At 37.1% G+C, this 72,089-nt stretch overlaps 3 protein-coding genes and 1 long non-coding RNA gene across 6 annotated transcripts; 2 read left to right on the forward strand and 2 right to left on the reverse strand.

Moving 5' to 3' along the window:
• Positions 1-5,873: 5,873 nt before the first annotated feature.
• LOC136068804 (uncharacterized) lies at positions 5,874-8,598 on the reverse strand. Its single transcript, XR_010630135.1, has 2 exons — positions 8,160-8,598; positions 5,874-6,683 (listed from the first exon to the last, which is right to left on the reverse strand). It is a non-coding gene; the product is annotated as an uncharacterized LOC136068804 (long non-coding RNA).
• A 6,029-nt stretch (positions 8,599-14,627) lies between these two features.
• LOC112005580 (uncharacterized) lies at positions 14,628-16,640 on the forward strand. The gene is made up of 2 exons (XM_024037869.2): positions 14,628-14,962; positions 16,254-16,640. Exons 1-2 carry the CDS (start codon positions 14,813-14,815, stop codon positions 16,638-16,640), a joined length of 537 nt encoding a protein of 178 aa, XP_023893637.2. The 5' UTR covers positions 14,628-14,812.
• A 3,101-nt stretch (positions 16,641-19,741) lies between these two features.
• Positions 19,742-54,270, reverse strand: LOC112005553 (uncharacterized). 3 transcript variants are annotated; one of them, XM_065776517.1, is made up of 16 exons: positions 53,971-54,269; positions 53,811-53,855; positions 53,675-53,715; positions 53,269-53,350; positions 52,901-52,945; positions 50,922-50,978; positions 40,701-40,760; positions 40,488-40,615; positions 38,897-39,164; positions 38,719-38,785; positions 37,710-37,780; positions 37,549-37,638; positions 26,748-26,856; positions 24,912-25,003; positions 22,724-22,829; positions 19,742-20,011 (listed from the first exon to the last, which is right to left on the reverse strand). In XM_065776517.1, exons 1-16 carry the CDS (start codon positions 54,118-54,120, stop codon positions 19,887-19,889), a joined length of 1,536 nt encoding a protein of 511 aa, XP_065632589.1. In that variant the 5' UTR covers positions 54,121-54,269; the 3' UTR covers positions 19,742-19,886. The 3 variants fall into 3 exon arrangements, with proteins under 3 accessions (XP_065632589.1, XP_065632594.1, XP_065632593.1); XM_065776522.1 differs by lacking the exons at positions 24,912-25,003; positions 26,748-26,856 and adding exons at positions 30,103-30,194; positions 31,947-32,055 and having other exon boundaries at positions 19,849-20,011; XM_065776521.1 differs by lacking the exons at positions 19,742-20,011; positions 22,724-22,829; positions 24,912-25,003; positions 26,748-26,856 and adding an exon at positions 30,105-30,194 and having other exon boundaries at positions 53,971-54,270.
• Positions 54,271-60,191: 5,921 nt separating this feature from the next.
• Positions 60,192-62,288, forward strand: LOC136069049 (uncharacterized). Its single transcript, XM_065777124.1, has 3 exons — positions 60,192-60,243; positions 60,334-61,337; positions 61,437-62,288. Exons 1-3 carry the CDS (start codon positions 60,192-60,194, stop codon positions 62,286-62,288), a joined length of 1,908 nt encoding a protein of 635 aa, XP_065633196.1.
• The last annotated feature ends 9,801 nt before the right edge of the window (positions 62,289-72,089 follow it).

Consider the following 72,089-nt stretch of genomic DNA (forward strand, 5'->3'; position numbering starts at 1 on the left):
GTTTGTGTATATACTTAAGGATCCTGAGAGATGGGCTGGCTGCATAAGAACCATTGAGTAGTGGGTACTTTGCTTAGTGATCCGGTTGAAGCTGAAGCAGATGTTTGGGCTGGCTGTGTGTAGGGTTTGGCCATTGGATGCCTCAATGGTTGCTTTTGTGGCTGGTTGACTGGTTGACTTGCTTGATGGGTGATTGGATTTCTTATTGAATGGCTAGCTACCCCACTTGTTGGTTGACTGGTTGTCTGGTTCTCTGCTGCTTTGGTTGACTGGTTGGCCTTGGCCTTCTTGTTTGCTAATCTTTTTGACTGCCTTGCTTGCTCATTGGCTGGCTAGTTGGCTAGCTGCCTTGCAAACCTCCTCGGTGGTTGCCTAGGTGGCTGGCTGGCTGGCTGGCTGGTTGGCTGCCTGCCTGCCTGCCTGGCTGGTTGGCTACCTGGTTGGCAAACCAGGGTGGCTGCCTTCGTGGTTGCCTGGCTGGCTGGCTGGCTGGTTGCCTGGCTGGCTACCTGGCTGGCTGCTAGACTGGCTCGCTGGTTGCCTGGCTGGCTAACTGGCTAGCTGGTTGGCCGGTTGGTCCTTTTCCCTCTTGTCCCTACAAAAATAATTGTCTTGCATCAGAAATAGACTTGTAATATAATTGTCATAGTGGACACATTATTGCTTTACTTACAAATTTTTTTTGTCTCTCAATTATCTGCCTCCTTTGCCATGGTGTCTCACCAGTTATTTCAGCCTTACACCTCCTTGAATTATGCCCCTCCTAATGGTAAAACCTACATTTTATAGGTCTATATGACCTAGAGATGTTTGGCTCATCTGCATCTTTCTTCCTTTTCATTGGTGGCCTGCCTGGAGGCTTGTACACAATTGGAGCAACAGGAGCAGGTTGGCTCGTTTCAACCCATTCATCTTGGCCAGGCAATGGGGTAATCATCTCCTTATATGCAGCCACATAGGCATCCTTTCTAAAGCATGCATGCACATAATTCTCAGGCCTCTCCAGGTTCTTATAGATTGCTGCAACACCATGTTTACATGGGATTCCTGTCAAATCGCAAACTCTACACGTACAAGACTTTCTGCTAAGATTAACCACATATCTCTCATACTCATTATCAACCTCATATATATAGCAAGCTAATGGAATAGCAAAAAAAGGCTTAGAATCAACTTTCAACTGCTCAAGCTTCTGCACTATGTTTGGACAAAGGTCACTAGTGAATTTTTCTATCCCAGTCCTCTTACTGTACATTCTAGTCATCAACCTAACCCTAATCCACTCTAGCATGGCAATAATAGGCTTATCCGTAGCTTCTAGTATCATAGAATTAAATGACTCACTAAGATTATTCACATAACAATCAGGAATGGCTCTTGGAGTGAAATGTGACTTGGTCCATTGGGTTGGTTGGATATCTGCTACATACTCCCATGCTTCTCTGTCCAATTCCTTCAACTCTTGCATTCTCTTTTCAAACTCCCTAACTGTTGTTGCTGCAGCACACCTCCATAATGCAGCCTTCAACTCTAAACCCTTAAATGTTAACTTAAAGTTGTTGTAAATGTGTTTCACACAAAATCTATGTTCCATTGTTGGGAACAACATCTCCATGGCAGGTATCAATCCCTGGTTACGATACATACAATCAACAATGAACACTATCAGCTTAAGAATAAAAACAAACAAGTATAAAGCAAAAATGAATAAATAAATATTACCTTTTGCCTATCTGAAATGAACACTAGATTTAGCTCATCTGGCCTCCCAATATCCTCTGCAAATGTTTGTAAAAACCACAACCAAGAATCCTTGTTTTCTTACTCAACTACACCTAATGTAACAGGGAAAATATTGTCATTCCCATCCCTGCCAATTGCTGATAATATTTGTCCACCAAACTTGCCCTTCAAGTGGCAGCCATCTAATCCTACAAATGGCCTGCACCCCTCCAAGAATCCAACTTTCTGTGCATTGTATCTCACATACATCCTCTTGAACTTGGGTTGTGTGTTAGGCTCAGTAATCTCAGTTTGCAGGATCACCTTACTCCCCACATCAGTTACTCTTATCATCTCTGCATAGTCCCTAAGCTTCCCATACTGCAACCTCTCATCGCCTAATATGAACTCTCTAGCTTTCCTTTTAGCTCTGTACACCTGATTTATGCTCAAGTCAACATTTACATCCTGCATGACTCGATGCTTCACACCAAAAACTTCCCAATCAGGGTTTTTGTTGAAATCCTCCAAGTATTTCCTAGCCACATATGTAGAAGTGACCTGGCTATGCTTGAATGTCCTCCCACATGTACAAGTTCGAACTATGGTCTTTATCTGGAAGGTTAACTCCCCTGCAATCTGTGATATGTATACCCTCCAACCACAGTCATACTTGCAGTAGACAGAAACTTTGGTATTCTCATTAAGCTTGAACTTAATGTCCACAGACTTTCTCACTGCATATTCCCTCAAGGCAGCCCTAAACACCTTAACATTTGGGAACTTCATACCCTTGCATAACTGAGGGTTGCTCATGCCAGTGTTCTCATTAAACTCTGGATATGCCACCCTCTCATCCTCATCCTCTGAACTGTCTACGCTCCTAGCATCGTCATCATCAAGGGCTTTTTCAGCCCAATCATTATTATCACCAGCTTGATCACTGGCAGCAGCTTTATCACTGGCAACAACTTCTGGTCTCTTCCCATCATCTGTAACTTGCTCTCTCACACCATCTCCCTCATTAACATTTTCACTATCACTTTCATGCTCTCTCATATTGGGCACCTCATTGTTCTCAGCACCAAATATGTCATCAAGATAATCTGGTCCTTCATACCCTTCCTCTAGCCAATCAGGTTCATCCACATGAAAATCTTCACTACCAACAGTTTATCCATGGGTTGTTTGGTCATCCACATACACATCTCCACCAACACTGCCATCCCTTAAACCCTCAACAGGTTCTTCACTAACATCATTTTGGTCAACCACAGACTCCCTAACAGTATTGGTCACCTCCTTACAATCAGGATCCTCATCAGTATCATCATCAGTATCATTATCTTCATCATTCATTTCCCATGATTGGTCTACTGCAATTGGTTGATCTAGTTCAGCTATAGGTTTTTCAATAGCAATTGGTTCAACTTCAGGTTCTACATAAAGTGTGATTTCATTTGTTGGCCACTCAACATGTAGTTCACACATGTAGGTCACATCCTCATCTGAAGTAATTAACCTTAACCCTTGCTCTAAGTCACCACCAGGTATTAAATAATAAATCCTACTGTTAATGGGTCCTCTAGCCTCAGCACAAATGTCTTGTATCTCAAAATGACTTAGTAGATCTGGATCAACATTAGCCATTGTAGATACCTCACCACCTACATACTCTAAACCAGGGTTCCACTCAAAATTCCCACTATGGTGAATGGTAAAATCAAAACGAATTTCAATAGCCATCTGCAGGGTTTAAAACACATGCACAAACAATAGTAATTAAATACATAACCAACACATGCATAGAGACAACACACAAAAGCAAAATAATTTCAGTTGCACACCAAACTCCAAGTAACGTGGGGTCAGAGACAAGAAACACAACCAACTAAACAATTTGTCTCCATGGGACCACAAACAACCTAAACATGCATCTAACCAAAATATTTCTAGGGACCACAGTCATCAATGTCAACTATAAAAGAACAAACACACCAATGGTAAACCCAACAATGGTAAACCACTAATTTTATGACAAAAAAACTTTAATCCAAATAAACATTGGAAAAAAATAATGGTAAACCACTAATTTCATCAATCGTTACACATTGAAAAAGAATAAACACAACAATGGCAAACCCTAGCAAGTAATTTCATACATGATACAGAGGAAAACTCAAACTTCAGCACTCCTCCTTGCTTGCAAGTGTTCGGGGAGGGATTTCACTTTAGCAATCAAAGTACAGAGGGAAAGGGATTAAGGCTAATGGGATTTTTTAAGGTTTGAAGGTAGAGAGAGGAAGAGAGCTCAGTCCTTAGGGTTCTAATGGTGTTCTAATTGGGTTCTAATTTTTGGCTTATTTAGTAAAGGGGATTTTTAAACGGAAAGGGCCGAGGTGGGTAGCGGAGGTCTAACGGAGGTCATCTCGGGTGGGTTAAGTCACAAATTTCAAACCACGGGTGGGCATTGTTAAAATGGGCCAAACCATAGGTGGGTAAATTGCAATTTCTCCTAAAAAATAATATGTATGTTGTAGAATCACCTGTACCATCGGTGAATATCTAATCCTGCAACTTGACAGCTGGGCCAATAATCTAGCGCCTAATAAATCAATACATTATTCTCAGTAATCTGAGGTGTCAATACCTCAAATAAAATCCTACTTCTCCCCGCTACCAAACAACTCCAATCTCTATGAGTAGCTGCCAGTATCCACAGTTTTCACCGGATTTGAAGCTCCAGCCGCCACGGAAGCCACCCCTACGACTTCTTCTAGGTCTTAAAGTCAACCCAAAATATTTCTGGATTCTGGTCGTAGTCGAAGACGTCAAGAGAAGGAGGTGAGGGCACGTGCAATGATGCCTATGGTTGTGGTGGCATCGAATCCGGTATTTAACTTGGAGTCGGATCTGTCGGGTCGGTCACGGAGATTTAGGGAAGTTTGGATACAGGGAGAAGGTGAGGTCTGTTTGGCTCTTAAGTGTTGACACGTCAGATTGCTGAGTGGGCACTGCGTGCTTTATTTATTATTTGGCACTTTTTTTTGGTTGTACCGGCTGTTCAGATTGCATGAATTGAATATGCAGTGATTGCACCGAAGCATTCCTTCTGCAATAGGACAAAGACAAGCCACTAATTTTATATATGTGGTAGTCAAAGTGAAAATTGGAAGAGTAGTAGTGAGCTTAAGGCGTAAGAGAAACACAAAGACATTAGTATATAAAGGAGGGCGCGGCTTCGGACATGAGTCATACGGCAAAGAAAGAGGAAGAAACAAGGAGGCAAGATCAATGGAGGGCAACAATTTTCATCCCCAAGGGTTAGTTCAAATCTTTTTGCATTAGCCATTAGTTTTTGCTTTACATTTTTCTATTTATATGCCCATGAATGCTACTACTTCAAGAGTTCAAGTCCTTCATCTTTGTTATAATTTTATCCAGAGAAATATTATCTCCACAACATTTTTACAATAAATTTTAAGTAACAGGTTATTACTGGTTATTATTGTTGGAGTAAAAAAATAACCTCATACTAGGTTCAAATTTGATCCAATATAGAGGTGTTAATTACTCAATATCTTACCTACAGGTTCATTTTCTGCTCTAGTGGGCACTGTTAATGGTTTACAAAACATTTGAGTTTCTGTCATATATTAAGACAAACCTTGCATCTGTATTGCAAGTTTATTAACAATATATATTTTTGACACATCCAACGGAATCTAGGACAGTACTGTTTCTTTTTTGCCTTTTATTTTGACATTATACTGCTCCTCTTAATTACTTATTACATAAGTTTTTTTGTTAACTCTGTTCATGCGTATACCATAAATTATAATTCACAAATTTTGATACTTGAATTAACTTGTTGTGTCAATATTAGAAGATAGATCAAGATCAAGATAAAAAAGACTCTCTGTCTCAAAAGAAAATCATTTTTCCCTGTAATTCAGATGCTAGGAATTATAAATGGAGTCATTGTGTTCAGGAAACCATATTTTCTAGGGGTCACGATTTCTTGACTATAGTTTTCAGAGAAGAAAAAAACTTACACAGAGAAAAATAAAATCTTTTTATAATTGATAAAGGAGAGAAACAAACAACGAGAAAATAAATGAAAATGAAAACAACAATTCCATAGGAGCCAGAGCCAGCAAAATAAAACCTGGGATTTATTTCTTTCTGGATGAATATTACATGTAAGCAAGAACACAATAAAAATAACATTATTCCATCATCATCAGTGAACACAGGATTCGATATGAAGTCTTTGACACAATGTTGAAAGACTCAGCAAATAATTTAACTTGCACCTCCAAATTAAATATGAGCATTAATCTAATTACAAGGAAAATATTTTGTTGGCAAATCAAATGTCATGGATATTCCTTCTGCTCATTCATCAACTGTATATCCATTAATATTGCATGTAATCTGAGGCAATTCTATGTTTTTTGCCTCTCTGTTTTTCACAGTCGGCAACAACTTGGTTCCTCCACCAAAGTCCATACTGCTTTGGGTTTCCTCATTTTAGCGCTGCTTACCCTTCTACAAGTCAAGTATCAAAACTCTGGCAACCCATTTCAAACGCATGGTGCAATTATGTCATCTTTTATTGTACTTGTGATTGGTTACACTTTAACATTGGCAGGGATAAGCCAACCAACTCTCAACACAAGCTACCTCCATATGGGCAGGAGTGTATGCGTCATTTTAGGAACTTCTGCCTCTGGCTTGCTGGTAGAGATCCTTCTACCACCGTGGGGAATCCTAATCCTTGCTATTTCTGCATTAATGTTTGCACAGTTACTGTGTTTCTCACATCAACAGATTCTCCAATCCTTTGGAAAAATTTTCCAATCAAGCAATCAATCTATTTCAGAGGCAGTCAAAAAATTGTGTGGCTAGGTCCAAAATGGTTTCCAATCACTACAGCAAGCAGCTTCCAAAGCATTCAACTGTTCATCAATGCCAACTGCCAACTCAATAGAGAACCTAGTGGAAAATGTAGCAACTAGTGGCTAAATAGTCCTATCAATTTAGAGTTTCAGATTATCATAATATCATTAAGTGACCTTATATTTCGATTAATTTAAGCTCTTATCTAATGTTAAATCCACATATTAATGTGTTAATATCAATTCAAGTTTCTGCAACAAGTAGTTGTTTATGTATATTTTGAATGTCGCAGATGTGAATGCATTGCAAGGACTTTTGCCAAGACAATTAGCTATGTTTCCTTGGTAAGGCTAATTGCTGATGAAAGAAAATATGAAGTGACTCATATGTACTAAGATTACAAGAAAAATAATGCAATAAATCAATTATCATATACACATGTTTATGATTGCTTTAAATAATACAAGCTGGACAGGGTGATCGCTTTAGCTGTGATCTATTTTTTCAAAATTTTATATTGTCACATAGAATTTTAGTTTGATTTTTGTTTTCTTACCATTGCTATGGTAGAATGAAATTAGTTTCCCCAATATGAGAGGGAAAAATAAATGACTTCATGTTCCCACACAAAGATGAAAATCATTTAACAGTTGTGTTTTTAAATCTTTAGAGTGATATTCAAAGTTCAATAAACAGACATGTAAATGAGATGACGAAAATTAACTTCAATGCCTTCATTAACTTCTCCTTGTAAATTAATTTAACCAAAAAAATAAAATAAAATCTTGACCCTATGTGAGTGGTTGATATAAACATTGTCAATGTTCAATACTTTCATGTTTCTACAAAGTACTTATCAAATATGTCTAATCATTTTATTTAACAGATGTGCTCCTTATTGAGCAAGTGTCTGCAGAGTCCAACAGTAATCTCAGCAACAAAAATTCATGACAAGCTTATAATAAACAGATGTATGTTTTTTAATAACAAATCAGAAAACATTTCATTCCACCTTATCTAATTAATTTGATCAATTACAACAAGACATGCCAAGAATCTTGTAACTAAATTGCATTGACCGGTTTCTTTTATATCGAGAATCAGGGTTCAAATCCCCTCCCCCACTCGTTGTAACAATTTATCCAAAATTTTTTTTTTTTTAAGGGATTAGCTATTTGCTCTCTGTCTTCTCATCATGCTCACAACTTCAGATTAGTTTGTAAGAAAATCAGAAATAAAAATAATCCATGGAGATTAAAAATTGTCTAAAAATACAAAGACAAATTTGAAATTTATCCAGTTTTTAGTTCAGATTAAAGATAACAAATTTGAAGGTGTATCCAATGTCAAGTCATTTAAAAATGGCACTCTGAATCTAGCAAATGCTAAAATTTGACGTAATTGAACGAGACATGGTATCATTTCAAGTAAATGAAATTTCAGGTTAAGTGAATAAAGTGATAAGGAAAATGTAAACAAAGTCTAGAATGTTGATGTTATGGAGTGAAACAATTAATTTAGAGAGAAAACTCAACTCTAGTGGAAGGAGCACGTGGCTCATTCTTTGATCTCGATTCCCAGGGACAATCCTTAACAACTCTGCTTTCGATAAGTTGGAAATCTTGTAAAGGAAACTCATTAGGAAAGGGATCGATCTCGAACTTTAGTTTGGTGGCCGAGAATGCCCAGCTGTCTCTTTCTGCTGAGTCGTATCGTTACTCTTGACTTTGTTTTTGTTCTAAAGCGAGGAAAGCAGAAAGAACGAATTTAAAGAGTACAGATTGCAGAAGATGCTGGAATATTTAGCTAAAATAACTTTTTAACCCTCTAATGTTTGTGTTATTATGATTTTGATCTCTCAAATTTCGAAACTTTCAATTAATCCTCTAAATTTTTTAATTGCTAATTGAAAACAAAAGTGCTAGACAATTAAGTTTATACCCCTAAGTGATTAACAATATGTAATTAAATAAATTAACAAATACTCACATCAAAGAAAAAAAAATAACTCGGCAGAATAAATATATACACACAACAAAATTTATGCAATATATAAAATCAAAGCAATAAAGGTTGACAAAAAGATTGATCACAAAAGAAAAACTAAAATTTTGTTTGGTTGGGGGATAGTAAATAATGACTGGATGGAAAATTTAGAAGATAGAAAAGATTTAATTTTCTTTTATGTGTGTTTGATTGGGAGGATCGAAAAGCAAATGGATGGAAAAAAAAAAATTGTTTGGTTGATGAGAAAAATGAGATGATAGAAAATGTAGTTTATATAAATTTATTCTCATTAAAAAAATTAATAGTTTAAATTTTTTTTTAAATTGTTGTTAGTATTAAAAATAAATAGTAATTAAAAAAAAATCATATACAAGTGGGATAAGATGGGAGTTGATGGGTAATTTCCCATCAAGCCCCCTCTTCCCCACACATTTTCCCCCAAATTGGGAAGAAAACAAAATCATCCTAAATGGTGAGATCGGGACCAAAATCTCCCCCAGTTTCCCTTACTAACCAAAAAAAACCATTTTCCCCCATTCTCCATCCCCAGTGATCATCCCAACCAAATGACCCCTAAATAAAAATCCCACAAAGGAAAAACGAGGACAAACACTCATAGAAAATCCACTATTTAAAGCACAATTATAACAAGCAACAACTTACAAAACCTTTGCTAGCCTAGATTCTATGCAACATCTGCAAACGTCATGTTTTCCTAACTACCTTGATAGTCTTAGAACCTTTGAAATTATTGTATAGTGATTCCTCAATGTTAAAATCTCTAGCACTATAATTCACTTAAGATTTGACTTTGTGGTTTCAAACATACAAACACTCAAAGTGAAATTGATATATGAGTGAGCTAATAAAAAATGATTCTTGGAAAATCTTTACTATATCATGGGATGTTTTAGCTAAGCAGGATTAAGAAGAACCATATAATAGAGAATGGGCATTAAGATATTATAGCAAACCTCACAAATTTCTATGTGTGGTGCTCCGAAAATGGCTCTTCGTATTGGAGTTGAGATAAGAATATAAATGGCTGAAAGGCTTTAAACCATGTGTTAAAGATATCAAGCTCAATCTCAATCATATTTGGGGTCTGTTTGGGACTCACTTATTTTTTTTAAACTGAAAACTTTTTACTAAAAGTTAACTAAAATAGTACAATGGAATCCATGAATAGTACCAAAAAGTGTAGTAGAGCCCATAAATAGTAGCAAAAATAAGCTAAATTGTAAAATTAGTTGACAAAAATAATCTTGCCAAACATACACTTGATGTGCAAGTAAAGTATTCTATTTGTATTACAAGCTTAGTAACCATGGTTTGGTATATAGTTAGTTTTAAATTTAGTCTCCTATAAATATCTCATATTAGATTCATTGTAACATATAACTCAATTTCAAAATTTAAAATTAAACCCTGCACTTTTGAATTTTTGTCATTTTAATCCCTTAATATTAAAACCTTGGTTTAAAAAAACAAAAAAAAACCAGAGAGCATATGCTTGTCTCGTAAGGACAAAATACAATATACTAGATGCCAATTAATTGTGAGTTCTAGTTAATTTAACTGATAAAGTTTCTTCTCATTAAATAAGAAATGTAGAGTTTGAACCCCACTACACCAAAAGTCTATTAGTGTAAATACTATCCTATCTAAAAAAACAAAACAAAATGCCACCCGCAATGTGCATAGCTAGAAAACAACTTGGCGTGCACGTTCTGAATGGGAAGGAAGGAGCTAGGAAGGACTCTTGTTCCCCCACCCATGACGTGTGTGTCTATTGACTCTATTTCTTTACTGACTCCAGAATAGACTAGGAACGACCAAATTGGACCTCCCTCTTCAAAATATCTTACCTTACCTGTGTGTTTTGAATTATTATTATTTTTCTCTCTAACATATAATCTTAATTTCTATTTGCTTCGTAAGAAAATTATGCAAGAAAATAATCGTGAAGAAAAATGATATATGAATGTTAGAAATCTTAAAAATGGTGGTGAATCACTGAATCCTACCTAAATGGACACGTTACTTTGCGTAAAGTGTATTATTCAACCGGAATAAAATAGTTTGCCAACCAGAATAGTTTGTTTAAAGAGTACATGAACATAATATAAATAAACTATTATTTTTACAGTTAATAATGAAAGGGAAATACTTGTTTCGGACACCTTCTTGCACACACTTTAAAACACGCAAAAATTGCACAGACTTACTATATAATAAACACTACTCATTTTGAAACAAAACACATAAATGATAATAAGTTATTAGTAATTCTAGTACTACAAATTAAATCACAACTTTTGCTATAATTATTTTATGTGGTAGACTGTAATCGGCTACTTATTACTTTTATATAAACCTATCACTTTTCTCCATTAATAATTATGACAAAAATTGTGACTTAGGTTGTGATAATAGAATTTAAGTTATAATAGTCACTTGTTAAAAAGACCGAAATGAGACTTCGTGAACAATTTGTGCACCATCACTATTCCTCGCAATAGATAAGGTACGTTGGCTCGGTGCAGGCACCACATTCAGTCAGGTGTTCAAACTGAATTGGCAATAGAAATTTTTTTTTATATATATAATATGTAATATGTAATATTTTTAATTTTTTTTTAATCACACTAAAATAAAACTTTGGAAAACTCTAAATTTTCTTTGAGGAAGTCTACTGAGTACAGACGCACAAAAAAAAAAATGACACATTGGTGTGGCAAATTATTAATAATAAGTAAAAAAGTGATGTCAATGTTTGGCCCAATTGAGAATTAGTGAAAACTTGACAACCCGATAGGTGTGAAAAATGTTGTCAAAATTTATGTGTAAATAGCATTACTTGTTTTGTTTTCTTTTAGCCCGACTAAATTGAACCTGGTCCCCTTAACAATGGTTTGGCCTTTTAAAAAAAAAAGTCCAAACAACAAACCTATTTGATCTCAAATCTATTAAAAAAATAGTAATGGATCAAATCTCATAGAAAAAATAAAAGCCACCCGTAATCCATTTGAATGGAATAAAGTTTTGAAATATGCTAAATAAACTTATAATTTATCTTTTATTCTCTAATTAGTAATATGGAAAAAAAAAATTTAATAAGGAAATCATGTAGACACAATTTTAAAATATGAAATTTCATAAAAGGTGGTTATAATCCTTTATGTATTTGCGTAATTTTTTTTTTTTAAATACTAATATATTCAAGTTTACTTTTATTTTAGATTTGGTCTAATTTATGTTTCTTAATGACCATAAATAAATAATAATAATAATAAGAGAAAACATGCAGTCAGGAGATGGCGTAAAAGTGCTGATTTACGCCACCAATCAGTGTTTGCCACGTCACACATTTAAAGAAAAACCAATACACTCTATCGCACACAATTTTAACTTAGACCTATACTCCGCACACACGTACCAGAGAGCAAACCTGGAGAAACAGCACCAACGCCTAACCCATTCCACCTCCTACTCCCATCTGACCACCGGAGCTCCACCCCGCCGCGGCATCGAGAATGCCAGATCTGACTGCGACACTAAGCAACAATAACACCCAAGTCGACGAAACGAGATTAAAACAACAACTTATACTTGGAAGAAAATCAACACGGATACGCAACGCGTAAGGCTTCAATTAAAAAAAACGAAAACCCAAATCCCCTTTTGAGAGACAGAGACAATAAAAAAGGCATTGAAATCTTTGAGGTCAGCTTCACAACAATTTCCTCCACCAAACACTCAAATAAACAAACTAAAAAGATTAAATTTTCCACTGGGAAAAAGAAATGCCAGTAAAATTCGGTACCTACTACTACTAAACTATAACATTTATTCAGGCAAAGAAAGCAAGCAAGCCTAGAAAGTGACTTTGCTGACTCTAAAGCAATATGTCATCAAACCCACATTCATGAAACTCGGTTTTCTCCCCAAGAAAAAGCTACAGACTTTTTTTATATTAGGATTTTGGCGAAAAGCACATTTTCGTCCCTACATTTTTAGGCGATTTTTATTTTGGTCCCTAAATTTTATTTTTACCGTTTTTAGTCCCTATTTAGAAAAACGCCATCTATTTTAGTCCTTTCTGTCAGTGCCCTAACGGAAAATCCTAGGTGGCAGACGGAACTTTTAAAATAATAATAAAAAATTTTATTTTGCTATTAAAAAATGCCACGTCAGCATTTAAATTAAAAAAATTAATTTATTAATTTTAACTAAATAAAAAATATTAAAAACAGAATTAAAAACCAAAAATTAAATGAATTGAGATTTAAGTGACACAAACTCAAATCTTAGAACACAAACCCAGAAAAGAAAAAAACCTCCAAAACTGAAATTTCATTTTCCTTTGCTTTTCTCAGGAGCCAAACAACCGCGAAGGATCATTTCTATCTAAGTTTATGTGAAACCTTTCTACTGTCCAAATAAACAAAAACAACAGAAAAAATTCAAAAAGAGGAAACTCCAAAATTTATTTTCTTTTGCTTAGATAGAAAATAAATTAGTGTTTTCTAATTGATGAATTTTGGAGTTTTTAGGGATGGTTAAAATGGACGGCCCAGATTGAAGCAGACATTCCAGTGGACAGTAGTAGACTGGAATCGAAAAGTCGCAAATTCGGGGAAGAAGGAAGGAAGGTGTGAAAGCCCCCACTGTCATTTCTCAGCTCAGACCACCCAACTTCATTCTTTCCCCCCTTGTTCAATTTTCGATTCTTTTGACCCTTCCATCCATCCATCTCTCCTATATCTATGTACCCAAAAAACACTCAAGTTGTCGCAAAACAAAAATGGGTGTGAATAGCGATCCGACCCAAGACGGGTCCGACGAGCAACAAAAGCGGTCAGAAATATACACGTACGAGGCGCCGTGGCACGTCTACGCCATGAACTGGAGCGTCCGCCGCGACAAGAAGTACCGTCTAGCCATCGCGAGCCTCCTCGAGCAGTTCCCCAACCGGGTCGAGATTGTCCAGCTCGACGACTCCAACGGCGAGATCCGGTCCGACCCGAACCTCTCTTTCGAGCACCCGTACCCGCCGACAAAACATCTTCATCCCCGACAAGGAGTTTTCCTCCACTTTTTGGGTTCAGCAAAAGAAAATAAATTTTGGAGTTTTCCTCTTTTTGAATTTTTTCTGTTGTTTTTGTTTATTTGGACAGTAGAAAGGTTTCACATAAACTTAGATAGAAATGATCCTTCGCGGTTGTTTGGTTCATGAGAAAAGCAAAGGAAAACGAAATTTCAGTTTTGGAGGTTTTTTTCTTTTCTGGGTTTGTGTTCTAAGATTTGAGTTTGTGTCACTTAAATCTCAATTCATTTAATTTTTTGTTTTTAATTCTGTTTTTAATATTTTTTATTTAGTTAAAATTAATAAATTAATTTTTTTTAATTTAAATGCTAACGTGGCATTTTTTAATAGTAAAATAAAATTTTTTATTATTATTTTAAAAGTTCCGTCTGCCACCTAGGATTTTCTGTTAGGGCACTGACGGAAAGGACTAAAATAGATGGCATTTTTCTAAATAGGGACTAAAAACGGTAAAAATAAAATTTAGGGACCAAAATAGAAATCGCCTAAAAATGTAGGGACGAAAATGTGCTTTTCGCCTAGGATTTTTAGTTGAATGTACATTTTGTTTTAGAGTCAGCTCCAGAACGACGCCGCGGCGGGGTGGAGCTCAGGTGGGCAGATGAGAGTAGGAGGTGGAATGGGTTAGGCGTTGGTGCTGTTTCTCCAGGTTTGCTCTCTGATACGTGTGTGCGGAGTACAGGTCTAAGTAAGTTAAAATTGTGTGTGATAGGGTGTATTGGTTTTTCTTTAAATGTGTGACGTGGCAAACACTGATTGGTGGTGTAAATCAACACTTTTACGCCGCCTCCTGACCGTATGTTTTCTCTAATAATAAATCCGGAGCCGCCACAGTTTTTGCTCCAATGAAATTTGGGTCAAAACATGATATTATAACACGGAACTCGCGATGATGCTTTCCCAGTTAGCCCTGCCCTGGAAAGTTGTGATTCACAGCAAATGAGTCTTATTCAATTCACGTGGCTCTATCTTCGATTTTTTAACAAACTATAAAAGGGGTGCCTAAGATAGAATAGAGCCATACTTAAAACTTGGAGAGAGAAAGAGAAAAAGAAGAAGAAGAATAAAGAAATGGCAGATTTGTTTATTAAGCAGGCAGAGCAGTACGCAGAGGGTAGGCCTAGTTATCCTCCAGAATTGTTTGAATTCATCGCTTCCAAGACACCCTCTCACGACCTTGCATGGGATGTTGGCGCTGGAAGCGGCCAAGCTGCTCGATCTGTGAGTTTCTTTTCCCCTTCCATCCATCTAAATAACAATTTTGTTTTTGTCTTTGTGGGGTCTTTCTGTTCAAACAAAATTCATTTTAGTTGAAACGAGGCACAGTTCATTAGGTGCAGTATATTTTTTTATGATTAAAATGATAAAATACGATGCACTTTTTTATTTATAATATTTATGAAATTATCAATTTCAAATAAAAAAAAAAATAGTTAGACGATCCTAATAACTAGTATGTTGTGACACTAGGGGTCTGTTTAGATAGAATTTATTTTGCTAAAATTGAAAATTGAAAACTGAAAACACTGTAGTAAAATAATTTTTAAATATGTGAATAATACCGTAAAACCTATTTTTAATGAAAAAGTTGCTAAAAAGTGTAATTTGTGGGACCTGTAAACAGTGCACAGATGCATTGTTCACTGCTGATTTAGTCAAAATGAGCGGCTGAAGCAAAAAAAAAAAAAAAAAAAACTGAAAACGTGTGAAAACATAAAAAATTCAAAATAAAGGAAGATAAAAGGGTAGAGAAAGAATGATATTAAGGTAGAAAGTAGTGGGGAGATGAAGAAGCAAAAGGAAATGAGAGTTTTGGAAAATTAATAATAAAAATAATGGTTAAAAGATATTTAAATTTTTAGATAATTAAGTCACCTTAAATGAGAAAATGTTAAAAAAATATATATAAGAAAAATTGAAAACAAAAAATGATGATGTGGCGGCTGATGTGGCTCAACGTGAGCGTAGCAACATTAAATGCTACGCTTCAGCTTTTAGTAATATATAGATAGATAGGCGATATCTAAAAAGATTCTAATCATACTATGCCAAAAATTTTAGTATATAAGCTATAATAGCCCACATTACCCTTTTTTTTTTTTTTTTGAGAAAGAATAGCCCACATTACTAGTAGTAAAGAAAGAAGTGCATTGGCTAATTCAACAGTTCCACATTATGCAGGACCCCAAAAAATAAAGTTATGTATGGAGTGAAGAGTTTGTCAATAACTTGGCAGAGCAAACAACATTATCTTTCAAACATAATTAAATTCAATCCAATTATGTGTTTGAATTCAATTGGGAAATTGAATGTACTACTACAGAACTATACCCAAGCATTGTCCAGCACTTATATTCTAGCATATCTTACTTTAATTGTGCCCCATATGCCTCCTTCTATATCTTTATATAAATTGCTTTGATTGCTCACTGTTATTGAGTAGATACATCTAATTCCATTTTAGACATTTGCTTTTTGTAGAATTTTGTTCTAATACAACCTTATTTTTCAGCTATCTGGGATCTACAAGAATGTCATAGCCACAGACACAAGTCCAAAACAGCTTGCATTCGCTCCAAGGCTACCCAATATTAGATACCAACTGACACCTCCTACCATGTCTATTGCTGAGCTTGAATCCAGTATTGCACCTCAATCAAGCATTGATGTTGTGACCATTGCTCAGGCCATCCATTGGTTTGATCTCCCTAATTTCTACCAACAAGCGAAGTGGGTACTCAAAAAACCTTATGGTGTCATAGCAGCCTGGTGCTACACCGTGCCAGAAGTTAACGAATCAGTCGATGCAGTCTTCCAACCCTATTATAACATTGCTGTGGAGCCTTATTGGGATCCAGCACGTAAATTGGTGGACAACAAGTATGTGACAAGAACATAACATTTCTAGTAAAGTAGCACATACAGCCTCTCTATCACCAAATTAAATCAAGAGAGTTTTCCAGATGCAAACTTATTCGACTAAATAAACTTTCAACCAATGGATAAGCAATCCTTACAGTTGCAAAGAGTTCTGCCAAATCAAGAGCAATCGTCTCAGAAGCTTGATAAACAAAAATCACAATCTTAATGATGATATTGGGCAGCCATCATTTACTTTCTAATATAAATAGCATTCAAAAGCAGAATTCCATTGTATAAAATGCAACATGATAACACAACTGATCTATTACTACCAATTTTACTGACAAAGGAAATAATCCATGATGACCATCCATCACTCCTTTGAAACAAAATGGTTTATTTTCATATGAGAGGTGCCACAATTTATCCAAGCTAGTCTTTTGATTTACTCATTCCCCACTCTTCCAATCCTCAGATAAATTGGATACTTTACAACCTTCTTTCCTGTCCATCTTCAGTCCCAAGCACGCTTGAATTCTTCATCACGTCATTGCTCAAAAGCTCCACACCCTTCTCCTTAGCTGTTGATAGCTGACCATGATCTTAAGTATGTAAAATAACTATCTAAATCCATAAATCTTTCCGTTACAAATGGAAACGGTCCAGTATGATCAGCTCCATCCACTGGCTCAAATGGAAAATCGATGGTCTCATACTTGTTGTCCACCAATTTACGTGCTGGATCCCAATAAGGNAAAAAAAAAAAAAAAAAAAAAAAAAAAAACTAGAAATGTTATGTTGCAAGTGCAAGCTCGCTTACCAATGGTGAAATTGGCTAAAAATGGGTTCAAGTCTTAAAGGAGAACCAGAAGTTGGGCTGCTGTAACTCTTCAGCTATAGCATTCTCTCAGTGGGGAAGAACCACAAGTTGTAGGTGTGAGGGGATTCATTCGTCTAGAATATTGCTTAGTTACAAAACTAATAGAAAGTAATAGAAAACATCCAGGTAATTTGGAAGGAAATCAAAACCTGGGTTGACATTGTTTTGGTACAATCGGAATTATGATGGATTTCACAAATCCTTCCAAAACCCAATCCTTCAATGTCCAAGATTTTGATCATCGAATTATTGTTCTTATTCATGCAACTCGAGTCACATGAATCATGGAATACTTGTCAAGCTAAAGCCTTATTGCAGATGTAGTGATGCGTTATCTCCACCAATCTAATCACTCGCACTGAGGGGGTTAATATAATAACAATAATAATGACCCCCACAAATGATGATGCTTTTGGAAAAGAAAATTCTTCATGATTTTGGTCACCTCATGGTTAATTTCGGTACAATTTGGCTCTTTGGACCGAAGATCCAAACAAAACCTTTGCTACTGCTAATTTGAGTCAAAAAGTGAAAAATCACTATTCTCTTTTACTGTTCACTAATTATTATTATTATTATTATTATTATTATAATGACAAAGTTTGGCTGCAAATTTATATATATAACATGTGTCCATGTGCGCATTAGTGACTTACTCAAAATGCCTCTATACCTCGTGTGATAAAACTTTTTATTCAACCTATCAATCAGAATGGCTATGTGAATAACAAGTTAGGGCCCTTCTCCTACTCCCTATTGACAATAATATATTTTGAGCTCACTCTTGTTAGACAATCAAAATAAAGCGTATCCAACAGAGGCGGATTTTCATTTAGTTGATGATCGATTCTACCTTATCCAAACTCTAATTGCTCCAAACGGCAATCAGCGAGTCAAATCCTCAAAATAAGGAGGCATGGTGACCTTTCCAAGACCCATTTCACAAATTAGTTCCCTTTACCCCGTATACTCTTTTTGTAGGGAGGAATTGATAGAATTAATTTTCACAACAATTATTCAAACATAAAATGATGGAGACCATCATTTCTGCCATCCAACCAGTTGTCAGTGCTCAAACCCACTAGCTTTTAAATAACTAACTTCAACTCCAAAGGCTAAGAGGTTAGAGCTTAAAGAGACATTCATTTTTAAACCCTTATATTCATTCATTCATCAACTTTCTTCTTTCATCTTTGGGGAAAAGCAAAAGAAATATTAATTTTTAAAAAATATATATTGTATAAGCTACATTGCCTCCTAAATTTGGGCAAGTATTGTAACAAAATCTTATTTTGCATAACGAGGACATGAGCTAATGTGGGTTTTTTTTTTTTTTTTTTTTTTTAATCAAACTTAAAGATAATCTTTACCTTTTCCTTTAAAAAAAANTTTTTTTTTTTTTTTTTTTTTTTTTGGGTTCATTCGACGAATTTAGTGTTGTCTATTATTTTAAGAAAAATTATTAGGTACTCTTGAATACCATAAATATATACTCCTCCTTACATAAATGGTGGGTCCACTATAAATTTAATTAGTAGACCCACCATTCATGTGAGAGCAAAGAATACGCATTTATGATACTCTGAAAGTAACAATAATTTTTCTTATTTTAGTGATACAAGAATAGCATACACATTTTGGACAAATATTAATAGCATCACGCAAATATTAATAGCATCATGTATAACTAAATGGCCTACTTTGAAACATTCATAAAAATAATTAACGTCTATAAAAATTTATATTATGCCATGATTAGGTTCAGGTTATCCATGAATAACTCATACTATCACTTCATAGCTTTTTTAAAAGAATATTTCACAAATTAATCATTGAATCAAATTATCTCCTCAACCCATGTTTGCAAAATATCAAAGATGATCATATATAAAAAATTATACTATTAATGTTAAATTTTTAAAAAATTAACTTTAAAATTATACATAAAAATGAGTTTATAAATCAAATTATAATACTATATGATTAACACAAAATTTGATGTGCATATTAAAAATAACAAAAATATACCATCCAACTTTAAGATTTTAAAATCTTAATCCAATAAACATTTATTGATTGACGTAATAACATAAAAGTTACACTATTTTAACTTGATCTTTTTCTATATATTTTTTTTATATATCCAAGATCATAAAAAGAATATTGAAATGTTGGTAAAAAAAAATGACAAAAAACCTCATGTGGTGCGTGTTAGGCTACTTATGATAATAGCTATTCAATAAAGAACTCTAGTACAATTTAAATAAAAAAGCGGTAGTCACTACAAAATCATTTACCATTGATTCATTGTATAACCACATTATAGATTTTTCTTTCCACTAGTAAAATATCAACCACTTTAAAAAAAAAAAAAAAAAGGGTAAGCCATGAAAGCAGAGAAATTTATACTTCTGTTTTTCCTTGCATTGTTGTATCAGTTGAGTAATATGCGCCATCAGCCGATGAGGTATCAATATCATTTAGACCCAATTCCTCGTTCTGCTCCCACGACCTCTCATATTCCTCAACTGGAGACCACCCGAGTAAATAACATCATACAAGAGAAACAGGAATAATATTGTATACTAATTGACAGTGTAAAATGGCATACATACAACCAGTTTGGAAATATGGAAGTAAAAGAAGCCAGGCCTAACTAAATTCCACATCCTAACCAACTGCCACCTCCCAAATATGGCGTTGTAAACACAAAATATAGCAAGACATAAAAAGAAAACAATTCGAAAGACAAAACAGAATGTATTCAAGATATGAAAAGCATAAAAATAAGGTTTGATTGATCTCCCGTTGGAAGGGGGAACTTTTACTTAGTCAAATTCTCGAGAAGTTGCTTCAAAGGCTAGGCTGGACAAATTCTTGTTCTCTAGAGACTGAGAGGATAAGTTTCCTATTGTTTGCCAAAGAAGATTGTCTAGCCTTTTATCGGATCACTTTCCGATTGTCCTAGAGGGTGGATCCTTTCATAGGGGTATGAAGCTGTTTAGATTTGAGAACATGTGGCTGAAAGGTGAGGGTTTTGTGGAAAGGGTGAGATCTTGGTAGGATTCTTATCATTTGCACGGTGCTGGATTCCGTTTTAATTGCTTCTAAATATATTGATAGTAGATTGAAGACAGGGATTTCAAGGGTATTGTGTAAGTTGGATGTGGAGAAGGTATATGATCATATGAATTGGGGTTTTCTTATGTATATGTTGCAGCAATGTAGGTTTTCAGATAAATGGAGAAAATGGATTATGTGTTGCATTTCTATGGTTAAATTTTCCATTTTGATTAATGGGAGTCCTTCGAATTTTTTTGGAAACAGTAGGGAGCTTAGGCAAGGAGATCCTCTCTCTCTCTGTTGCTCTTTGATGTTGTTATGGAGGCTTTGAGCCGTATGTTGAATGTGGCTGCATTTGCTGGGCAGTTTTCGGGCTTCTCTATAGGTTCTTTACCTAGTACTTCATCGATGGTGTCTCATCTTTTATTTGCAGATGACACTCTTATTTTTTGTGATGCTGGCCCTAATCAGTTAGCTACTTTGAAGGTGATTCTGACTAGATTTGAGGAATATCAGGTTTAAGAATTAATTTGGAGAAATCAGAGTTGGTTCCAATTGGAGAGGTACATAATCTGGATGTGTTGGTGGGGCTGTTGGGTTGTAGACACTCTTCCCTTCCTTTGAAATATTTGGGACTTCCTTTGGGCGCTAAATTCAAGGAACTGTCAATCTAGAATCCTATTTTAGAAAAGACGGAGCGAAGACTAGTAAGATGGAAGAGGCTGTATTTATCTAAGAGAGGTAAGGTAACTCTTATTAAAAGTACCCTCTCCTCCTTACCCACTTATTTCCTTTCCATTCTTCCTATACCTAGGAAGGTTGCTAATTGCATGGAGAAATTATAGAGAGATTTTCTTTAGAGTGGTATTAGTGGTGACTCTAAACTACACCTAGTGAAATGGGCTAAGATTTGTAAGTCAATACAGGTTGGGGGGCTAGGTATAAAACGTTTAAGAAGTTTTAATTCTGCTTTGTTGGGCAAATGGTTAGGGAGGTATGGTTTTGAGACAGATGCGTTATGGAGAAGGATTATAGAAAATATGGGAATGTTTGGGGTGGTTGGCGTACGAAAAAGGTGACAAGTGCATATAGTGTTAGCCTCTGGAGTTTTATTAGAAGTGGTTGGTTGAACTTCTCTAAACTCCTACGGTATGATATGGGTGATGGTACTAGAGTGAAGTCTTAGAAGCATGTGTGGTGTAGGGATTGTTCTCTCAAAAAGGCTTTTCCAGAACTTTAATGTCTTAGTAGGGTAAAGGACTCTTCCGTGGCAAAGGTTATGGGTTGGTCTGGAGGGAGTATTAATTGGAATTTTCTCTTTTGTCATCCACCACAGGATTAAGAGGAAGAATCTTTTGATCGATTTATGGATATTGTTTACTCTTCAAAAGTGAGGGGGGTTGGCCTTGATAAGGTTTGTTGGAAGCTAGCAAGGAGTAGAGGTTTTAAGGTTAGAGGTTTTTATCTTTCTTTCTACACTCCTACTCGCTCTTTCCCTTGGAGTTTGGTGTGACAATCAGAGGTTCCTCCAAGGGTGGCTTTCTTTTCATGGTTAGCTTCTTTAGGTAAGATTCTTACAATTGATAACCTTCGCAAAAAGGCGTATTATTGTTCTTGATTGGTGTTACATGTGTAAAAGGTGTGGGGAGTCGGTGGATCATCTTCTTCTTCATTGCCCTATAGCTTTTGAGATGTGGTCCATGGTGTTGTGTTTGTTTGGACTTCAGTGGGTTATGCCTCTTAAGTTAATTGAGTTGTTCGAGTCTTGGCAAGGTAAATTTAGGCGACATCACAACATAGATTTTTGGAGACTTGTGCCACATTGTTTGATGTGGTGTATTTAGAGTGAAATGAATGCTAGAGATTAAGTCCTTTTTCTTACATACTCTCCTTGATTGGAGTATGGCTTTGTCACATTTTTCTTTTTTTTTCCTTCCTATTTTGCTTGATCATTGTAAATTTGGTTCTTGATTTTTGCCCCCATAGTACATCCCCAATGTACTCAGGTTGGCTATTTTTTTATTAATAAAATTTTCATTATCTATCAAAAAAAAAAAAGTTTGGACAAAGAGCCATGAACTACGAAAAAAGTACCTCCCTTTGACAAAAGAATTATCCATCCTAGGTGAAGTCATGTTTTAACAGAATAGACAGAGATTTCTAAAACCAAAACTTACATGTCAATTGATGGTCATCTTTAATATCTTCAGTCACTGGCGCAATGAAGGAATTTGCTAGAGCATCATCAAGTATTAAAGTCCATGGCTCTTCCAAACTCAGGAGCTGCAAAACATGAAAGGGATACCTTAGTCGGAAAACAAGCTCAAAAGTAAAGCTGACACCACCCCTCAAAAGGCAAGCCAACCAAGATTTTTTTCCAGAAGATTACTTCACAGAGTTCCTTAGAAAAATAAATAAAAATAAAAATAAAAAAAGAAAGATACTGAATTATGTTACATTTCAAAAAGCCTATGACCAACTTCAACTTTGGGGCCACCTTGTTTCTTAGCGAAAAATAAATAAATAAATAAATAAATCTTCAACTTTGGGGCCTAACCACTATAAGCGCACAGATGCAAAATTTATCCATGACACTGTACACAGGAAATCTACAGAGGTTGAATTACAACTCAGCTAAGAGGGCATAAGTCCAAAAATTCTAGCAAACTAGAAAAAGAATGGCCACTTAGAGCAGCCATTTAGTTAAATAGAGTGCGGAGTGAACTGTTTCTGCATGTGTAAAGCCAATGGGGAGTCAGCGGATCATCTTTTTCTACATCATCCTATTGCTAAGGACTTATGGAACTTACTACTACGCTTACTCGGCGTCACATGGGTAATGCCTAAACAAGTACTTGCCACATTGGTTTTTGTGAAAGGGGTTGATGGGCAACTTTTTTTTTTTTTTTAAAAAAAAAAAAAAAAAAAAAAAAAAAAACTTCAACTTTTGGGCCTAACCACCATAAGCGCACAGATGCAAAATTTATCCATGAATCCCATATTAGATGAGTTATTATATTGTAAGTTAAACAGGTACCTTGAGCAGAAGTCATAATTTAGCCATTCAGTCTTCTTTTTCTTCTTTTTTGTTGGTGATATATTTTTTTCCCCCTTATCAGTTAAGGTAAGAACTTTATTAAGGAGAAAAAACAGAGCTGACACTGTACACAGGAAGTCTACAGAGGTTGAATTACAACTCAGCTAAGAGGGCATAAGTCCAAAAATTCTAGCAAACTAGAAAAAGAATGGCCACTTAGAGCAGCCATTTAGTTAAATAGAGTGCGGAGTGAACTGTTTCTGCATGTGCAAAGCCAATGGGGAGTCAGCAGATCATCTTTTTCTACATCATCCTATTGCTAAGGACTTATGGAACTTACTACTACGCGTACTCGGCGTCACATGGGTAATGCCTAAACAAGTACTTGCCACATTGGTTTTTGTTGAAAGGGGATGGGCAACTTTATAAGTGGGGTAGTTAGGATAACCACTTCTTCATGCCTCTTGTTGAATTTGAAAAGAGAGGAACAGACAGACATTTGAAGGAAAAGAATTCCCATTGTCACATCTTAAGTTCTACTCTCTAAAGAGACTATATGAGTGGAATATTAATTCCAATTTCTCCACCAATACTTTCATGGACTTCTTGGATGAAATGCTCTCACAAGATGAATCCTCTTTTTATATTTACTACATTCGTCCCAAATTGTTGGTCCTATTTAGAAAATCCAACTTTTTAAGCAAACATTATTTAATGCGTTGTCTATTAGTTAAAAAGGTACAAGTTTCCAAAACTACATTCATTAATTTAAACTCTAGAGAAAGAATGGTATTGACTTTTTAAATAAAGCAATTGGTAAGATAGGAATTTTCTTAACTGATTTTTCAAAGAGGACTACATTTTAAAACATCCTAAAATAGAATAAAGGACCAACAATTTGGAACAGAGGAAGTATTATTTTTTGTATATCTTTTTTTTCTCTTTGTTTTTGTGTTTTTTTTATTTTATTTTATTTTATTCATTGTTAGTCCTTGGTATACAGCTTACTTATCAAAATATATACACACACACACACATTTTAAGCAGCACAATAAATATCTCAGCAAAAAGTTCAAAAGAAAGGGAACAATAAGGAGACAGTGCCAACTGTTAATTTAAAAGCCTGCTGTTCCGGAATACCGCAAGGAATGGACACAAACACCCATCTGAGGCTTCAGGTATCAGCTATTACAATTTTCTCCTAAGCTGGTAACACTTGTTATTGCATCACCTTGAATATGTACGTGGTTATTTATCACAGAATTTCAAAAAACCAAAGTTTACATTATTATTTCCTAAATAAATTTATTTCCATATCATGCTCTTACCTTGTCTAGCCTTGCTTTGAAGTCTTCCCATTTGCTTCTTTTTTGATTATCTAGACTATCGCCAAAGGTAAATCCATGCACTCTCTCTAAACCTGCACATGTAAATCATATGATTTAAAATAAGTGCATCCGCTAAGGATACACACTAGCATAAATAATGCATCAAAAAGAGATAAGAGATATATATATAAATAAATAAATGCATGACCGCATCAAAAGAGGAGCACAGTGGAAATAAAAGAAACAAGGCTGCATGACTGAATGCAGAGGAAAAATTAATCAGATGCAATCAAAAACAGTAATCACTTTCTCCCTGGTGGAATAGGAGGAGCATCTCAAGGATGCAGTGCAGCAATTACTTCCTAGACAATTATCCTCTTTGATAAGGAGAGGAGAAACCCATTCAGGTTTGAAAATATGTGGCTAAAGGCAAATGGCGTTACTGACACCAGTGGAATAGGTATATGACCAAGGCTTACCAAGCTTTGGGATTGTTAAAAAATAAATAAAAAACCTTTGAAGGAGGATTTGAAGAAATGGAGTATGTTTTTAGGGAATGAAGGGGTGGAGAAAAGAGGCGTTTGGGCAAATTAAGATATTAGACTTGGAGGAGGGCGATGGAGGTCCCACTAGTGGGACGATATGTAGAAAGACTTAGCTCGTTTGGAGGGAATTTTTTTGGGAGCAAAAATCAAGGAAAACCAGGCTTAAAGATGGCAACAATAATACAAAGTTTTTCCATAGGTTAGCAAATTTGCATAAATGAGGTGATTTGATTGAGATATTGTATTTACAATGGAGAGTGAGGTGAAGAATGAATTAGTCAATTTTATGAAAACTTTTGTAAGGAATCTGTCAAGTGGAGAGACCTTGGGCTGCTGGTTCAGACTTTTCCAAAATTGGTTTGAAGGATTGCAGGAGATTATAGAGAACTTATAAAAAAGAGGAGGTTGTAGTAGCATTGAGGGACACGAATGGTGATAAGGCTTCAGGTCCAAATGGATTCACTCTGGCTTCCTTTCAAGGTTGCTGGAGATCCTAAAGGCTGACAATATGTGTTTTTTCCTGGAATTTCATAGCTCTTGAGTTTGATCAATTCCACTGTCATCACCCCTGTGCCTAAGAAATCCAAAGCTTCTGATAGTACAAATTTTAAACATATTGGGTTGGTGAGTAGCATTTGTAAGTTATTGACTAAGGTGTTGGCAAACAAATTAAAAGGGCAGTGGAAGGGGAGTTTGGTGTCTAAAAGAGAAAATGCTCCCGCAATAACAGGCAAATTCTGGACTTCAGAATTAAATGTTGATGAGTGTTTGGATAGTAGGATGAGAAGTAGTTGCTCATGGGTGATATGTAAATTAGATAAAAAGAATAAATAAGATCATATTAATTGGGACTACTTTATTTATTCTCGTAGTACATTTGGCCTTGAAAATAAATGGCAAGAGTTTATTTTTGTTGTATTTTCCATGGTGAAATTTCCTATTCTGGTAATTGGTAATCCTGCTGGAAATACTACTAGCAATTACCCTCAGAAGAGATATGATTTATGAAGATACCACAAAAAGGTGCACCTAAAGAACGCCTCAGAATTTAAGACCTCAAGAACATAAAATTTGTAATAGCACCATCCACTTGTACCACAAAAACAAATTATAAGCTAGATAAGAGGTGCGTTAGGTCAAATAACAGGACAATTATCTAGCACAAATCTTTTTCTTTTAAAAAGTATTTATTTTTTATATAATCTAATGAAGGGGAAACAGATGTGATATTAAGCATATGCCCAGGAAAAACAGAGTGACAAAGAAGAGAGAGGTGAAAAGTGATGCTCACTTTCACTAATTTTTGTAATCAAACCCTCAACAGTTGTAACAACTCCCCCTAAAGTGCCACTAGCCAACTCCAAGTCAAGCTCTGGGACCTTCACACCTGCAGTATCTGACTGATACACCCCATTGACTTTTGTTAGACAAGATTGTGTAGCCTTATATACAAAGAGTTCTAAAAGGAAAGGAACAGCCTGTTTTCTCCATCCCAGGTCAAAAAGATGTATAATCAAATATAACCAGAACAAGAAGAAAGGTAAATAACATAATTTGGATTTTTTTTTTTTTGATGACATAGGAGAACTTCACTCAGATTAGTTGCACGCCGCAAAGCATACTATATGACAATCCTCACTATTAATCAAACTCCTACAAGCAACTGGCCCCACTTACCAAAACCAGTTACCAAGTAATATTGGCGTTTTTCACCCCTGACGAGCTAAGCAACTTATCCTCATGCCCAGGTGACAACAAAATTTGAATTTATACTCACATTAAGGATTAACAGCAACTGGATTGAAATGCTATAATATGATAGGCACAGCTTTACAAGTAACTCAGAAACACTACACACACATGATGCTACTTCATCAATTAACACAAGGTATAATTCCTCACACTTTCTAGACTTGTGTAATCTTATAAATTAGTTTCTTTTTTGCAACTAACAAATTATCGATTATCCCAAAAACTTAAACTGTTAGGAAATAGTAAATTTAACCATTTAACCAATGTTATAACACTCCCTGAATAAGCGAGGCCCAAAAAGTAAGATTTTTTTTTTTTTTTTAAATGAAGTGAATTTAATCATTTAACCAACATTCTAACAATCCTCCTCACGCGGGGACCCAAACTCCTATGCTTAATAAGTGAGGCCAATCTATAACATTGTTAAACTTATTTAAATAGGAGGTAGAATGGAGACAACGTTCCAACTCATGACCACCTGCTCAAATACTAATCATTTAGGCATATTCTAATAGCAACATATCATTAAAAAAATATTGGTTTATTGTAGTATTACACTTAATTATACATAAAACATAAATACATATGTGTGTGTATATATATTTATTTATGTATAAACACCATTAGATTATACACTTTCTAGGCTTGTGTAATCTTAAACTTTACTATCTTTTTGTATGCTATCAAAAAATATTAGTTTATTGTTAAAGTTTTAGTTTATTTTTTGAAAAGTAATAATGCTTCATTGAAAAATAGATGAAAGAATACAATGAACCAAACCACACAGTCAATATACCAAGGGACCAACAAAGTCTGAAAACTATGATGCATGGAAAGTACAACTATCAAGCAAGAAGCATTTGTCCACTCGAATAAAGTTTGGGAGAAAAGAAAGCTTCAAGTCCTAAATTGATTTATCACTTCCTTCAAAAGTAGGAGCATTACCCTCCCGCCAAATGCCCCACATGAGGCAATAGTAGAATCTAACTTCAAAAATCTCCCAGGAAGAGGCTTTCCAGCACAGCTTATCCACTCCATCCCGTCTCACTAAGCCAATCAAATCCATAAAAGCAACCTACTCTAACTTCCCAATCAAATCCATAAAAGCAACCTACTCTAACTTCCAGTCTTGTACCGCAAAACCAACATTCCAACGGTAAATATCCCGTAGAAAAGATAAAGCTCAGCTACAAAAGCATCCCTATTACAAGAAATATCGTATAGTTATGGGAAATTATCTTTCAAAGGAAGCCCCCAACACCAAGAATCATGCCAAATTTTAACAGAAGAACCATCCCGCATCTTAAAGTTGACAAAACGATGAAAATTGTCCCACCCCATCCTGAATCTGATATTCTTCCAAAGACAAACCCCATAAGGTCCCTACACACTATTAGAGCAGCCCCACCCACCCACTGCACCACATACAAAGACTCCACTAACCCCTCACCCTCCTCTACCCAACTAGTCCTCTGCCCTTCAATAGCAAGAGCATCACTACCTGGTACACACTCTTCCTCTATACTTGAGCAGACCGACATGCTATCTGGAGAGCGATAGAGTGACAGTGGAAGCACTAACTGCCGCCCATCTCGCAATTGCAACATCCAGTCTTTAGAGTTACCCCAAGACTTATCCAAGTCTCCAACCAACTCCCTAATAGTGGGGCCAGGTAAATGCACTCCCTCAAGATCAGAATTATTAATAATAGTGGGGTAGTTAGGATAAAACTTCTAACACCACCCATACTGATCCAAAAAACTAAGCTAACACAAGATTTCTGACTAATTTGAGGTAGCCGGGCCTCCAGAGAGAGAGAGCATTTTTTACAAAAAATTTGAACTCTGTAGAGTTTTTTAAATGGAAAGGAATTTTCTTAGAGGAGGAAGGTATAAGTTGCTACTCTTTCATTTTAAACTTAAAATAATGAATAACAAAGACAATTTCAATTGTATGAGGGTTCTTCATCAGTTGCAATGTTAAATTATTAATAAGTGGGGTAGTTAGGATAACCACTTCTTCATGCCTCTTGTTGAATTTGAAAAGAGAGGAACAGACAGACATTTAAAGGAAAAGAATTCCCATTGTCACATCTTAAGTTCTACTCTCTAAAGAGACTGAGTGGAATATTAATTCCAATTTCTCCACCAATACTTTCATGGACTTCTTGGACGAAATGCTCTCACAAGATGAATCCTCTTTTTATATTTACTACATTCATCCCAAATTGTTGGTCCTATTTAGAAAATCCAACTTTTTAAGCAAAAATTATTTAATGCGTTGTCTATTAGTTAAAAAGATACAAGTTTCCAAAACTACCTTCATTAATTTAAACTCTAGAAAAAGAATGGTATCGACTCTTTAATAAAGCAATTGGTAAGATAGGAATTTTCTTAACTGATTTTTCAAAGAGGACTACATTTTAAGACATCCTAAAATAGAATAAAGGACCAACAATTTGGAACAGAGGAAGTATTATTTTTTGTATATCTTTTTTTTCTCTTTGTTTTTGTGTTTTTTTAATTTTATTTTATTTTATTCATTGTTAGTCCTTGGAATACAGCTTACTTATCAAGATATACACACACACACACACATTTTAAGCAGCACAATAAATATCTCAGCAAAAGTTCAAAAGAAAGGGAACAATAAGGAGACAGTGCCAACTGTTAATTTAAAAGCCTGCTGTTCAGGAATACCACAAGGAATGGACACAAACACCCATCTGAGGCTTCAGGTATCAGCTATTACAATTTTCTCCTAAGCTGGTAAGTGGTAACACTTGTTATTGCATCACCTTGAATATGTACGTGGTTATTTATCACAGAATTTCAAAAAACCAAAGTTTACATTATTATTTCCTAAATAAATTTATTTCCATATCATGCTATTACCTTGTCTAGCCTTGCTTTGAAGTCTTCCCATTTGCTTCTTTTTTGATTATCTAGACTATCACCAAAAGTAAATCCATGCACTCTCTCTAAACCTGCACATGTAAATCATATGATTTAAAATAAGTGCATCCGCTAAGGATACACACTAGCATAAATAATGCATCAAAAAGAGATAAGAGATATATATAAATAAATAAATGCATGACCACATCAAAAGAGGAGTACAATGGAAATAAAAGAAACAAGGCTGCATGACTGAATGCAGAGGAAAAATTAAATCAGATGCAGTCAAAAACAGTAATCACTTTCTCCCTGGTAGAATAGGAGGAGCATCTCAAGGATGCAGTGCAGCAATTACTTCCTAGACAATTATCCTCTTTGATAAGGAGAGGAGAAACCCATTCAGGTTTGAAAATATGTGGCTAAAGGCAAATGGCGTTACTGACACCAGTGGAATAGTTATATGACCAAGGCTTACCAAGCTTTGGGATTGTTAAAATAAAAATAAAAATAAATAAAAAAACCTTTGAAGGAGGATTTGAAGAAATGGAGTATGTTTTTAGGGAATGAAGGGGTGGAGAAAAGAGGCGTTTGGGCAAATTAAGATATTAGACTTGGAGGAGGGCAATGGAGGTCCCACTAATGGGAGGATATGTAGAAAGACTTAGCTCGTTTGGAGGGAATTTTTTTGGGAGCAAAAATCAAGGAAAACCAGGCTTAAAGATGGCAAAAATAATACAAAGTTTTTCCATAGGTTAGCAAATTTGCATAAATGAGGTAATTTGATTGAGATATTGTATTTACAATGGAGAGTGAGGTGAAGAATGAATTAGTCAATTTTATGAAAACTTTTGTAAGGAATCTGTCAAGTGAAGAGACCTTGGGCTGCTGGTTCAGACTTTTCCAAAATTGGTTTGAAGGATTGCAGGAGATTATAGAGAACTTATAAAAAAGAGGAGGCTGTAGTAGCATTGAGGGACACGAATGGTGATAAGGCTTCAGGTCCAAATGGATTCACTCTGGCTTCCTTTCAAGGTTGCTGGAGATCCTAAAGGCTGACAATATGTGTTTTTTCCTGGAATTTCATAGCTCTTGAGTTTGATCAATTCCACTTTCATCACCCCTGTGCCTAAGAAATGCAGAGCTTCTGATAGTACAAATTTTAAACATATTGGGTTGGTGAGTAGCATTTGTAAGTTATTGACTAAGGTGTTGGCAAACAAATTAAAAGGGCAGTGGAAGGGGAGTTTGGTGTCTAAAAGAGAAAATGCTCCCGCAATAACAGGCAAATTTTAGACTTCAGAATTAAATGTTGATGAATGTTTGGATAGTAGGATGAGAAGTAGTTGCTCATGGGTGATATGTAAATTAGATAAAAAGAATAAATAAGATCATATTAATTGGGACTACTTTATTTATTCTCGTAGTACATTTGGCCTTGAAAATAAATGGCAAGAGTTTATTTTTGTTGTATTTTCCATGGTGAAATTTCCTATTCTGGTAATTGGTAACCCTGCTCGAAATACTACTAGCAATTACCCTCAGAAGAGATATGATTTATGAAGATACCACAAAAAGGTGCACCTAAAGAACACCTCAGAATTTATGACCTCGAGAACATAAAATTTGTAATAGCAATATCCACTTGTACCACAAAAACAAATTATAAGCTAGAAAAGAGGTGCGTTAGGTCAAATAACAGGACAATTATCTAGCACAAATCTTTTTCTTTTAAAAAATATTTATTTTTTATATAATCTAATGAAGGGGAAACAGATGAGATATTAAGCATATGCCCAGGAAAAACAGAGTGACAAAGAAGAGGGGTGAAAAGTGATGCTCACTTTCACTAATTTTTGTAATCAAACCCTCAACAGTTGTAACAACTCCCCCTAAGGTGCCACTAGCCAACTCCAAGTCAAGCTCTGGGACCTTCACACCTGCAGTATCTGACTGGTACACCCCATTGACTTTTGTTAGACAAGATTGTGTAGCCTTATATACAAAGAGTTCTAAAAGGAAAGGAACAGCCTGTTTTCTCCATCCCAGGTCAAAAAGATGTATAATCAAATATAACCAGAACAAGAAGAAAGGTAAATAACATAATTTGGATTTTTTTTTTTTTGATGACATAGGAGAACTTCACTCAGATTAGTTGCACGCCGCAAAGCATACTATATGACAATCCTCACTATTAATCAAACTCCTACAAGCAACTGGCCCCACTTACCAAAACCAGTTACCAAGTAATATTGGCGTTTTTCACCCCTGACGAGCTAAGCAACTTATCCTCATGCCCAGGTGACAACAAAATTTGAATTTATACTCACATTAAGGATTAACAGCAACTGGATTGAAATGCTATAATATGATAGGCACAGCTTTACAAGTAACTCAGAAACACTACACACACATGATGCTACTTCATCAATTAACACAAGGTATAATTCCTCACACTTTCTAGACTTGTGTAATCTTATAAATTAGTTTCTTTTTTACAACTAACAAATTATCGATTGTCCCAAAAACTTAAACCGTTAGGAAATAGTAAATTTAACCATTTAACCAATGTTATAACACTCCCTGAATATGCGAGGCCCAAAAAGTAAGATTTTTTTTTTTTTTAAATGAGGTGAATTTAATCATTTAATCAACATTCTAACAATCCTCCTCACGTGGGGACCCAAACTCCTATGCTTAATAAGTGGGGCCAACATATAACATTGTTAAACTTATTTAAATAGGAGGTAGAATGAAGACAGCGTTCCAACTCATGACCACCTGCTCAAATACATTATAGATTGTCCCAAAAGCTTAGTTTGTTGAAAATGGTGAATTTAATCATTTAGGCATATTCTAATAGCAACATATCATTAAAAAAATATTGGTTTATTGCAGTATTACACTTAATTATACATAAAACATAAATACATATGTGTGTGTATATATTTATTTATGTATAAACACCATTAGATTATACACTTTCTAGGCTTGTGTAATCTTAAACTTTACTATCTTTTTGTATGCTATCAAATAATATTAGTTTATTGTCAAAGTTTTAGTTTATTTTTTGAAAAGTAATAATGCTTCATTGAAAAATAGATGAAAGAATACAATGAACCAAACCACACAGTCAATGTACCGAGGGACCAACAAAGTCTGAAAACTATGATGCATGGAAAATACAACTATCAAGCAAGAAGCATTTGTCCACTCGAATAAAGTTTGGGAGAAAAGAAAGCTTCAAGTCCTAAATTGATTTATCACTTCCTTCAAAAGTAGGAGCATTACCCTCCCACCAAATGCCCCATGTGAGGCAATAGTAGAATCTAACTTCAAAAATCTCACAGGAAGAGGCTTTCCAGCACAGCTTATCCACTCCATCCCGTCTCACTAAGCCAATCAAATCCATAAAAGCAACCTACTCTAACTCCCAGTCTTGTACTGCAAAACCAACATTCCAATGGTAAATATCCCGTAGGAAAGATAAAGCTCAGCTAAAAAAGCATCCCTATTACAAGAAATATCGTATAGTTATGGGAAATTATCTTTCAGAGGAAGCCCACAACACCAAGAATCATGCCAAATTTTAACAGAAGAACCATCCCGCATCTTAAAGTTGACAAAAAGATGAAAATTGTCCCACCCCATCCTGAATCTAATATTCTTCCAAAGACAAACCCCATAAGGTCCCTACACACTATCAGAGCACCAACACCCCCCAAAAAAAAAAAAAAAAAAAAATGTCCCTACACACTATCAGAGCACCAACACCCCCAAAAAAAAAAAAAAAAAAAAAACTGCCAAATCTGGCATCCACTACCCTTCTCCACAATGCATCCCTCTCCATTGTGAAATGCCACAACCATTTTCCCAACAAAACCTAAGTAAATAGAACCAAATCTCAAAGGCACAACCCCCCATATTGAATTGATTCACAAACCCTTCAACTAACTAGGTGATACTTAAACTCATCTCCCATCCCACCCTACATAAAATCCCTCTATAATTTTTCAATACTTCGAGCAACATTCATTGGGATTAGAAACAAGGATAGGACACAGGTAGGTAGACTAGATAAAGTGCTCGTATCAATGTAATTAAAACCCCCTTAGAAAGAAACATTCTCTTTCAACAGGCCACACATCTCTCCATTTTCTCTAACACTCCATTCCACACAACTTTCAATTTGAAAGTGGAGCCTAAGGGGAGACCCAGATATGAAATGGGTAGCTGAGCTACCTTGCATCTCAAAATACCAAAGATTCAACATCTGGCACAACACCAACCGGGACCAATTCAGATTTTTCCAAATTTAACTTCAAACCAGATATAACCTAAGACCACACATAGACTACTTTTCAAGTGTCAAACTTGCTATGGATTTACCCAACAAAAAATCAAAGTATCATCCACAAAGAGAAGACGTGAAATTACTGACTGACTAGCAGAAGAGTCACCAATTGAAAACCCTTATATGTAATTTCCTCTCCCCACTTTCACTAACATCTTGCTAAGCACCTCCATAACAATGATGAACAAATGAGGGGATAAAGGATCTCCGTCTCAGCCCCTGCGGAAGAAAACACTTAGGCTGTCATTCACAAGCACAGAAAAATGAACTGTAGATATACATGAAAAAATTAACTGCCTCCATCTAGGACCAAAACCACATCACTAGAGCATGTATATAACAAGATTCCAATGCACATGATCGTATGCTTTCTCCAGAATTAACTTGCACAACACCCGTGGTATGCCAGACCTTAGAAGGCTATTTAAATGAATTCATTGGCAATCAACATTGAGTCCAGAATCTGTCTCCCTCTTACAAAAGTATTTTCGGACTCTGATACCACCTTATCAAGCACCATTTTAAGCTGATTACTTCTGCCATGATATTATAAATCCCAATAATTAGAGATCTCCACTGCCCGGGGATTTTTTGGAATTAAGAGCAATAAAAGTAGCATTGAAACTTTTCTCAAATGTTCCATGTGCATGGAAATAGGGGGAAACCTTCATAACATCCGCCTTTAAAATGCCCAACAATTTTGGAAGAATGCCATCGTCAACCCATCTGGTCTCAAAACTTTATCCCCATTCATATTGCAAACTGTCTCATAAACCTCATCCTCTGTAAAACATCTTTTCAACCAGCCAGAAGCCTCATCCTCTAGGGCTGAAAAATCTAACCCGTCCAAAAGCTTCGCTTCAAGCTCAACCTTTATAAAATTCCATATCTTCGCATTAATGATTACCTGGTTGGTAACCTCCTCTCCATCCACCACTAGCCTCCCAATAGTGTGATTGCAATGGAATGAGTTCGCAAGCCTGTGGAAGAACTTCGTATTCTTATCCCCTTCCTTCAACCACAGCATCCGAGATTTTTGTCTCCAATTAATTTCTTCCATCAACATAATTTTCTCAGGATACGCTTTGGCCTATTTACATTGCAGATTTCATCATCTAGCAATGATCTAGGCTCCTCAATCTCATTCATAGATTTAATGCAACCTCGCAGAGTATTTTTTTGTCGAGAAACATTGCCAAACTCTTATTTCTTTTATTTTTTATTTTTATATAGGTAAACCCTGTTTCATTCCACTTTTTCAATATGTTCGAAGTTCTATTCTTAACCATGCTAGCTTAAAGCCTACAAAACATCTCCCTACATATTAATTTTAATACAATACTTGAGTCAGTCAAAAATGCCTCTTTCCTTTATGGTTAGAAAAAATTACCATTATGGAAAAACATGTGCATACACACAATGACTTGGCATGTCCGCACAAAAAGTGCACACATGCACAAGGGAATTGAATTTCTGGGAAGTTCAACCCATGCAGGTGAAGAGCATGTGAAAAAAAAAATGAAAATACAACAGGAGGAAAAGTATGATGAACCAAAAATCCAACACAACAAGCTTATCTTTCCTCTCAAAAAAACCCAAAAAAACAAAAAAAAAAAAACAAAAACAAAAAAACAAAAACAAAAACAAAAACAAAAACAAAAAAACAAAAACAAAAACAAAAACCCTAAGCTTATCCCAGTTACATGGGTTCACTACATTAGTCTTTTTTAGCCAATCAAATAATACTAATAATTGACTATGTTCTCCCTGTCATTGTTCAAGCTGCCTTTAGACAACCCCACAAATTAAAAGATAAAAAAGAGACATTTAAAACAAATGGGCCCAACATATTTTTTTTTTGTTTAAAAAAATTGAAATTAAAATTAAAAGGATGGTAAAAATAAATAATAGAATGATTGTCAAGCCATCATTTTCCTATAAAAGAGGGTAAATCTGTCCACCAAAAGCTTGAATGGGTTTTGACACCAATTTTGTTGTAGGGTTTTTAGCAATTCAGCACTAAATTATTCTTGATGATATCTTGAAAATTTCTTAAATAGAATTAATGTTTAAGGGTTTTAGATAATTAAATTGGTCTTGGATATGTTTGATGATAAACACTAAGCAATCACGCCTAGGTTTTCCTACGCAATCACACATAAGAGAAAGTATTCACACCCTCAAAGAGAATAAGCTGCTGCAATTTTAGTGAAATCAATCTCATCATAAATGTAATAGACCAAGGGGAATTCCCATAGGAACAAGTCTCTCAGATTTTGCACGATGTAGATAAAAAATTAATGATAGGAATATTAACATTCCTTTCACAAAATAATCCCAATGTTTAGTTGGCCTTAGTTTCAATATTTAAATGTCTAAAACTCCTTATATCCCCACAATCAGTGTAATTAATGTAACCCTTCATGGCAAGTCTCACTTTCCTTTCAACAATTTTTTCATTCAAGTTATTAATTCATCATTACTCATTACAAATAGAATACTATGGTAAAATACAAATACTGAATTCTCAATAAAATAAATCAGTATAGGTGTGAACCAAAGCAATCTAAAAAATCCTAGGTTTTCCTACGCAATCACACATAAGAGAAAGTATTCACACCCTCAAAGAGAATAAGCTGCTGCAATTTTAGTGAAATCAATCTCATCATAAATGTAATAGACCAAGGGGAATTCCCATAGGAACAAGTCTCCCAGATTTTGCACGATGTAGATAAAAAATTAATGATAGGAATATTAACATTCCTTTCACAAAATAATCCCAATGTTTAGTTGGCCTTAGTTTCAATATTTAAATGTCTAAAACTCCTTATATCCCCACAATCAGTGTAATTAATGTAACCCTTCATGGCAAGTCTCACTTTCCTTTCAACAATTTTTTTCATTCAAGTTATTAATTCATCATTACTCATTACAAATAGAATACTATGGTAAAATACAAATACTGAATTCTCAATAAAATAAATCAGTATAGGTGTGAACCAAAGCAATCTAAAAAAACTCAGTGGTATAAAAGCATATTCTTTATGTTGCATGTAGAACAGTACAAAATTCAGATTAAGATCACAACAAACCTTTATTACATCACGACTAAGATCTTTATTGTTCCTCACAGTGAGAGAAATGCTCTTCCCTTTTTCAGGAACTCGCCCACCAGGCTTTAACTGCACAGCAAAGCATGATAATCATCAAAAGAAGGAAATAGAAAATAAAGTGTTAAAAAATTACTACAAACCTCAGAATTGCGGTAACCACAAGCATCACAAGTGGATGCCATGACGATTACTTCTTGGAAGTAGGGAATTTCTATTTATGGTTTAAGTTCAACAAGGTAAATTCTAATTCTGATCCAAATGATAGATAATTAAAGATAAATAAATAAATAAACAGAATTTAATTTGAAAAAATACTTAAGTACTCAACCAAATTATCCCAAGTTTTGGTCCCAACTTTCAGCATCATGCTAGTATTTGACAACCCTGACAGTCCTAATAGCAATCTTCAGGTTACAAACAAAACACTGTGTAGTAGCTAACTTTTCTCTCAAGAACTAACTTCATCCCATAGTTCATAACTAAAAATAGATTTTCTTTTTAATTAAATACATAACACATACAAACACGAAATTATCAAATTATTATTTCATAGTAAACTGCAAAATACGGAGATTTTGCCAATGAGACAATAACTATTTATAAAAATTTCAAGATGCTCAGCTAGTCCATCCACCTGGCCCTTCAATATGTTTCTTCATTTCAAAAAGTTCTTGCTTGGAGCAATTTCAATTAAAGAATTACATCTAACATCCTTAACTCTCCCCATCCTCGTACCATTTGGTCCTTTAACATATTCCTCTCCCAAAAAAAATGTCTACGTGCATCTCAGTAGTCCCCATTGATCTAAGCTTAAGATGGCTTTGAAATCTAGACCTCCCCTAAAACGTTAACATACATACTTCCTTTTATTGCCTTTCTGCATGGAGTTTAAAATGCTACTATTCTTTAACAAGTTTACACTCTTAAACCTAGAGGGCTATAGGGTCTCTGTGTGTGTGTGTGTGTGAGAGAGAGAGAGAGAGAGAGAAGGATATAATGCACTAAATCAAGCACAATTAATGTGACAAAGTAACTGGGAACAGAAATGACTAGAAATATCACTGTATACAAATACTGTACAAATCTTTGGCCCCAATGCTAGAGGACAAACATCAGGAAACTATGCATTGTCAAATGAAATAAGGATACTAGTAACAAACATTCGAGTCTCACACGCGATGCCACAAGTTCCACAGGTTGATGGGAAAGTCATCACCTGTCAAACGCAAGTAGGCGTAAAGTGATGTAATTAACTTCTGTAAAAATTAAGTTACATGGGATAAGATGCCAGAATTTAAATCGACTGAACATTGTGTAACTGCCTTACCTCTTCAGGTGCAGTGTATCGAAATACAGTATCCACAATCTCAGCAGTATTACTCTGAGCAATAGCCCGATGAGCAGCTGTTGCTCCAACAGATCCATGTGGCTCTCTTCTTACTTCATCAGAAGCACCACTTATTTGCTCCATTGATGTTCCCTCACGATGATCTCCCGACTGTGAAGGGTCAACAGAATATCCCAATGTTGCTTGTTGCTCTGGAGTTCGCTCATAGAATTTGATACTCAAAGATGGGTCTGGGGATGGAGCATACCTATTCACAGATTATTATAAGATTAAACTAAAACATGAGTAGCTGAGGATTCAATGTAACCCAATTTGTGATCATCTATGCATTAAATGGTCAAAATGACAAAATTTTGCTTTACTTATTGAGCCATCTGAATAACAACTCAAACTACAAAGTTTTGTACTGTCACTATAAAGAAGATGAATTTAAAAGACCCATTACAGAAAATTAAATAACTCATAGACCCATACAGAAATAAGATAATATTCTACATATATTTTACTAAAAATATTAAATTATCCCAAACACACAAAAGAGTCAAGTCTGAATTAAAGAGTTTTGAGTTTGACTATACCCATTCACAAAAAGTGGCTATGATCAAGAAAAATGAAAATGAATTATGTAAGAAGACAAAGAAGAAAAGCATAGCTAGACAACCGATTAAAGCTCGATGGGTTGCACTGTGGAAGTGGAAGATCAAAGCTTGAGCTTGAAAAATGAAGTGAGATCCTTTGATAGGTTAAATATGATCTATTCTAGGGCTTTTTTTGTTTTAAAAATGTCTAAAACAACCTAAATAATTAAAGCACAATCAAAACAGTCCAAAATTTAGTTAGCCCAAAGCAAAAATAAAGCCCACAAAGGCTTAAATGGTAGGATCTGTGTGACCTTACCAATCCCACTATCCTACTGTGATCCCCTCCAATCTTGCTCCTCAACCAATCACCATGCAATATGGATCATTTGAACAGAGTGCAATCGTAGAATCATACTAATGTACAATCTGAATCGCAATTATTATAACCTTGGTCCCAGCTACATGTTAATTATATTCTCCCATCCATGAGAAACCACAAGGGGGGGTCATTTTTTTTTTTTTTTGACAATTCAAACATTGCAACAAGTGGGGGTTTGAGGATTTGAACCCTATTTCTCCTTATAATGGAGACTAGGCAATGCCACTAAGCTACAACACTCTTGGCAGGGGTCATTTATGCAACCATAATAGCATTCAGTTTAATCCAACCATCAAGAATAACACGCAAAACAACTCTTTGTTTATTGAAAAGAGAATGCAAAAAAGGCGTGAAGTAGCCTAAAGAATTACAAAAAATACAAAAGATTATGTACAAAGAGATAGAGACTCAATAAAAATTAGAATGGAATCTCAATTGGTGAGTCCACTAAAAGGAACAATCAAACAAAGTACCACCAAAATAAGCTATAAAAAGAAATAAAATAAAATAACACACAAAACCATAAAAAGAACAACAGTTCAGAAACATAAAGTTCCCCTATCATGTAATAATAACTAAAGCTTCCCTATCATACAAAGTCCTCTCTTACAGGTTCTCGATGAAGCTGTTTCCAGCAGGATCGTCCAGGATAAAGGTAAAAGATGAATCTCCTGTTGCACAAGCTTTCAGTTTCAACAAAAACTGGTCTAGGGCTTCGGCAGTCTGAGGATCCACTTTCTGGAAAACCCAGAAGATAGCATTAAGATATTGAAGAAGATATTACATGATATTGAATATTGTGAATCTCCTAATTAATATCCACCTTGCGCTCTTCTTGAAGGGCCTGCAACTCATCTGCAGCTCGTACCAATATGCCCTCCACCTAGAATAATGAAATCAGACATAAGATGTTCGAAAAGGAGTGAAGGAAAGAAATCCCTAAAAGATATAAAGTGCATGATTAAAACTTATAGAACAGGATACAATGTGATCAAACTGTTCCAATACTGACGTAAAAATGCACCAGAAACCTTAACAAATATACACAAAATTTATCCAGCCTCTGGCATAAAAAATTTTGCCTCAAAGCAAATGCAATAGCCCATCTTCAAGCAAAAAGAGTTGGTGCAGGCTAGTCGAAACCATTCAATATGACTAGTATTTTTTCTTTTGATTTTTTGGTAAGTTGCACACAGACACACACACCTGATTGTCTTGAACCCATGACCATACCCCTCCGCCTGCTTTTACAATGGGAGGAAGTGTCATTTAAGCTAGGGTGAAGTTTCCCACATTGCAGTTGTATGCTTATATAAAAGTGATAAAAATCATAAAAAACACAAAAGGGGATCAACACTAGTACACAGTAAGTATACAAATGAAAGCCCAAGAAAAAGAAAAAGAACAATCAAGAAATAAAAATAGGATAATAACTAACAGAAGTTCAATTTACCCATGAACTCTAGGAAGTTCATAGTAGAAAAAATATGAAAAGTTGAAGTCCAATCATATATTCTTCAAAATTAAGAACTTCAGCTTCACCAAACTCAGCTCTTTCCCCTCAAAGCAATGAGCATTTCTCTCTCTCCAAAGACACCACATTAAATACAAAGGAATGGCTTTCCAAATCTCTCCATTACTGCTCTTCCAAAACTTCCCTTCCAACACAGAATAAGGCATGACCACAGCTCCCAGGCCACCTTAGTGTAGAATGTAGAAAAGATTGAACCACTCTCACCTTGGTTCTTGCGCATAAAGTATCACATAATGGTCAACACCAAGGTAATTGTATGACCGTATTGGCAACAAATTTGTAATTTTAACAATTAAAGATATCTTTCCCTAAGGGAATTGGTGCAAGTCTTGGCCAAGGTTGTCAAAGGCAAAAGGCAAAAGGCAAGTATCGCCCGAGGTGTGAGGCAACAAAAAGGTGCTAGCCCGAGTAAAGCAAAGTGCCAAATTCTTAATATATTAATTGTACATATAGAATATAAATCATATGTACCTAGTGCATTAAAATATTATAATGAAAGTATTTTTCACTAGGAAGCACAGGTGCGGATTCGGGTTCGGGTGCGGGTGCGGTGTGGCAACTTAGCAATTTTTGAAAAAATAGGGTGCGGGTGCGGCAGAATACATTTATTAATAAATTATTAAATACATATATATATTTTTTCTATACATTGCTAAGCATATTTTTTCATATAATGGTAAACATATACCAATTTAAGAGCAATAGTAGATGTAGTGAGTCTAAGGGAAAGCTGTGAATTAGAGAAAGAGAGGGGAGACGGAGAGAACAAGAGAGTCAAAGGGAGTTTGAGATGAGTTTAGGGTTTTTTCTTTAAACTAGCAAAAAAATTTACCTTTTTTTTTTTTTTAACACTTATTTGGGCCCATATCGGTCTTGATTCTGGGCCCGTTTCAGACCGTATTGGCCAGAATCGGAAAACAAACATCACAGACACCACCGTGCCAACAGCCACATGGCGCGTCTGTGCGTCTGTGCTTTCCAAACTTTTCAATGTGTTGCATGAAAAAATTAGGTCTATCAAATTATTTCAAAATAGGATTAACATGGTTTAGGCTCTATTAGTTATTCTAACAACAGGTTTTGCAACATGCTTCTATATAACAATAAGTTTTACAACAAATTTTTGTAAAGTAATTTAACAAACAATAGGTTCTATAACATGCCTTTTTGTAAAGTAATTTCTGTTTCTTTGATTATGCCCAAAAGTTAGATTTTTTCTTCCATGTTCAGTTCTATGACTTAAAAAATGCATCAATATGATTCTAGGGGGAAGCCAGGAGGGTTAATAATAACAATTCCAAATAACTAAGATTATTGAATTACCAATTCTTATTAGGTACCACCACATTTCTATGTCTACAGCCCATTGTTAACACATCCTTAGCACAGGTTCCAATTCAATGGCCAGCTGCTTTAATGACAGCATTGCAAGCCTGAGCACTCACTTCTACAACTCTAGACAATGTCCAAGTATCTAATGAGTAATGACTGCAGCTATCTCTCTCCCCAAAAAGCCTCGATGCCCAGCTGCATTTACTGACAGCAACTGACAGCATTCAAACCCCATTTAATGCAGTCATCCCTCCTCCCCACTTTTATTCTCTCTTTCAAATTTGACAATTTGACAACCATTGGCAAGGGGAATAGTTCATGATATTGATGTGTTATTGCAGAGAACATGAAGACAGACACATTCATAATTTCACCCACCACTTTGCAGATGCTGCAACATTTCACTCATCTTTCTTTCTTTTTTAGGATCTTTAGTCTTTTCCTGTTTCTTTTTCCTCCTAAACCACTATCACTAATCCCTAGGATTGATCTCAATAAATTCAAGTCAGATTCTCATGGTGGAAAATGCATAGCTGACTTTTTTTTCGAATTTGATGAGGGGTGAGTAAAAGTATGGGGGGGAGTTCGTAGTTTCTTCATTGAGTCCAAATTCTTTAAATTAGTTTTAGAGGAAGGGGGCCGTTACTTCTTGCTACGGATCTTTGAGAGGGGCAGATTCTTTATGAGATCAGTTTTCATGGGCAAGAATGCAGCACTATGGCTGATGAATAATATTGAAGACTTTGTTGTTGGGGAGAGCTCCAAGCAGTTTTTTATTTTCAGAGAAGGTGACACTGCTTTTACTCTCCAAAGGAGCATCAACTCTTCTAGTCAGTTCTTGCTATTGACTGAACTCAAAGTTGGTGGATGTAAGAGGTCAATTATTATCCCTGAAGGCAAAGAGAAATTTGGTTGGAGGGCCTTTGGCCTTGAACTAAGAAAGCTGTTGAACCCTTCCCATTATGCAATGGGTGGTTTTGGTCTTCCAAGGTTTTTTCCTCAGGTGCAGAGGTATAACTTGGAAGCTCAAAATTCTAGAACTTTTGCTGAAGTTGTACAAGGCTTCCATGGAAGAACAGAGGATAGAATGCACCTTAAGCAGCTGGATGAGAAGAAGGGGGTGAATCTGAGACTTCAAGGTGCCAAAGTGGGGGTTTTTCCGGTGGGTAAGGTTGATAAGATGGAGGTGGTGGGAGGGGACAGGAGGAAGTAGAGCATTAATGTGGAGGCAGAGGTTGGTGAGCAATATCTAGTAGACAATAGGATACGTTTCCCAAGCTTCAGTTTAAATTCAAAAGATTATGATAAGGGGAAGAAGAGTGATGCTAGGAGATCTTGCTGGTCAGGAAGAGGTCTTATCATGGAGGTTGATGTGATAGGGAGGAGACGGGTTTCCTGGGACAGAAAGAAAGTGGGAGAAATGAAGTCCAGAAGGGAATCACGTGCAGTGGCTTCGGATTGCAATATAGGAGTTACTAAGGCCCTTAAATGGGTTGCAAGGGAAACCAAACAGGCTGGAATTAAACAAGTTCTGGGCCTTGCCACAAGCCCACTGCTGACCGACCCAGGTGTGGGTTCTTTTAACTCCACTTGCTCTGGCCCAAGTCTTTTTGAAGTGGGCGAGAGCTCTCTGTCTGGAGAAGAAAGACCAACCCACGTTCCGATGAAGGAGGCGAGCCCCATGGCCCCAATGCCCCGATCTTGAGCCAGTGGTGCTGGGCCGAGGTTCTCAGCCTCCGACGGTGGCCAACGGCCCATCCTTTGCCGGAACTAGCTCCGATGAGCCCATTTTATCACCGAGTAAGTCTGATTTGGCGTTTTCGCGATCATCGGTGGATCTCTTCTCTTCTCTTCTCTTCCTTTCTGGCTTCTTTTTGAGCTTGTCGAGGGCTGGGTTTGTGGACTTGGGTGTCAACTATGGGGTTGAAGGTGGCTGGGACAGTTGTGCCAACTCCAGGCCGACAGGTGTACTAGAACATGATCAATCCAGTTTAGCGGTGATACCCATGAAGGCAGTGGGTGATGCCCCTAGGGAGAGAGTTTTAGTGGTGGAAGAGTTGAATAATTCAGATAGGGGTTCGGGTGTGTTACACACGAAGGCAGTGGGTGATGCCCCTGGGGAGGGAGTTTTGGTGGTGGAAGAGTTGAACAATTCAGATATGGGTTTGGGTGTGATACCCACGAAGGCAATGGGTGATGCCCCTGGGGAGAGTGCTTTGGTGGTGGAAGAGTTGAATAATTCAGATATGGGTTTGGGTGGAGAGGATAGCTTATCAATCCCTCTGATGTCTATCACTCCCTTTGGGCTGCCTTTGTCAGCTGAGTTGAACTGTGGTAATGAGGCATTGGAGTGTGTGGATACGTTGGATATTTCTAGTTGGGTGAAAAACAGACTTCCTGGTTTTAGTAAGCTGGTTGGGCTTTCTCTGAGTCGACATGAGAAGTTATGTATTGCTTTGTTACAAAAGATTGAGAAGGAGACGGAGGATGTCAAAGTGTTGAACAGGAAAGTTACAGTTCCTAGAAAAGTTGTCATTAAAAAGAATAGAGGGAAGAGAGACCTGAGGAACTTGCAATCTTCGGTTAACCATGATGGCAGGTAGAGTGTTGGTTGCTGAGCCAATACATCAGTTGGGATTTTCATGTCTTTATGAATTTAAAAATTCTTTCTTGGAATGTTAGGGGTTTGAATGATTGTCGGAAACGGTCAGTTGTGAAAAATTTATTGCGTGAGTGGAAGTGTGATGTAATTTGCCTTCAAGAGACTAAGCTTTCTGGCTTGGACAGGCAAATGGTTGGCAGCTTGTGGAGCTGTCCTTATGGGGATTGGGTGGCTTTAGATGCTGTCCAAACGGCTGGTGGGGTTTTGCTGATGTGGGATAGGAGGGTCTTAGAGAGGTTGGACTTTCTGCTGGGTTCCTTTTCTGTGTCAGTTCTGTGGAAAGGGGTGGGGGATGGCTTTACCTGGGCGTGTTCTGGGGTTTATGGCCCAATTGATAATAATGCGAGGGGGCTTATGTGGGACGAGTTGGTTGGTATTCAGCAATACTGGAACGTCCCTTGGTGTTGCATTGGGGATTTTAATATTGTTCGTTTCCCGAGTGAACGGTTGGGTAACTCCCGTCTTACTCCGGCTATGGAACTTTTTTCGGAGTTCATTGAGGACCTTAATTTGATTGATTTGCCTTTGGAGGGAGGGAGTTTTACCTGGTCTAGCGGCTCCGATCAGCCTTCGATGTCTAGGATAGACAGAGTTTTGGTGTCTCACGATTGGGAAGAGCAATACTCAGATGTGATCCAGCGGATTTTACCTCGTCCTGTTTCAGATCATTTCCCAATTCTAGTGGAGGTAGGGGGAATGGCAAGGGGGAAAAGTCCGTTTAGGTTTGAGAATATGTGGTTAAAGACGGACGGGTTCATTGATAGAGTTCACTCTTGGTGGAATCGGCATTCTTTCTCTAGTACTCCTAGCTTTGTGTTTGCCAAAAAATTGAAGGCCTTGAAAGATGATATCATTCAGTGGAACCATTCGGAGTTTGGTCATGTCGAACGCAAAAAGTCTCAATTATTAAAGGCTTTGAAATTGCTTGATGCCAAGGAAGGGGAGTTTGGCCTCTCTGATGCAGAGACGTGAGAGAATTGTGGTGAGATCCGAAGTAGAGAATCTTCTCTCTTTGGAAGAAATCTCATGGAGACAGAAATCAAGAATGTTATGGATTAAGGAAGGAGATAATAATACTAAATTCTTCCATAAGATGGCTAATTCCCGTAGAAGGTTTAACCATCTAAGCATTTTAGAGGTGGATGGGGTGGTTTATGAGGAGGAGTCTGAGGTGGCTGCTCAAGTGGTTCAATTTTATAAAAATTTGTATCAAGAGACAGAGGAGTGAAGGCCTTTGGCGGAAAGTTTGGAGTTTGATCAGATTGTTGGGTCGAAGAGGTGCTGGCTTGAAAGGAGGTTTGAGAAGGAGGAGATTCTTCTAGCTATTAATAAGTTGGCTGGAGATAAAGCCCCAGGTCCAGATGGTTTTTTTATGGCCTTCTTTCACCATTGTTGGAGAGTGGTGGAAAGAGATGTTCTAGCAATTTTTGAGGAGTTTTATCTTCACAATAAGTTTGAGAAATCTCTGAACGCTACTTTCATAGCCTTAATTCCTAAGAAGAATGATGCTTCCAATATTCGAGATTTCAGGCCTATTAGCTTGGTAGGGAGCTTGTACAAGATCTTGTCTAAGGTTTTGGCAAATCGTTTGAAGCTGGTTTTAAATCAACTGATCTCTGAGTCCCAGAATAGTTTTGTGGGAGGTAGACAGATTCTTGACTCAGTTCTTATTGCTAATGAGTGCGTTGATAGTCGAATTAAGAGTAAGACTCCGGGGGTTATTTGTAAGCTAGATATTGAGAAAGCTTATGATCACGTGAATTGGGAGGCTTTGCTAGATCTCTTGAAGAGAATGGGCTTTGGGGAGAAGTGGTGTAGATGGATCCGTACTTGTATTTCAATTGTTCAATTCTCTATTTTGGTTAATGGGACTCCAGCTGACTTTTTTAGGAGCTCGAGGGGTCTGAGACAAGGGAACCCGCTATCTCCTATGTTGTTTCTGGTTATTATGGAGATTTTAAGCAGGATGTTGAAAAGAGTTGAAAGTGCTGGCTTGATCAAGGGTTTTAAGGCTGATGGTAGACGGGGTGAAGGGGAATGTGTCTCTCATCTTCTGTTTGCGGATGACACTATTCTTTTTTGTGATGCGGAAGTGGAGCAGATCCTTCACGTTCGGATGCTTCTCCTTTATTTTCAAGCTATGACAAGTTTGAAGGTTAATGTCCTGAAAAGCAAGATGGTTCCAATAGGAGAGGTTAATAATGTGCATGCCTTGGCAGAGATTCTAAGTTGTAGGATTGGGACTTTGCCTATGACTTATCTAGGTATGCCGTTGGGGGCTTCTCATAAGTCTCCCTCTATTTGGAATTCTATTTTGGAGAAAATTAAGCGGAAGCGAGCTGGGTGGAAGAAGCTGTATTTGTCAAAAGGTGGAAGACTGACGTTACTTAAGAGTTCGCTAGCCAGCCTTCCTACTTATTATTTGTCTCTTTTTACCATCCCATCGCATGTGGCTAATAAGATTGAGAAGATGCAAAAGGACTTCTTGTGGGGGGATTCGAAGGCTCACTTGGTGGGGTGGGATAAGGTGTGTGCTCCTAAGGCGAACGGTGGTCTGGGAGTAAGGAAAATAACTACTTTTAATAAAGCCTTACTAGGAAAATGGTTATGGCGATTTGGGGTGGAGGAGACTCGTCTTTGGAGGAGGGTTGTAGTTTCAAAGTTCGGGGAAGAGTGGGGGGGTTGGTCTTCCAAGCTGGATAAGAGTGCCTATGGGTGTGGTTTATGGAGAAGTATTCGAAAAGGTTGGGAGGTGTTTAGTAAATGCATTCAGTTTGAGGTAGGGGTGGGGGATAAAGTGAAGTTTTGGACAGATAGGTGGTGTGGGGACTTACCACTCCATCTATCCTTCCCAATAGTGTATGGGATTGCTTCTAATAGAGAGGCATCGATGGCCTTGTCTCTCGAAAGGTTGGAGATGGAGGCTCGGAGAAGCTGGAATGTTCATTTATTAAGGGATCCAAATGATTGGGAGATGGGTGAGGTGGATGAATTCATTCGTATCTTGGGTTCAAATTTACCTCGATCTGAGCTCGGAGACCGTATGAGGTGGAAGTTGACGAAGAATGGGGATTTTGACATCCGCTCTTTCTACAATAAGCTTCGTTGTCCTTTGCCTATTATCTTTCCTTGGAAAGGTATTTGGAAGGTTAAGGCTCCTCCACACGTCTCTTTCTTTGTTTGGACTGCAACTTGGGAGAAGATTCTTACAGGGGACATTCTGAGGCGTAGAGGAGTTGCTTTTGTTAACCGGTGCATTATGTGCCGTTGTAACGGGGAGACGGTGAACCATTTGCTACTCCATTGTGAAAAAGCTTTTCAGCTGTAGAGCTTAGTTTTTAGATCTTTTGGGATCTCTTGGGTTCTGGCAAGATCGGTTGCAGAGACGCTTTTTGGTTGGTGGAATTGGTTTGGAAAGCACTCTTCTAGCATTTGGAATTTAGCTCCTTTGTGCCTAATGTGGTGTATCTGGAGGGAGCGGAATTGGCGAACCTTTGAGGATACGAACAAATCCATTGACCAGTTGCTCGCTTTCTTTAGTGGTTCCCTATTTAATTGGACTAGGGCTTGGGGAATCACCTCTAGTGACTCTCTCCCTTTGTTCCTTAATTCTCTGCTCTGTACTTAGTTCTTTGTTGGTTTATGCTTGTTCTGTTGTCTTTTCTTTTTGTTTGTTTCCTTCTCTGTTCTCCTTGCTCTACCTTTTGTTTTTCATGAGGTAGCTCTTTGAATATACATCTTTTTACTTATCAAAAAAATATATTAAGTTTTAGATAATTAAAAAACTAGGAAATTTGCTATTACTTACTTGGCCTAATCTATTAAATTTCTTAGAATAACAAAACTTGAAATCATATTTTCTCTAGATATTACTTTCTTCAACATGTTCTTTTATAAATTTATTGACCCATCCAGAGCTCTCAAGTTACATATTCCAATGTTCATCCAAGGAATAGAAACATTAATCTGGTGCAATATCAATTCGGATAAATTTAGAAGTAGAATTGTGATTCGGATAAATTTAGAAGTAGAATTGTGACCCTGCATTCCAGTTCCAAGCCGCATTCAAATTAAAGCCTTAGTGTTAACAACATTAGTCATTTGAAATCACAAAAACAATCATTTAAACATTTCATGTCCCTCCCTCCAATTAATACACAAATGGGACACTAAACTTCTCATAAGAACAATAAGAATGGAGCCTACCTTGCATAAATACAATCAGCTACTTTCCAGAAAATTGATATAAAGTTCTCAGATGTAAAAAAAAGGGGATCACTTCTTATAGACTCGTACAGAATAATAAAACACCCACTGAAATCAACACCACCAACACCTAGACCAACCTCTTGATTTGAAATGTATTTTTTTATTTAGAGTCAACAGAATTTGATCAATCCTTTTTTCATTATATTTCTATGCCTCCTAATACTACAAAGGATTTAATAGTAACATCATCCTAGAGAGTTGTTCAAGTACAGCAACAGTTAGCCAGATGCAAACAGTAAAGACTACAAGGAAAAGAAAGATTAAATCCCAAAATATTCAAGATTTATGGTCTAGTTTCAATGTGGGGCCTTCTTTGCACCTTTCATATGCTACTTTATTTATTATTTAGTTTTAGTTTTAAGTTTCTTTACTTTGGAAATTTGTTGGTTCAGTTTTAATAGTCTTACTAAAATAGGGTAGTTTGTTAATTTCCAGATTTACTGGGATATGCTGCAGTGGGCAGTTCTATAGGTCCATATTATAGTTTTATCTTTTGGGTCTTTTTTCTATTTGTTCTAGAAGTTCTTATTGCCTTTCTGTTATTATTAGGAATCCTACTCTTTAATAGGGACAGTTCGTTAATTTCCAGGTTTACTGGGATATGCTGTAGTGGGCAGTTCTATAGGTCCATGAGTCTGGTTTTATCTTTTGGGTCCTTTTTTCTATTTGATCTAGAAATTCTTAATGCCTTTCTGCTCTTTCTAAGAAAACGTTATTTAGGAGTCCGTATTGCAATAGCCCATAAAAGAGTCTTTATGTATTCAATAAACAATCAAAATAGAGAAATTGAATTCAATAAATTCCAACAGCTTATCTAAGCTTTAAGGGTGCGATTGTCTTTTCCTTCCTTAGTGTGATTGCTTAAAAAGCCTAGGTATGATTCCCTAGGATTTATCTTTCTATGTTTCTTGTTCCACTATTTTAACACCAATAAGCCATCAAATTCATTCAAGATCCAATCTTTTTTATTACATACCTACCTAAACTATTAAACATCAAACCCTATTCAAGAACCCTTCAAGATCTCATCAAGAACCTGAATTTAGTGCTGAATTCTAAATCAAAATTGGTATCAGAGTCCATTAAGGCTTCTTCCTGTGTCATAGCCACTACTAAACTATTTTCATAAGAATGAGAAAAAAACAGAAAGTGAAGGTTTTAATCAACAAACCAAAGCCAATTAAAAAAGCAACTAGAAGGGGGGGGGGGGGGGGAATTAAACAAGAGGGTAGAGTTAAAGAAGATACTGTTGACAGAGATCCACGTTGAGCCTCAGGAGGAATCTCAAAATCCAATTCAGGAATCTGCACATATAAAGAATGAAAGGGAACATAAATCTCAATAGCTCAATATCAAAAAATTCAAAGGAAACTTGCTGAGCCAATGCACAGAAGGAAATCACAACATGATGAAGTAAAAGTCAGAAGTTTTCTGTTATTGCAAGAATCTAACATGCTCTCATTTTTCCTCAATTTATTCATCTGGAAAGGTCACAGGAATCGTGAAACATAACCCGCCACCCCCCGCCCCCCCAAACCAAAAAAATAAAAGTTCTACAAGTTACAATTCCAATAAAACAACAAAAACCTGGTGTACAAAACACCAGCTATAGTACTCTTTGCAAGTTGCAACCAACAGTGATCTATAGATAATGTAATGTGACACCCATGCACATTTATACACAACCAAAAAAATGGGAGGGAAAATTAAAAATAAAAATGAACTTTACTACATGTCATCTCACCTAAACAATAACCAACCACCCCTCGCTGCACAAAAATAAATAAATAAATATTATAAGCAATGGAAAAACTATTAAGATATGATCTATCTATCACATTCTAACCATCGTACCTAATGAACCTCCCCCAATCCAAAAATATAAAATTGGGAAGACAAGAAGTAACTTTAATGATATAGTCAGTGTTTCCATGTACAAGACGTACAACGTAGGACCATTTTAAATAGAGGGGAGGGGGGGACACAAAACTTCAATGCATTGCCCTGGGTCCGCTATGGATTTATCATGCAAAATATAAACCAAGTAAAGATGGGGGAAAAAGGGGTAAAAATATAAGATAACTAATCTAAAGAATTGAAAAATAAATGGACCTGCAGTGATTACACACATGTAACTAACAGCAAAGCATAGAAAAAATAATACATTTATTTATAGTCATCAACAATAAGTTTCAACGATACAAAGTAAACAAAAGCATAGAAGAAAAATATCAATTCATTTCACAGACTCCAAAATTTACCAAGGTCATTTAACACCATCACAAAGCTCAAAAAATCTTTTACACCATGGTTTGAGGTGACAGTGTAATCACATGCAGAGCAGACTAGCAGATAATATAACCAATTATATATACACACGCAAACAGAAAAGAGACCTAAATGAGTCACTTAAACAACCAAACATTTATTTAACCTGTAGTGATATATATCCTTAACACCAATACAATAAATACAGGAAAGCAAGAAGAAAATATTCCACGTTTACCAGCCAAAGTAAGTCTCCACTTGTTGAAAAACTAAATCAATGAAAAATATATAAAAGAAAGATGCCAAGTCATGTTATTTCAGGTACCAAAGTTCATTTATACCATTAAAGAGCAAAAAATTTTGTTTATACCATTACAGGGAAAATTTCACAATGGTCTAAGATGACAGGAAGCCACAGACAGTGTGGAGCATATCATAAAACAAGTGAAAACTAAATCATGAAAAAAAATTACAAACATGGAATTTTTTGGCAAAACGAATCAGTGTTTGAAATTCACAGAAGCACCAAAAATCAATCAACCAATTTAGCAAGGAATATTAGGTACACAATATAATAAAAAATTTTGATAACATCATAACTGCATTATTCAAATTGCTTCCTATTAGACTTGCCATTCCAAATTACCTCAATTTATCGATAACTTTCAGAAAGTACATTAAGGGTATACCAGCAAAAAACAAATTAGAAAACCAACTGCCTCGTTACTGATCCAATTTGACACTTTCGACATTTATAAAGATCACAAACTATAGAAATTTCAATGCAGTTTCCAAATCTGTAAGATCAAAAGTTCAATTATATAGACAGTAATGTACAGAAATAACAACTAATACTTCTATACAAAATAACAATACTTCCAAAAGTGAACTATGAAAATGAAAATGCAAATGCCAAAATTTTTATGTAGAAAACTGCAATGAGAATATATTGAAGCACCTTAATTGTTGCAGATTCCGACTTCACTACTTGACGGTTAAGCCTCTGCATCAAAAACAAAAAACCCATCAGCCAGGCATACTCATATTCCATAACCATAGCTTTGAATTTTAAGGAAAAAAACAAATGGACTAGTGGAAAGGAACAAAACTCAAAATATTTTATGAACATATCAGAACAAGAAAAGAAGTATTTGACATTCCCATGAAAGCGTAGACAGTCAGAGAGAACAGCTGAAATAAACAAGCATGATGAAATTGAGTTTAGCAAAAGGCTTCATTTATTAAGAAATGCATGATTTGCAACCATAAGGCACATAAAATGAGAGACATCAATTCCTAATAATTTTTAATTCCAATGAACTCAACCTTTGGATCACCCGAAGGGACTTCAAGGCGGTAGCAACACCCCCGAGGTTGAATCTCGCCCGCAAATTGAACTTCATTGTTCCTATAGGACAAACAAACTATAATCAAAACTTAAATGAAGCAGCATTAACCAAAATCCTCACATCTCAAAAACAAAACAAAACAAAACAAAAACAAAAACAAAAAAGGCTAAAATGCAAATTGCAACCAAACTTGTACTCTACTAACTTTACTTTCGTTCAATTAAGTATCTAATTTTCAAATTTATTCCACAATCCAATTTCATTAAAAATTTTGCCATATTTTTTAAGTGAGAACCTTAGTTAATTGCATACTTAACAGTAATTTTTTATCGAACCTGAATTTAATAAATTTGAAATTTGAAAAATATATATATACAGCTTACCTCTCACCACAATGTGGACATTCAAAGGCTGACAACAAAATCTGCAAGGAGGAATAATAATAATAATAATAATAAACATTCAATTAGAAGAAAAAATAAATAAATAAATAAAACTGAGAGACTGTATAGTGTATACCTTTCGAAAATGTGGAATTAATGTCAATAGGAACCTTGTGATTCCCTGTTTCAAAGTGATAACAAGTTGTTGTAATCCAAGAACTAAAAGAGGTACGCAAAATATAGAGAGAGAGACAGAGACAGAGACAGAGAGAGATAGAGAGAAAGAGAGTGTGTACATTTTGGTGGCAACGCATACAGAGACTTTCGAGTTGGTAAAGAGGGGCGATATCAGCGTCGTTGGCGGAGACCGCTTCAACCACCGACCTCACATCCACGATTTCCTCTTTCTCTCTCTTACTGTTGTTGTTGTTGTTGCCGCCTTCCATTTTCTTTTCTTTTTTTTGTTCCCTCTCTCTCGAGTCTGAACTATCGGTAGAAAGAACTGAAGGGTTGAAATTATGGAGTGTATGTGGAGGAACTGGAAGATGCTAGTAAGTAAGTAAATCTTTGTCTCGAAATTTCTAGCTTATTACTGTTTCCTATTGTAAAAGAAGAAGTTATGCATATATTTGAAATCGGCAAAAAAAGGCATTAAGTTGTGCGTTGAGTATTTCAGTGCCGAAGCTTAAGGCCTTTGAGTGCCCTAATGGTTGGGCAGGCCCATATGTTTGGCAAGTGGGTCTGCTTCACTTCACGTGGGCTATTATTTTCAATGTTTTTAATCCATAAATGGTGGTCAAGATTTTAGGATCGGTTTTGGTAAAGAGATTTATACTCACATTGATTAAGTATTATAAAAATGTGTGGGTAAAAAATATTATAAAAATACGTATTGTGGTATTTAAACAATGAAAATTATTGTTCAAACAATATTACCAAACAAATCATGAAATCATTGACTTCAAGAACCACTTTTTTTTTAAGGGTCCATTTAGTTCGCGTAAAATAATTTCCGAAAAATAGCCTATTTTCCGGAAATGCTATTTTTAGGAAAAGAAAATAGTTTCAAGTGTTTGGTTGCATTATAAAAATTATGTATAGAAAATATTTTCATGTGTTCGGTTCTATTCTGAAAATGCTATTTTCCGACAATTTTTTTACATTTTCTCAGCCATTTTCTCACAACCCAAACAAATTTTATCACAAAAATTTTCAAAATCACAGCAAGGCAATCAAAAACAGAAACAAAACCAAAGAAAAAAAATATCAAATCCGATCAGACACTTCTGGGTTCTGGGTTCGCATCGAAAACGATCGAAGGCGACGGCTTCTGGGTTCAATCAGCGCGGTGCTCGGGGTTCGATCGACGACGGCTTCTGGGTTCACCGATGCGAGATCGAAGGCGAGATCGCGAGATCGAAGGCTAGATCGCGAGATCGAACGGAGGTGATCGAAGGCGATCACCGGCGATCGAAGGCGAGATCAGCACAGTGCGATCGAAGGCGAGATCGGCGCAATACGATCGAAGGCGAGATCGACGCGATGCTCGGGGTTCGCCGGCGACGTCTCCGGCGTGATCTGGGCTCCTAGACGCGGTGCTCGTGCTCTCTTTCTCTCTTTCTCTCTCTCTCTATCTTCGTGCTCTCTCTTTCTCTCTGTTTTCCGGAAGCTATTTGAAGTGAAAATAGATCCGGAAATCATTTTCACCTTTGACTCACGGTCAACTGAAAATGATTTCCGGAAAATTGGTTTTCCATGCGCAACCAAACACCCGAAAATATAGAAAAGCATTTCCGAAAATGAATTTCACCCAAAACAAACGCAGCCTAAGTAACTCAAGTTGACTTATTTTCAAAAACACTGAAACTTAAATTATATTTAAAATAAAATTGAGATGAAAAGTAATATGAAACTCAGTATCGAGTTGAGAAAATTTTTATAAGGAGTACAAGCCAAAATATAACAATTCTTAAATAAACAAATAAAAAGAATTATTATATAAATTAACTTTAACTCAACAAAAGTCCTGTTCTATTGGTACTAAATTCATTTATAATTCATCTTAAAACAAAAGAATTATTATATAAATTAACTTTAACTCAATAAAAGTTGTATTATATTGGTACTATATTCATTTATAATTGATCTTAAAACAAATCTTTTAGCAATCTCTTTTTCTATATTTACTGGTTATACTATCCTCAAAAACTAAGTCTCATATTGGTCATTGTAATCTAGGAACGCAATATCTAATTTTTTTAAGTTCACATCTTTGAGCTCTTATATATAAGAGTTCAAAATATGAAGTTTTAGTATTTGGAATAGACAATTATGCAATAGACCTCAAATTTTGAACATTTTTCTCTTGAACTATGCATCAATTGATGATGGTTTCTCCCATTAAATTACACCCACTTAAAAAAAATGAATATTGAATTTTAAAAAACTAATTATATGTCTAGTTTTAAATAAAAGTGTAAAAGATTGATTATATTATATCTATGTGAAACAAGTAAAAGCAAACAACACTACTAATATGAATATACATAAAATAAAAAATAAAAAAACATATATCAATAACATAATTTAATTACGAAAACCACCATCATGAAAACAGAAATTCCATCAGATTTTTTTTTAGAAACTCAATCAATTAGTAAATCACTGTTAATAAATTTAAATAGTAGAAGAATACTGAAAAAGTGCAAACTGTAAACTATAATTTTTATACATACTAGCCTCTGAGCACGTGCGTAAGTGAGCTTTTCTATTTTTTTTGTAAAAATTAATAATTTGCATCCATTATAAATTATGTTACTACATTTTTCAATCACAAAAATATCTAAGGGTGTGATGCGCAATCCTAAATTAAAATAGATGTAGATTATTCACCAAACTCATATAGCTAACAATACTAATAATATCAACAAAGTGCACTGAGAAATAAACTCCAAAAAAAAATTCAATTATGTCACCATGTTTATTACTAAATCCTTTAAATAATGAACAAAATTTGTAAAGTATTAAGCATTAATTTGATTTACAAAAGGTTCCCATCAGAAAGGCATTTCCTATAAAATAAAATTAAAAAAAAAAAAAAAGTCAGTACAACTCAAAGATTAAAAAAAAAAAACTATATGAAACCCATCAAAGTAAGAGCTAAACTAAGGGTACGTTTGGTACACTGAGTGAAGATTACAACAGGAATTGTAATCTTTACTACTAGTAATAAAATGTATTGTAATGTAATAACTAAACATATTCATTAGTTTGGTTGTGAGTTATAACATTAGAATGAAACTTAACATTTATTTTAAAAAATATCTTACTCATACAATTTTATTTTCTTAAAAATTGTTATTTTTAAATTTAAGAAAGATATTTGTTATTTTTTATGATTTTTTATTTTTGTAATTATTAGATGTATATGGAAGGTTTTTTTATTTGGAAATATATTAAGTTTTAAAATTAATGCACTTACTAAGGAATAGCTAATACAACCTTTTAAAGATGAATAGTTATTCCTCATTTTAAAGAATAGCTATTCATAAGGAATGACTATTCATTGTAATAAAAAAATAACCAAACTAAAAAATAATTAAATCATAGGAATAACTATTAGATTACAAGGCTTATTACAGTCTACCAAACACACCCTAATAATTTCAACACACATTTCGCCAAAGCAAGTCTGCAACACGTACTTCACCAATTAGTTTTTTTTTTTTTATAACTATTTAGTTTTTATTTATTGATATTTAGTTTTATTTTTTGTGCATTTACTTTAAAGAAGCGGGTTTGTGGAAGCGTGTTCCTATTTTGTAGGCAAAATTTTAGTGCAAGTTAAACATGTATTTTTACCAAACTATTCTTTAGTTTTGTCTTTACTTAAACTTAGGGGTGTGAGGATATTTTAGAACAAAAAAAAAAAATCCAATCCAAACAGAGAAAGCTCCTTAAATAGTAGTATAGATAGAAAAAGTATAGGATATAAAATATAATTTAACGGGTACTAAACATTATTGGGGACTAAACCAATAACACTTTTTTCCTCAGAATTCTAGGGGCCAATTATTCAATTTACATATAATTTAGAAATTTTTTTTTGTCATTGATGCATTTTTAAGAAGTGAGGGATTCTCACTTCTGGTGGAACCCACAAACATTGTATAATACTAGCCTCTAAGAATGCGCTCACGCGCGTACTCAGAGGCTCTTCTATTTTTTGGATAAAAGTTAATTTAAAGTATTTATTATAATTTGGGATTACTACATTTTCCAATCACAAAAAAAAAAAAAAAAAAAAAAAAAAAAAAACCTAGGGATGTGATGAAAAATTATTTCATCACACATGATGCTCACCAGTATTTATTTATGACAGTGATCAAGTTGAATTTAATTCTAAAATGTAGTGTTTTAATCCTAATATTTAGTAATGTAGTACACATCCATAATAAAAAGTTAAAAAAGAAAAAGTACACATTTAAAAATTTTGAATTAAACTATTTTTTTTTTAAATCCCACGTTCTATCCAAAAAACACTACCCAGCCACCCATTTTTTTATATAAAAAAAAAATATTCAAGTTTAAAAATAATACACATTTGTGGAAAACTACATGTACTATTTTAATCCTAAAAGTTATCCACTTACTACACATCCATAACAAAAGTTAAAAATAATTTAAATTTCAAATATATTTATTTTACGGTAAATGGATCAGTTTTAATCCTAAAATGTACTGTACATATAATAAAATTTAAAAAGAGTTTAAATTTCAAAGATATCAACTACCCTTAAAACTGAGAAAAGGTACGTGTAGGGACTCAATTTGGATTGACCCTGAGTATGAATGGGTTTTCAGCCCAACAAGCCCAAACAATAAATTTTTAGAGTATGGGTCCAAGAACTAGTACTGTTTGACAGGAAAGGTTCTACTCATCAAGTAACAAGGGATACTTTGGGTTCATTCCTTGAGAAAAACTCTCCTCGGCTCTCTTTCAGTCAGTCTCTCCTTTCTTTTTTCTTTTTTCTCCCAAAAAATCCCCCCTTTATTTCCTTCGTTCCCATGTTATATACTCTGTTCTCCCCTCGTTTCCATTGTACACGTGTAGTTCTTATCATGGGAACTCCTTTCTGTCCCATCCAGCACCTACCGGAACTTTCAGCGTAATGGCCATAAAGCTGCTTAATCACTGTTCAGGTATCACCTCCACATTAATGCGGCCAGAGGGTTAGCTGGAAAGCATTTAATGTGGAGGTGATGGCCTTAGAAGATATTTGCTACCTTCCCCGACGCCCCCTTAAGTTATATTCAATGTCCAGTTCAGATACAACTTTGCGGAATCTTCCCAATAACATGAAAGTTACATTCACCTCGGACTTTGGTATTCTCAGACGTGTGTTATGCCGTTGTATATAATATCCACTCATTTTCCCTATATTACCCATTTAGTAATAATAAAACTTTTTTAGGCTATCCTCGGATAACCAAGTGTCCTCGGATTGGGCCGTTGGGCCCCGAGCCCGTTTCTGAAGATTACCATACCTTTTTAACTAACAAGCCCCACAATAGCCCCTCAAAATCTCGCTTTTTGCCACCTCGGGAAAAAGGGAGATTTTGATATCCAACCCTCATTTATTTCGTAGGTTTCTCTCGCTTTCAGAATGTCTTTTTGTTTGCCCCAGGCACGCTCCTGACGTTTCGGCGTCATGAGCACGCTATTATTAAATGATAATTGCTCTGCTGTCCCACACGTTCAACGATCTGATGCAAATCTAACGGTGGGGGATCTTTTGCATTTATGGGCGGGGTTTTTCCCGCTCCCACTTTCTGTGTCCTTATAAAGTGTCTTTCAAATCAAATCTTTCTTCAGTTACCATTTACTACCTCTCAGCATGTATTCATTGAATCTGTCTTTCTCTCATTACTCCACGCTCTCATAAATACTAAAAGCCTGTCCGAGGAGCTTATTTTCTAAACCTGTAAGTTTCCTTAACCCTCCCTAGTTTTCCATCTTCTGTATCAGTTTTTCTCTGCTACTGTTAGAAAATGGGCAGATTTAAGTATCTAGTTGATTCCGAGGAGCAAATAGAGTCATTTAGGGCTAAGTACAGGATTCCCTCAACAGTGGGTATGAGATACGCTTCCCCCCAAACTTGGTTGCGCGATAGAAAAACGAGGGAGGTGGTTATCCCCATGGTAGCTTTTGTCGAGGGAGGGATGACTATCCCAATGGGTGGTCTGATGAGAAATTATCTTAGATTCTTTAGGTTATCTCCCACGCAGTGCGCCTCGAATATGTTCAGGGTGCTTGGGAGCATAGAGGCTTTAAATGCCTTATACAATTTAGGTTTGACCCATCACGATGTGAACTGGGTATATAATCTCAATCATTTGAAGGATTAGGGATATTACCTTAAGTCTAGGTATCCTACCGTAAGATTGATCCAGTGCCTCCCTACCTCAAACAAGAGTTTTAAAGACGATTTCCTTATTTTCTCCGGGGAGTGGCATGATGGTTTGCCTTGTCCGACTGAAGAGGGACAACCAGGTGGGGTCTCTAGGATGTATGTCCCTAATAAGTCAAATTAATTTTTTAATTGAAGCAGTTTTTATTTTTAGTGGAAATTTCCTTTTATATTTTAATTACTTTGCAGACAAGCGCGCCTCTAGATGTAATATTGGGCTGATCAACAGGGAGAGCCTAGATAGAATTCTGCGGTCCGAGGTGTATGTGAATCCCTCCGATGGTCAATTACGAGCAGCACACTTAATACTCAAGTACACACCTGCGTCCACAGCCTTTCAGATTCCCAAGTGCGTGATAAAGGCAAAAGATCCTCGGCTCCACTGTATCAGTGTAGCCTTTGAGGGATTCCTTGTTCTTGAGGGCACCCCTATTCCTGAAGGTAAGCCCTTTACTGAACCATCACCTAAGGCCACTCTTTCCATAGGAGCCTTATCATCACGCTCCGTTCCCCAAAAAGCGAGAGAAGAAGAAGAAAAAGAAAAAGAGGCCGAAGGAGAAGAAGAAGAAGAAGAAGAAGAAGAAGAAGAAGACGTCCCAGGAGGACTTGTAGAGTTGCCAGATTCTGCCGACGAATTTGAAGTTTTTGATCAACCCCAATCTCCTAAAGTGACTTCTAAGAAAATGGTTATCCAAAGGAGAAGTCAGAGGAGTTTGAAAGAAGTAATTGAGGGCCAACCTGGCAGGGTGGTGAAAAAGCAAGTTCAAGTCAAACCTCCATCTCTCCCCCCTCCGCCTCCTCAGTCATCCCAACCAACTGTGACTGAGCCCAGTGATCCAAAGAGGAGGAGAGAGCCGAAAAGCAAAGAAGTGATGGACGCAGGGCGAACTCACACTACCAGTGAGGGTGAGGACCAAAGAGCTGCTAAGCAGCAAAAAACAAGTCATGAGACACAGCGAGAGGTGGATAAAACAACCACTCAGTCCTCGGATCCCCAGGCTTGGCTCCCAACCCCTATGCTCGATAAAAGGCCTCTAAAGGAGGATGCTTCAATTACGGACTTTAGTGGCGGACTTGGGTGCCGAGTTGCCTCAGCATTAGAGGAAACACTTCTTCTTCCTAAGGACATGGCTGAGCTGAGAGCGATCAAGAGGGACGAGGTCTTTCAAAATACCAAAAGATACTTGGGCATGGTACGACGCTACAATCGTTACATTATTATTTTTATTTTATTATTATTGTATATATATATTTGTTTATTGTTGCATATTTCTAACTCCCTTTTTCTCTAGGCCGTTCAAGCCACCTTCAGGCTGGAGGAGATAGCCAAATCCTACTACGATCAAATAGACGAGGAGAAGAAAAAAAGGATATCAGCTGTACGCACACTGAATGCTTCCGAGCAAAACATTGCGCAGCTGAAAAAGAAGTTAGCAGCCGAAGAAGACGCTCGGAAAAGTGCTGATTCGGCTCTAGCGGGGTTCCAAAGACAGGCCGAGGACCAAGGGCGGCTTCTGCGTGATGCCAACGCCCAGCTGGCAACCTCTAAGGAACAGGTGCTGACCCTGCAGAAACAACTGGAAGAAGTCCAGAAGCTCAGAGATCAGGCTGAGAAAGCCAAAGCCGAGGCTAAAAAAGGAAAAGACGCCGCTGAGCAGCAGGGTTACAATGTGGGCGTTGCCGAGACAGAGGAGACTTTCCGAGTTGAGGTGCCCGTCGTGTGTCGGGAATACTGTGCCCTGACTTGGCAAGAGGCCCTCGACCGAGCTGGAGTTGAATCTTCCTCAGAGTTGAGGAAACCTGAAAATATCTACTTCCCCCCAACTATTCAGGCCTCCACTCCCTCTACCCCAATAGGGGAGGTATCTGTTATTGTTGCTGAGCCACCCGAGGAAGTTCAGACTCAGGCTCCTCCCACACTCAGTCAGCAGGAGCAATTACTAGTGCCTGCAAAAGCAAAGGGTCCCTCCTCGGCCAAAGAAGTAGCAGGGCTCAAAAACGAAGCGGCCTTTCACACTTTTGAACAGGCCTTAGCCTCAACTACCCTGCCTGCTGGAGATGCTCCCACGGCGCAGGAAAAGGATGTTCCCCATGAGGTAGCCGGCAAAGCCCCTCCCAAGCTCCAAATAAAGTTAACCAAATAGTTGCTTGTAGTTAAATTCCTTGTAGTATCCTTTTTATCTCTTTTCTTTTTGGCAAGTTATAAGAGACATCCGGGGTTTCATCTATTACCTATATAATTTCATGTATGATTGCTCTTTATTACTTACGTTTGTTTATCTGCTTGTCTTATGATCTCGGATTGTAAAAAGGATAAGAGTTGACATGATAGGGAAAAGTCATAACTTTATACTCGATTATTGAGAACTTAAAGCAGGCTATAACAGTGACCTTCGCGGCTTTATAAAGGCTCCTTGTAACATTCATTAGAAAATGACACTTACCTAAGATAGTATTTTTACATTTCATCCAGAGGGGTACTAATCTCCTTGAAATGCTTTAAATGATGCTCATAGCATTCACTTCGATATGTATCTCTAGTCACACGAACCCCCTTTTAGAAGACCTTGATTCCAAGTAAGTTTAATGTCTAAATAGTTTGTTATAGCTTAGTTTCAGTTTAATACTTACATTCATAGCGTAATGATTTCCACTAAGTTGTGGTCCGAGGATCTAACATACTTAGCTTCTCTTTAATATTTCCGTTCATAGTGTACTAATTTCCACTAAGTTATGGTCCGAGGACCTGACATGACTTAGTTTCTGTTTAATACTTCAATTCATAGTGTACTAATTTCCACTAAGTTGTGGTCCGAGGACCTGACATGACTTAGTTTCTGTTTAATATTTCAATTCATAGTGTACTAATTTCCACTAAGTTATGGTCCGAGGACCTGACATGACTTAGTTTCTGTTTAATACTTCAATTCATTCTAGAAACACATATTGCGGGAGCAAGATAAATTATAAAGGAAAGTAAAGCATAACTTGTTAATAATAATACCTTCTCAGGTTGCTTACATTCCAGGGATGGAGTATGGTTTTTTCATCTAAATCTTCTAAATAGTAAGCCCCTATCCCCGCTACAGATGTAATACGATATGGCCCTTCCCAATTGGGCCCTAACTTTCCCCAGGCTGGGTTTTTGGTATTTCCTAAGACTTTCCTCAACACTAAGTCTCCCGGAGCTAACGGCCTCAATCTGACATTTGCATCATAACCCTGCTTCAGCTTGTGCTGGTAGTACGCTAACTGAACCATAGCTTTTTCTCGTCGCTCATCTATTAAGTCTAGACTTTTCCTTAACAGCTCATCATTCCCATCCGGGGTGAAATTACTGGTTTTCAATGTTGGAAAGCCAGTTTCAATAGGAATCACCACCTCAGCTCCATATGTCATCGAGAATGGGGTTTCCCCTGTTGATCGTCGGGGCGTCGTCCTATACGCCCAGAGAACATGCGGGAGTTCTTCTACCCATCTTCCCTTTGCATCATCCAACCTTTTCTTAAGTCCACCCACTATGACTTTGTTGACAGCCTCGGCCTGTCCATTTCCCTGTGGATAGGCTGGGGTAGAATACCTATTTTTTATCCCAAAGTCGGAACAATACCTTCTGAAAGCCTTGCTATCAAATTGCAGACCGTTGTCCGAGATGAGAGTTTGAGAAACCCCAAATCGAGTAATGATATTCCTTAACAGGAATCTTTTGACGTCAACATCCCTGATGTTAGCCAGAGACTCAGCTTCAACCCACTTCGTGAAATAATCCGTGCCAACTAGCAGGTACTTCTTATTTCCTACTGCTCTAGGGAAAGGGCCAACGATATCCAAGCCCCACTGAGCGAAAGGCCAAGGACTGGAAAGAGGATTGAGGACTCCTCCAGACTAATGAATATTCGGTACGAACTTTTGACATTGATCGCATTTCCTCACATATTCCTGTGCTTCCTTCTGCATGCCTGGCCACCAGTACCCTTGGGTGATCACCCTGTGAGACAAAGACCTTCCTCCAGTATGACTGCCACAAATTCCTTCATGTAGTTCTTCTAGCAGATCCTCCGACGCTTCAGGGCATACACAGAGCAGATAAGGCCCAGAATAAGAGCGTTTGTACAACTTCTTATCCTCGGATAGCCAAAATCGGGGAGCCTTCCTTCGTATCTTTTCTGCCTCTGACTTGTCCTCGGGCAGTGTATCCTTCTCAAGGAATAGTATTATAGGATCCATCCAACTACGCGCTGAATTGACTTGATTGACTTGTAGCGTTTCTGTTGTTCCTCGGGTAGGTGTGCCCAAGTCCTCGATCATGATCATCCGAGGTAAGTTTTGAGCCGAGGAGGTGGCAAGAGTAGCCAAAGAGTCCGCATGGGCATTTCCACTCCTGGGGACATGAGTTATTTTAAAAAATTCAAATTTAGCTTGTATACGCCTAACCTAGCTCAAGTATTCCTGCATTCTTGTATCTCGAGCCTCTAGTTCCCCTCTGACCTGGCCCACCACAAGCCCCGAATCCGAGAAGATTTCCACAGCCTTTCCCCCCAGCTTATCGACCATTGCCATTCCTGTTAGTAAGGCTTAATACTCGGCTTCATTATTAGTAGCTGAGAATCCCAGCCTAAGAGACTTCTCAATGATGACTTCCTCAGGAGATATCAATACAAGTCCTACTCCAGACCCCCGCTGATTTGCTGCCCCATCCACATACACCGTCTAGGGTAAGATAGGTTGCGCGGAAATGAGGCCAACCGATTTTTCATCCATGCCACCTGGGCTTGTCTCTGTCTTTTCAGGACCTTCAGCAAACTCGGCCACTAGATCGGCAAGCACCTGACCTTTCACGGAGGTACGGGGCATATACTTGACATCAAAAGCCCCTAAAATTGTGCCCCACTTGGCAACCCTACCAGTATAGTCTGCGCTTCGAAGCACTGCTTTGATCGAATATTGAGTCAGGACGACCACTGTATGCGCCTGAAAATAATTGGGAAGTTTTCTGGTGGCGTGCACCACTGCTAAAATGGCCTTTTCCTGGCAAATAGCGTATTTCAGCTTCGTGAAGAGACTTACTCACATAATAGACCGGCCGCTGTACTCCATTGTCCACCCGTATCAGAACAAAACTAATCGCATAGGTGGTGATCGCCAGGTAGGAAAAAAGGACTTCGTCTACCTTGGGGCTAGACATGATGGGTGGCCAAGATAGATACTCCTTCAGCTGCTGAAATGCTAAGTCACACTCCTCAGTCCATTCATATCCTTTCCACTTGTGGAGCAGTATGAAAAAAGGCCTGCACCTGTCCGCCGATCTGGATATAAATCTATTCAAGGCGGCGGTCATCCCGGTCAATCTCTGGACCTCCTTGGGATTCCGAGGTGGTTGCAAGTTAGCGATGGCTCTAATCTGGTCAGGGTTAACTTCAATTCCCCTATGGGTTACCATGTAACCCAGGAACTTACCTGAACTTACCCCAAATGAGCATTTGGATGCGTTCAGCCGCAATTTATGCCTCCTTAATATCTCAAAAGTGTGGTCAAGGTCCGCCACGTGCTCAGCCACTACCTTACTCTTTACGACCATATCATCAATATAAATCTCAATGTTCCTACCCAACTGCTGCTCAAACATTTTCGTCATCATTCTTTGGTAGGTAGACCCCGCGTTCATCAAATCAAAAGGCATTACCTTATAGTGGTAATTTCCAGTGGGAGTGAGAAAAACGGTATTCTCCTGGTCGTCCAATGCGAGTGGGATCTGATGGTAGCCTTGAAAGGCGTCTAAGAAACTCATCCGAGGATGGCCCACTGTTGCGTCCACCAGTTGATCTATACGGGGCATAGGAAAAAGGTCCTTCGGGCACGCTCTGTTAAGGTCTGTAAAATCAACACACACACGCCACTTTCCATTTTTCTTTTTCACTACAACTGTATTGGCTAACCACTGAGGATAAAATACCTCCTTGATTGCCCCAGCCTGCTTCAACTTGGTCACCTCGTCTTTAATAGCTTCGACGTGTACCTTGGACGGACGTCGAGGTGGTTGTTTCTTTGGAATACATGAGGGGTTGACATTCAGATGATGACAGATGAACTCCGGATCTACTCTCGGGGCTTCATAGGCACTCCATGCAAACACATCAACGTTTCTTCTAAGGACCTCGACCAACTGTTCTTTTTCTAACAAAGGCAACTAAGCCCCAACCTGAAAATACTTCTCTGGATCATCACCAACATTCACCCTTTCCAAATCTTTACACCTCATTTCCTCCGGGGACGCGTCGACCTGGGCTCCCTGAATGCTTGATTGCTATAAATCACCCTCGGCTACAGCCGAAGTGCTTATCTCCGGCCAATGTTGAATGGCCATTATCATACACTGCCTAGCCATGTTCTGGTTTCCTAAAATCTCTGAAACCTCACCCCCTGAGGGATACTTCACTTTCTGATGAAGAGTGGAAGAAACAGCCCCCAAAGCATGCAACCATGGTCTTCCCAAAATAGCCGTATACGGAGAAAAGGCATCCACCACAATAAAATCCACCTCCACCATATCTGAACCAGTCTGCACGGGTAATCTAACCATTTCCAACGTGGTGACCGATTTGCCTTCGAAGCCCACCAGCGGGGAACTATATGTTGTCAAGTCTTCAGGTTTTAAATTCAGCCCCCTGAATAAATCAGGGTACATTACCTTGGCGGCACTTCCATCATCAACCATCACTCTCTTAACGTCATACCCTCCGATCCTAATCGTAACCACCAAAGCATCATCATGCGGTTGCATGGTTCCTCTCTTATCCTCTTCTGAGAAGCCTAATACCAACGAGGTGCCCGGTTTGGCTCTCTTCGGCCTCGAACTGGAGCCCTCCTCCGAGCACTGAGACACAGACATTACCCTGGAAGGGCAAGATCCAGTTCTCCCCAGGGCAGCGAATATAACGTTTATCGTGCCCAAAGGAGGTCCCCTTGAAGCATCCCCCTGAAACGCCGAGCCGGCGTGACCTCCTCGGCCACCGGGGTGATGCAGAAATTGGGTCAACTTTCCCTCTTGCACCAACTGCTCTAAGTGATCCCACAGATTGTTACAATTCTCGGTGATATGTCCGTGGTCTTGATGGTACTGGTAGTAAAGATTCCGATTACGCTTTGCAGGATCCCCCGCCATCTTATTGGGCCACCTAAAGAACGGCTCGTCCTTTATCTTCTCCAGAACTCGCTACACTGGCTCTCGGAACACTGCGCTAACCACCTGGGAGCTGGCAGGCCCTGACTGCCCCCCAAAGTCCCTCCGAGGTCGGTTGTTGTTATACCGGTCCGGCCTGAAATTCCTCATCTCTTGAGTTACTGCTTTAGACTTTCCTCTGCCTTGCATCTGATCTTCCTCTAGTCTTCTATATTTGTCTATCCGATCCATAAGCTGACGTACACTAGTAACAGGCTTGCCAGTCAGAGACTTCCTCAGACTGTGCTCGGTTGGAAGACCTTCCTTAAAAGTGTTCATAGCCACGTCATCGTGAGCCCCATCCACCTCGTTGAACATTTCCCAGTATCTGTCTGAGTAGGCTTTTAGGGTTTCCTCTTCTCGCATAGACATGGATAGTAGCGACCCCAAGGGTTGAACAACCCTTCTACATGTAATAAAACGAGCACCAAAGGCCTGGGTGAGCTTTTCAAAAGAGTCAATAGTATTAGTTCTCAAGCCATTAAACCATCTCATCGCCACTGGGCCCAAACTAGACGGGAAAACCTTGCACATTAAGGCCTCATCCTTGGCATGAATAGCCATTCTCTGGCTGTAGTGGCTAACATGTTCCACTGGGTCTGTTCGACCATTATAAATGGTGAACACAGGCTGGTGGAATCGCCAAGGAAGACTGGCGTCTTCAATATGTCGCGTGAAGGGCGACTTAGAGACCTGATTCAAAGCCTTGTTCAAGGCGTCATTCCCTTGACCCTGGCGAGTCGGGCTCTTATTTCTTCACCCACGGTGGTACTCCTCCTTACACGAAAAAGATTCGCTGGGTGGAGTTCTCGACCTCTGCCTGTAACTGGTGTCATCCGACTCCTCAGAAGAGTGCCTAGAGTTATGAGCCTTACGCCTTCGTCGCTCATATCGCAATTCCCTCTTCAACTTGTTAATCTCACGTTGCAACTTTCCTCCGCTCTTTACAGGGGAAGCATGGCCTTTCCCCTGGGAGCGGCTTCTATCTGTATGGGTTGTTCGGGTACTTCCCTCATGATCCTCCCCTTGTTCGTGGTCTACCAACGAATTGCTGTGCTGAGAGCCCCTAGACTCTGCTTAGTGCTGATTAGCATCTGCCTGTTGCGGGCCTGTCAATGGTTGCTGCGGTACTCCCTCTTCCATCGTGAGTATCACACCTGCCCTTCCTTCTCAACAGATCAAGTTCTTCCCACAGACGGCGCCAATTGTAGGGACTCAATTTGGATTGACCCTGAGTATGAATGGGTTTTCAGCCCAACAAGCCCAAACAATAAATTTTTAGAATATGGGTCCAAGAACTAGTACTGTTTGACAGGAAAGGTTCTACTCATCAAGTAACAAGGGATACTTTGGGTTCATTCCTTGAGAAAAACTATCCTCGGCTCTCTTTCAGTCAGTCTCTCCCTTCTTTTTTCTTTTTTCTCCCAAAAAATCCCCCCTTTATTTCCTTCGTTCCCATGTTATATACTCTGTTCTCCCCTTGTTTCCATTGTACACGTGTAGTTCTTATCATGGGAACTCCTTTCTGTCCCATCCAGCACCTACCGGAACTTTCAGCTTAGTGGCCATAAAGCTGCTTAATCACTGTTCAGGTATCACCTCCACATTAATGCGGCCAGAGGGTTAGCTGGAAAGCATTTAATGTGGAGGTGATGGCCTTAGAAGATATTTGCTACCTTCCCCAACGCCCCCTTAAGTTATATCCAATGTCCAGTTCAGATACAACTTTGCGGAATCTTCCCAATAACATGAAAGTTACATTCACCTCGGACTTTGGTATTCTCGGACGTGTGTTATGCCGTTGTATACAATATCCACTCGTTTTCCCTGTATTACCCATTTAGTAATAATAAAACTTTTTTAGGCTATCCTCGGATAACCAAGTGTCCTCAGGTTGGGCCGTTGGGCCCCGAGCCCGTTTCTGAGGATTACCATACCTTTTTAACTAACAGGCCCCACAGTACGTAACATTTTTTATAAAGTAGTAAATTAATAATTACTATAAAAAAAAATGTAAATTGAATTTCACATAGAATTATACAAATGATAAATATAATTTATGTTACAAAATAAATTTTTTACAACAATTTCTTGGATAACAATCACTTCATGTGAGGTTTAAATTGAATAACCATTAACATGATACATCAAATATATAATAATACCCTCTTAAAAAAGTAGAATAAATTACATTTAAAAAAAGTAGTGTAAAAAAAGTATCTTCCTTTCTACACCTACCCTAAACCCCATACAACCTCACAGCAAGCCTTCAAAATAGAACCCCAAAAATCCCTCCTTTTTACATCTTCACTAACACAAAACAAAAAATCCCTCATCTCCTTTACCAACCCGAAAATCCCAGCCACCATACAATTAAACGGATATAGATAAGCACTATGCTTATCTAATCCAATTCCAACACTAACACACTTAAAAGACTTCTTAATGATAAGGATAATCATAAGTTAACCCCTTATTCAAAAGGGTAACAGGTAACATCAGATCGGGATTTGAGGTAAAATCCCACCCCTTTTTGTTTGTGATACTCGTACATGTGAACCACGTCGTGCCAGGTGAGCCTTAAGCCCAAATACTCGTTCAGAGCATCAACACTTCCTAGGATCCAAAAAAGGTTAGGTGCGCACTGGTGGGGGCATATCCTATGGTTGAGGAGATAGTCCCTTGTTATCCAACCCATGGGGAGGGTCATTCCCCCTTCTATGAGAGCTATCATGAGGATTATGACTTCTCCCTCCTCTCCGTTTGTTACTATTTCTTCTGGGGAATAGTACTGCAGGGCAATTTCCTGCTGTATGTGGTATTTTTCCTTAAAGGCCTCTATTTTGGTAGGGCTATCCACTAAATGCTTAAACCTACCTATATCAGCAAACTAAAGGGGAACCACTGAAATTGATAAGTGGAGAAGTAAGAACTGGAAGGCCGAGGAGATTGGCCGAGGAGAAAAGGAAAGGTTTAAAGAAATTAAAACTTAAACAAACTAAGATGTATGATGATCCCTGAAACCTTTAGAGAAACTCCCGAAGATTTCTTGGGAAAAAAAAGGTGTGGAAAGCTTAACTACTTAGCAGACTTTGTGAGTTTAAAGGCTTGAAATTGCTAGAGAGCTTGAGAGTTTGAAAAATGAGGGGAAAATGATTTCCCTTAAGGCTTTATATAGAAGGCAAAAATGGGTGGGAGTTATCCCACTCGAAATTCTAAAAAGAAAGGTCAACCGTTCGATTTGTATCTCATCGTCAATTGCGAGGAACATAACGCCGCTTGGAACAATTAATGACACCTCGCAAGCCACGAAGCGTTAATAGCAGTTATGAGGCACATAAAACCGTACCCCCGCACATGTAAACTCAGGGATTTTATATTCCTAACTTCTAGCAAATCAAAACCCCACTTTTTCTCTTTGGATGTGAGGGAAAAACCAGAGTTTTAAGGGGCTATTGTAGGGATAAAGGCCCAAAATTGTATATTGGGCCTTGGGCCTCATCTGAGGATATGGGAACGTTCGAGGAGGAGAAAATAACCGTGAGAGGTTCCAAGTTTAAAGTCTCGTAAAGAAGGAACTGATGGAGGGCGGTCCGAGGAGTAATTTCTCCTAGGATGTGATGAATGCGGTTCAAATACGTATTCCAAAAACCTAGGCAACCCTCCAGAAGGCTCCCATGATAAGGGTGTGAATCATACACGTATAAGAGTGATAAGAGCTCAGAAATATCTAAGGAAGAGCTGCTGCCTCCGCATTAAATGCATTGCAGCAACTTTTCTGACCGCGTTTATGTGAAGAAGACCTCTGAACAGTGTTTTCTTGGCCACCGCAACTCACAGAAAGCTAGAAGGGGTGTCTGATGGGACGGGCACTCAAGTGGTGGCCTAGATGATCGACAAATGGAAGGCCAAGATCACCAATAGGGACCTATATAATGAAAGAGACCGTCTATGAGTGGGGGATCGAAAAAAAATAGAGAAAGAGCACTGTAGCAACTAGAGTTGCACTTGTAATCAGTTTCATTGATCTATACAAATATTCGTTTCCTCGAATAATACATGAACCAAACCCTACGGGTTTTGCTCTTGTATGATTGCCATTCAAACCCCTTTTAGCCGTTGTTAGATTCACTTGGGCCTAGTTCTTTGACCTACTCTTTATAAATTTATTGTATTGGGCTCATCAATCCACAACCCCATACATATTGGGCCTGGGTTGCAAATCATGCCCATACAATTATCTGTCATTCTTTTTCACTAATTTAAGTAAAAATATTAAATTTTAAAATCCTAAATTTTAGGTTATAAAATCTTTTTTTTTTAATAACAAAAACCCGCGTTAAGTTAGATTTTAAAGCTATATTAGAGTTGAAAAAAAGAACCCCTTATCCTTATCCCATCGTTCATGTATTATTTTTATTATTTTTATGACATTATCCCATATAGTTAAAAGAATTTCTAACTATCCACCACTCTTTTCACTTATCTAAATAAAATTATTAATTTTTTAGACCCTAAATTTTAGGTTAAAAATAATTTTTTTTCTTATAAAAAAAAAACCACATTAAGTTAGATTTTAATGCTAAATTAAAGTTGAAAAAAAAAACCCTTATCTTCATCCCATCATCCATATATTATTTTTGTTTTTTTTTATGAGATTATTCTATATCATCCATGTATAATTTTTATTTTCTTTAATGAGATTATTCTATGTAGGTAAAAGAAT

This window comes from Quercus suber, unplaced genomic scaffold (genome assembly GCF_002906115.3).
Source record: "Quercus suber isolate HL8 unplaced genomic scaffold, Cork oak 2.0 scaffold_9, whole genome shotgun sequence".
NCBI classification, from domain to species: domain Eukaryota; kingdom Viridiplantae; phylum Streptophyta; class Magnoliopsida; order Fagales; family Fagaceae; genus Quercus; species Quercus suber.

Excerpts from the sequence above, each read along its gene's own strand:
- LOC112005580 (XM_024037869.2), top strand. The coding sequence starts at position 14,813 with ATGGCAGATTTGTTTATTAAGCAGGCAGAGCAGTACGCAGAGGGTAGG. Across the intron at positions 14,963-16,253 it reads GCGGCCAAGCTGCTCGATCT|CTATCTGGGATCTACAAGAA; the intron begins GTGAGTTTCTTT and ends CTTATTTTTCAG.
- LOC112005553 (XM_065776517.1), bottom strand. The coding sequence starts at position 54,120 with ATGGAAGGCGGCAACAACAACAACAACAGTAAGAGAGAGAAAGAGGAA. Across the intron at positions 37,781-38,718 it reads GACTCGAATGTTTGTTACTA|AAATTCCCTACTTCCAAGAA; the intron begins GTATCCTTATTT and ends AACCATAAATAG. Across the intron at positions 26,857-37,548 it reads TTAGTCGTGATGTAATAAAG|TCAGATACTGCAGGTGTGAA; the intron begins GTTTGTTGTGAT and ends GGGGTGTATCAG.
- LOC136069049 (XM_065777124.1), top strand. The coding sequence starts at position 60,192 with ATGGTTTGCCTTGTCCGACTGAAGAGGGACAACCAGGTGGGGTCTCTA. Across the intron at positions 60,244-60,333 it reads CCAGGTGGGGTCTCTAGGAT|ACAAGCGCGCCTCTAGATGT; the intron begins GTATGTCCCTAA and ends ATTACTTTGCAG. Across the intron at positions 61,338-61,436 it reads CCAAAAGATACTTGGGCATG|GCCGTTCAAGCCACCTTCAG; the intron begins GTACGACGCTAC and ends CTTTTTCTCTAG.